A 64,266-nucleotide genomic window follows, 5' to 3' on the forward strand; every position below is an offset into this window, starting at 1 on the left:
AAAACCGTTTCTTTCGGAGGCGTCCGATTTGAGAACCGATGAACTGATGATACTGCGCATGCGTGTAAGTTTTCAAGTATTTTGTTAAACATCGGAAAGTGTGATAAAACTATATACATAAAAAAAAAAATAATAATAATAATAAAAAAAAAAAAAAAAATATATATATATATATATATATATATATATATATATATATATATTATATATATATATATATATATATATATATATATATATACGTTTTTTTTTTTTTTTAAGATAGGGGCTACATGTTTCTAATCTGTATATTGTAGATTATGTATGGGCCAAAGGGGTTTTCAGGGAAGTTAGACAATAATTAAGACTCTAAAGACATGTTTAATATGAATAAGGGATGGTTTATGAAATATCTGTACTGTATTTATAGTTAATGATGACAGATTCACAAACTGAGTTTGTAGTAAACAGAACATGGACACGAGTAGAGCAGCTGATGATACTGAACTGCAGCATGTGCCGGTGTCCTGACATTTTATCCTACCCTGTCAGATTTTCCTACCCGGGTTTTGATTGATTCTCGTTCTCGAGTCAAGAACCGGTTGTATCAGTTTTCAGATCATCAGTACACTGAACCGAAAACCGTTTCTTTCGGACGCGTCCGATTCGAGAACCGAGGAGCTGATGATACTGCGCATTCGTGATTCAGCATGAAGCCGACTGACTCACAGCGCGTCTGAACCGAACTGATTCTTTTGGTGATTGATTCTGAACTGATTTTGTGCTAATGTAATGAGTGCGGGTAAACCGAGGGCTTGAATGAAGGGCAATCTGACGAAACGTTAGTTCATTTAATAACAAATACATCGCAATGGATTATGTATCCGGTGAACTGTTTTTTTTTTTTCAACCGGTTTATTGAATCAAACCGTCCGAAAGAACCGGTTCGCGGAAAAGAATCGAGCTTCCCGTCACTAATCCACATTGATATCCAGTGAGTGGTGCGTGTGTTTCGTCTGCAAGCATGAGACTTCTGCCTGCCGGTGTGGTGCAGTAAAATGACAGAAGGGGAGACATTCATTAATTTATCACTTCAATTTTATGCTGGTTTTATTGTTACACGTGACGCGGACTCGACTGTACTCTGAATATTTTCCGAGTCCAAAATGTTCAAGTCCGTGTCAAGTCCGAGTACAAATTCACCCGAGTGCGTGACAAGTCCGAGTTCATTCAAAATTGGACTCGAGTCCGGACTCGAGTCCGAGTCCAAGTTCGAGTACCCCAACTCTATCTGATACACACTGTCTGTACAGATAAAATATATCTCGATCTATACGGACTGGCGTTTGTACAAGTGTTGCTAGGTTTGTTTTCGCAGACTTCACTCAGACGAACGTCTCTGTTGCGAACATCGCTCAACTAAAAAGATTCTGCCTGGGCGAGACCTTTTATACTGACTGGGTCTGTGACGTCATGAAACAGTGACGCGTCTTGTTCCAGTTGCCATGGAAACGGATTGTTTACCAACAGCAGCATTTTGGCTGATTGGCTCATTAGGTCAGAAAATAAAGAATTATTTTTAATAGCGTTTTTCATCGCGTTTATGTCCGCGTTTGCTGCGATTCATCTCCAGCAACACGGCATGAAAAAATTACTAAATTACTATGTTTGAGTGCAGTTTTACCATCAAAAAAAATTATTCGTTTAAGTTAAACAGTTCATTTTCATGCTTCATGATCGCATGGTTTGAATCTGAATCAGTCGGAGGAATCCTTCACTGAATGAACTTGTAAGGCTACTGTAAGTACAAGTATGTTTAGATATTAAGTCATTTTTTGTGTACTGAAGACTCGCGATACTCCACTTATGGTCATTTCTGACTAACTTTACCTTAATTGGGACTGATTTGTTCGATAACAAATACATTTTGAAACAGAGTAATTTTTAATGATTGTAATCATTTTTGTTTGAAGTAATTTAATTTATAACATTTTTAATAAACGTAAATGCATAATGAAGGGTCATTCCCACAGAACGCGTTTTTGATATCGATCTTGAACGCATTAGCGCGCTCACGCACAAACGCTCTCTCTTACACACACACACACACACACACACACACCAGAGTAGGCTATTTTCATTTCAAGTGATCCCTAAATCTTCTGTTCAAGACAGTATTGTGTGACTGTTTATAGTGGATCCTTTTCATATTTAACGTTATGTTATGAACTTGCAGCGGTCAAACGCATCTGTCAAGCGCAATGCAACAAAAACTCAGGCCAAACATGCATTGAAAAATCTTGCAAATGTTTTATTCAAACATGTTTTATTACTAAAATGTTCTTATTCTATTTGTATCTTTTTCTGGGGGAAAACTGGTATGTCAGACTAACTGAGACTTGTCTACTGTTGCCCTCCTATTGGTTTAAATTGATTTTATTTGCTCTTCTCATCTGTAAGTGGCTTTGGATAAAAAATGATTAAATGTTCATGTTAAATTAATATCTATTAAATGCAATACGCCAATCATCTAATGCCATGAATATGTAAATGTGTTATTATTTGTTTTCGAGCTTATTTTGTATTAAATAGCTTTGTCTAGAGAGTATTCTTCCTTTTTGTTACGTGTCATTAACAATGTCTACAAATTTTCCTAGTGGTGAACAACTGATATTTCGAAGGCTACATAAGCCTAAATTACGAAACTTCTACTGAAACCACTGACTCTGGCTGTTTGATTGGGTTTGATACACGATTCTAATCACTGATTCAAAACAAGTGATTCGTAAAGGTTCACGAAGCAGTGTGTTTCTAAAGCGCCAGTCACTGTACCGTTCAGACAGAAAAACTTGCTTAGAAAAACGCGAGCTTTGGAGCGAGAAAACACGCAAGGTTTAAGCTTTTTTAAAAGTTTACCTCCATTTAATTGGAGGAATGACCTCCCCAACTCAATCCGAGCAGCTGAGTCCTTAGCCATCCTCAAGAATCGGCTTAAAACACATCTCTTCCATCTTTATTTGACCCTCTAACTCTAACACTCAGTATTCTAATTCTATTCCTAAAAATAATAATAATCTAACTACCTTTCTAATCTTTTTGTATTCTATTTTCTTTTCTTTCTTTATGCAGTTGTGTGTGTGTGTAAATACCTCTAACACTAGCTTTGTTCTATTTTTTTTAATCTGTTTTCTTTTTATTAATTATATTATTTAAAAGCCCATGCTACGTGTACTGTGTTAACCTAACTGAGAGTTGTTATAGCACTTATATACATAGCATTGCTCTTTTGTTGTTTTTGATTGCTTCCACTGTCCTCATCTGTAAGTCCCTTTAGATAAAAGCGTCTGCTAAATGAATAAATGTAAATGTAAATATGTATTGTTATGTACTTAACAAATAGTACAAATAACAAATAAATAGACTTTGGATCGTCTTTAACCAAAAATGGTTATTGACAGCAGTCTTCAGCTTTAAATTATATTTACATTAATTGCAATATACAATACATTTGATTATTAACAAATGTATGATAACAAATGTAGCTATGTACTTTAAAGACCATTTTTGACATTACAGTGCACTCATACTTTTCTGTACTTAAGTGTGTTAACTTTTCTCTCTTAAGGTACATTTACTAGGACATTTTATTTCATCAAATGTATATTATCTTTTTATGTAGAGTTATTTTAAAATATACTTATAAGATACAAGTAAACCACAAGTGCAAGCTTGTCTAATTACAGATGAGGTTGGAGTACATTAATATGTCCAGTTATAAAGTTTCTAAATATTTCCATACACTCATATCGATGCGTTTCCTTTATCACCGTCTTCATCCCGTTGCTTTTGTATTGTTACAGTTTTTGCAAGTGTGAGCAGCTGAACTTAAATCGTGTTCATGCAATAACAGTCACAAAAAAATTACATGAAACAATCAAGGAAAACTTTAATGGTAGCACTTTAAATTCTCTAGGAGCTCTAGGATGACGTTTTTTCTTCTTGCTTTACATTTTAGTTAAAACAATAAGGGAGTAGTCTCCGTGGCCTTATGAATTATGAAACATATTCAAAACAAGAAAGAACTGGCAAGATCAGATATAAATACTCCTAAGGCTGTTGTGAGTTGATAAAACACTTCATCATAAAGTTGCATTGCTTGTTTGGTCAGGTCTGGTCTTGCAAATCCTGCAATGCTGAGCTTTGCAGCATCTGTTGGTTGCTGCTGATGTCTCTGGTAGTCGGTTGCATCGGTTTTCGGATCACCAGTACACTGAACCGAAAACCGTTTCTTTCGGAGGCGTCCGATTTGAGAACCGATGAACTGATGATACTGCGCATGCGTGTAAGTTTTCAAGTATTTTGTTAAACATCGGAAAGTGTGATAAAACTATATACATAAAAAAAAAATAATAATAATAATAAAAAAAAAAAAAAAAAAAAAATATATATATATATATATATATATATATATATATATATATATATATACGTTTTTTTTTTTTTTAAGATAGGGGCTACATGTTTCTAATCTGTATATTGTAGATTATGTATGGGCCAAAGGGGTTTTCAGGGAAGTTAGACAATAATTAAGACTCTAAAGACATGTTTAATATGAATAAGGGATGGTTTATGAAATATCTGTACTGTATTTATAGTTAATGATGACAGATTCACAAACTGAGTTTGTAGTAAACAGAACATGGACACGAGTAGAGCAGCTGATGATACTGAACTGCAGCATGTGCCGGTGTCCTGACATTTTATCCTACCCTGTCAGATTTTCCTACCCGGGTTTTGATTGATTCTCGTTCTCGAGTCAAGAACCGGTTGTATCAGTTTTCAGATCATCAGTACACTGAACCGAAAACCGTTTCTTTCGGACGCGTCCGATTCGAGAACCGAGGAGCTGATGATACTGCGCATTCGTGATTCAGCATGAAGCCGACTGACTCACAGCGCGTCTGAACCGAACTGATTCTTTTGGTGATTGATTCTGAACTGATTTTGTGCTAATGTAATGAGTGCGGGTAAACCGAGGGCTTGAATGAAGGGCAATCTGACGAAACGTTAGTTCATTTAATAACAAATACATCGCAATGGATTATGTATCCGGTGAACTGTTTTTTTTTTTTCAACCGGTTTATTGAATCAAACCGTCCGAAAGAACCGGTTCGCGGAAAAGAATCGAGCTTCCCGTCACTAATCCACATTGATATCCAGTGAGTGGTGCGTGTGTTTCGTCTGCAAGCATGAGACTTCTGCCTGCCGGTGTGGTGCAGTAAAATGACAGAAGGGGAGACATTCATTAATTTATCACTTCAATTTTATGCTGGTTTTATTGTTACACGTGACGCGGACTCGACTGTACTCTGAATATTTTCCGAGTCCAAAATGTTCAAGTCCGTGTCAAGTCCGAGTACAAATTCACCCGAGTGCGTGACAAGTCCGAGTTCATTCAAAATTGGACTCGAGTCCGAGTCCAAGTTCGAGTACCCCAACTCTATCTGATACACACTGTCTGTACAGATAAAATATATCTCGATCTATACGGACTGGCGTTTGTACAAGTGTTGCTAGGTTTGTTTTCGCAGACTTCACTCAGACGAACGTCTCTGTTGCGAACATCGCTCAACTAAAAAGATTCTGCCTGGGCGAGACCTTTTATACTGACTGGGTCTGTGACGTCATGAAACAGTGACGCGTCTTGTTCCAGTTGCCATGGAAACGGATTGTTTACCAACAGCAGCATTTTGGCTGATTGGCTCATTAGGTCAGAAAATAAAGAATTATTTTTAATAGCGTTTTTCATCGCGTTTATGTCCGCGTTTGCTGCGATTCATCTCCAGCAACACGGCATGAAAAAATTACTAAATTACTATGTTTGAGTGCAGTTTTACCATCAAAAAAAATTATTCGTTTAAGTTAAACAGTTCATTTTCATGCTTCATGATCGCATGGTTTGAATCTGAATCAGTCGGAGGAATCCTTCACTGAATGAACTTGTAAGGCTACTGTAAGTACAAGTATGTTTAGATATTAAGTCATTTTTTGTGTACTGAAGACTCGCGATACTCCACTTATGGTCATTTCTGACTAACTTTACCTTAATTGGGACTGATTTGTTCGATAACAAATACATTTTGAAACAGAGTAATTTTTAATGATTGTAATCATTTTTGTTTGAAGTAATTTAATTTATAACATTTTTAATAAACGTAAATGCATAATGAAGGGTCATTCCCACAGAACGCGTTTTTGATATCGATCTTGAACGCATTAGCGCGCTCACGCACAAACGCTCTCTCTTACACACACACACACACACACACACACACACACACCAGAGTAGGCTATTTTCATTTCAAGTGATCCCTAAATCTTCTGTTCAAGACAGTATTGTGTGACTGTTTATAGTGGATCCTTTTCATATTTAACGTTATGTTATGAACTTGCAGCGGTCAAACGCATCTGTCAAGCGCAATGCAACAAAAACTCAGGCCAAACATGCATTGAAAAATCTTGCAAATGTTTTATTCAAACATGTTTTATTACTAAAATGTTCTTATTCTATTTGTATCTTTTTCTGGGGGAAAACTGGTATGTCAGACTAACTGAGACTTGTCTACTGTTGCCCTCCTATTGGTTTAAATTGATTTTATTTGCTCTTCTCATCTGTAAGTGGCTTTGGATAAAAAATGATTAAATGTTCATGTTAAATTAATATCTATTAAATGCAATACGCCAATCATCTAATGCCATGAATATGTAAATGTGTTATTATTTGTTTTCGAGCTTATTTTGTATTAAATAGCTTTGTCTAGAGAGTATTCTTCCTTTTTATTACGTGTCATTAACAATGTCTACAAATTTTCCTAGTGGTGAACAACTGATATTTCGAAGGCTACATAAGCCTAAATTACGAAACTTCTACTGAAACCACTGACTCTGGCTGTTTGATTGGGTTTGATACACGATTCTAATCACTGATTCAAAACAAGTGATTCGTAAAGGTTCACGAAGCAGTGCGTTTCTAAAGCGCCAGTCACTGTACCGTTCAGACAGAAAAACTTGCTTAGAAAAACGCGAGCTTTGGAGCGAGAAAACACGCAAGGTTTAAGCTTTTTTAAAAGTTTACCTCCATTTAATTGGAGGAATGACCTCCCCAACTCAATCCGAGCAGCTGAGTCCTTAGCCATCCTCAAGAATCGGCTTAAAACACATCTCTTCCATCTTTATTTGACCCTCTAACTCTAACACTCAGTATTCTAATTCTATTCCTAAAAATAATAATAATCTAACTACCTTTCTAATCTTTTTGTATTCTATTTTCTTTTCTTTCTTTATGCAGTTGTGTGTGTGTGTAAATACCTCTAACACTAGCTTTGTTCTATTTTTTTAAATCTGTTTTCTTTTTATTAATTATATTATTTAAAAGCCCATGCTACGTGTACTGTGTTAACCTAACTGAGAGTTGTTATAGCACTTATATACATAGCATTGCTCTTTTGTTGTTTTTGATTGCTTCCACTGTCCTCATCTGTAAGTCCCTTTAGATAAAAGCGTCTGCTAAATGAATAAATGTAAATGTAAATATGTATTGTTATGTACTTAACAAATAGTACAAATAACAAATAAATAGACTTTGGATCGTCTTTAACCAAAAATGGTTATTGACAGCAGTCTTCAGCTTTAAATTATATTTACATTAATTGCAATATACAATACATTTGATTATTAACAAATGTATGATAACAAATGTAGCTATGTACTTTAAAGACCATTTTTGACATTACAGTGCACTCATACTTTTCTGTACTTAAGTGTGTTAACTTTTCTCTCTTAAGGTACATTTACTAGGACATTTTATTTCATCAAATGTATATTATCTTTTTATGTAGAGTTATTTTAAAATATACTTATAAGATACAAGTAAACCACAAGTGCAAGCTTGTCTAATTACAGATGAGGTTGGAGTACATTAATATGTCCAGTTATAAAGTTTCTAAATATTTCCATACACTCATATCGATGCGTTTCCTTTATCACCGTCTTCATCCCGTTGCTTTTGTATTGTTACAGTTTTTGCAAGTGTGAGCAGCTGAACTTAAATCGTGTTCATGCAATAACAGTCACAAAAAAATTACATGAAACAATCAAGGAAAACTTTAATGGTAGCACTTTAAATTCTCTAGGAGCTCTAGGATGACGTTTTTTCTTCTTGCTTTACATTTTAGTTAAAACAATAAGGGAGTAGTCTCCGTGGCCTTATGAATTATGAAACATATTCAAAACAAGAAAGAACTGGCAAGATCAGATATAAATACTCCTAAGGCTGTTGTGAGTTGATAAAACACTTCAGATGTCATCTCCCAGTTATCATGAGTCCGCATGCTTGTTTTTTGCTGCTCGTTACTGTGTTTTCTTCTGTTCCAGGCCTTTGACTTGTCCCTCCAGTCTTCTGATTCGGGTTTCCAGACTGCCTGCTGTCCCACCGCAGCTGCTCGTAGCGACTCCAAACACCGCACAGATGAGCACTAGTAGAGTCAGTCTCGCTGTAGTGTGTTCAGTGGAGGCGGCGGGGTCAGAGACGATCCGCACAAACAGCCACAGCACCACGACCGCCTTAATCAGCCAAAACACTTGCCGCACAAGCCCCACGGTGACTCGAAGCAACAAGGACAGGAGCCAGTATCCAATCAGAGCCAGCAAGGCCCACTTGGTCACAGCAGACACGCCCTCTGCGGTGAAATGAGGCACTGATATCTTCTCTTTGAATAGGACACAGACAGAAAGAAGAAAGAACAGATGTCAGTTCAGTGTAGCAGTTTCTAAGGTGTTTAAAGTGGTTGCTAAAGAGAGGGGTCGGTTGATGTTTTGGGTGGTGCTAGGGTGTAAGTCTATAGCATTTTTTTGCGCCATTTTCCTGTTAAAAAAATTAAAGATAGTTCACCCAAGATGAAAATTAGCCCATGGATTAATCACCCTCAAGGCCTCCTAGGTGTATATGACTTTCTTCTTTCAGACGAATCCAGTCAGAGTTATATTAAAAACTGTCATGACTTATGATGGCAGTGGGTGAGTGTTTCTGTTCAACAGTCCAAAAGAAGTGCAATAGAGCACATCCATCCATAATAAACAGTGCCTCAAAGGGCTCATAGGGGTGAATAAAAGCCCCCTGTAATGGATTCATGCATTTTTGTAAGAAAAATATCAAACATTATAAACACTTTTCTATTTTTTTTTTTTTTAAATAACTCTGATTGGATTTGTTTGAAAGAAGAAATTAATATGCACATAGGATGTCTTGAGAGTAAGCATGGGCTTATTTTTATTTTTGGGTGAACTAACCCTTTTAAATCTGAACAGAATGATAACTAAAACTATATCATCATCCTCTCCAACAAAAGGTAATTTTATGTTTAATATAAGCTTTAAAAGCTCAAGCTCTTTAAAGTCAAATGGGTTCTGATTTTCTGCGAATATCTGTCTCAAATCAGAGGTTGCATACTTCGAAGGGAGGATTCAAAGACCTGATATGTCACAGGGGTTGTCCCAATTCGAAGGCTCCTTCAAATACAGCCTTGAAATGCATCCTAGAACTGATGGATCCTCCACGATCCCAAAATTAACTGCACGCTGATGACGGCAGGAAGGTTTTTTTTTATTTTATTTTTTTTGGACAAAAAAAAAAACACTTAAAACCCCCAAAAAACACTTAAAAAATGTTGACATTTCTTACTTAGATGCCACTTTATAGATAGTTTATGCTATTTATTATGTGCATAAATGGACCAAGGTGACAATGTTAAGACAAGTTGTTAACAAAGACAGTTAAATATAACAAAAGTATAGTAATATTCCCTTAATGAAAATGAACCATGGTTTTACTACAGAAATACCAAGGTTGTTGTAGTGAAACCATGTTAACCACAAATTAAGCATGGTTTTGCTACACTAACAATAGTTTAACCATGGTATTATTAATAAAACTGTGGTTATATAAATAGTAATCAATCCACCAAAAAAAGAAAGAAAAAGACATGGTTAAAGCACTTTTACCGTGGGGGTCACTAGGCCATTTTTAGGGGGGCTATAGGTTGACTGTAATCCAATACGTACCTTTCTATCAAAGTTATCTGACATTTTCAAGATTAACTAGCTCTGACACATCTTAACTCTTGAGTTCTTGTCATTTTATTACCATTTTCTAAACATTGTGTAAATAGCACAAATATATATAAATAGAATCAACATAAAAAATTGAACAATTTCAAACAGGGCCAACTGATAAAACCTGCACTGGGGCCCGGCAAACCCCAGCTACGGCCCTGCTCATATGTTTCTGAGATGAATCAGTCATTTATGTCATTTTCTCTGTTAGTACTCTTCAGAATTACAGCTTGAGCTTGCCAAAAAATGGGAACCCGTCATGTGGTTAATCTTTGAGAATATGCATATTTAAGTTGAACATTTTTGAAAGGATTTAGATTTAGATCTAGGCACCTGGAGATGACCTTTACTCACCGTTGACTCCAGTTGCTCTGAGAATCTCAGATAAATACACAGCAATGACATTCAGTCCACTGGCAGCTCCTTCAGCAACAAACTGCAGCAACATTTCGACAAACTAAAGAAAAAAATCAAGGAAGAGAAAAGTGATTCGATTTCAGAACTTGTCTATGTAGTGCACATTCCTTTTCTTCCAGAGGGCGGTCTTTATCTGAACTCAACTCATAGATCACTGGCCATAGCTAATCATTAACCAATACTGACTGACAGAGTGACGCAATGCACATCTGATTTAATTAAAGCAATGATTCAGGGTTCAATGCAAATTCTATAGACAGCGTATGTGACATGCTGTTGGTTGATTAATGAAATCTTGTTTTCATTAATGCACCAACAATGTATATCTACAGGGCACAACACCGTATCATAACAGTAAGGTTTTTAGTAAGTGGACGGTTGCAGTTCTGTTCTGATGGAATCACAGACAGCAAGGAAAACACTGCAAATTATAAAATGCCAATAACTATATGATCATACATAGTTAATACATAAAATTATATAGGTACATTAGTTTTTAAAAGGGAGGAATTATTTTCCTAAGAAATCTCCTTTTGTATGGCAAACTGCTTACTATGGATTTCCTTTCAAAAATTATATCCTTTTCATTTTCATTTTAATCTCAGGACATTTGAAGTGCTACTCCTGTGACCTGTCCCTGAACCCTCAGGCGCGCTAGCGCACCCACTCGCTAAGCAGACAACCACGCCTCTACTACCGCGGACGTTTTTTTCCACATTTTTTTAAATTCGAATATTAATTTTCACCTTCGAAATTCTTTTTTTTTAAAACTATTCGAAAACATATTCGAATTTTGAATATTCGTTGACAGCTCTAATATATATATATATATATATATATATATATATATATATATATATATATATATATATATATATGTTTTATATCTTGATTTATACCCCTGAAAAGACGGCCTTTCCCCTGAGACTCAAACATTTAGAGACAGATTCCAAAAAAAAAAAAGCATTTGATTCATAAAATTTCAATGTAAACCTGAACAACAGCTTCTTAAACAGGTTAATCCTCTCCAACGTGTGTAAATATGTGAACTAGATCAACTTTTATCGGCGGGTGAGTTGATTTCCCACGACAGCCGGCCATGCAGTTTTAAATGCTAAACAAAGAATGTATGAACAAAGTCAATATATAAATATTCACACAAACCGTTTCAAGATGAAACCAAGAAATGAGACCTTACGCTTTCACTGCTGCTCCCCACAGTTTCTCAAATGTTTGTATTCCTCAGGATACGTCGCCCCTTTTAGGGTTAATATTAAATCTGGATCTTGTAGCAAAATAGTTTAGAACCACTTAAGACAACAACGTGGACAACTTTATAGTTCAAATAACATATACTTGTATGGTACAATAAATGTAAGAGTTTTAAGAGATCTGAGCTGTGCACTTCTGGTTTTAAACCGTCCAGGATATCATATTTCCTCAGTGTTTTGCATATGTTTTTCAGGTTTTTACATATGGAGGGATGAGCTGAAATTACATTCTGAAAAAAAAAAGCATGCTAGGTACACAGCGCTATATTTGTACTGAACCCGAAACATTATTTTTAAACAGCGAGAACTGTTCAGATCATTTGTGAACATTCAAACAAAGGATGCAAACTTGCAGGTTTGTTAAGGAAATATAATAGTATTTGTGCAGTAGCACATCACAACACAAATAGAGCAGCGCGTGCACATGTATCTGTGTGTATGTGCAAGCAAACCTGCCAGAATGACAGCTGGGCATCCACATAAACTTTGTAAATCACAGACATGCACAGCTATCAGACATACATTACTTTTGATCAAATAGACACATATGGAACCAGGTCACCTTATTTGGCAAAGGATAAACACAAACAATCAGAAACAGTGTGCATGACTTCATAAAGCAAGTCAATAAGAAAATAACCACTATACAAAGCAGCATTGTTTGCCATTCTGGGCGTGAGCCACCAAGCACTTGCGCACCTGTTATGGCATTTTTCTTCAGTAGCAGTTGCGGCTTTCATACAGACGGTCGGTTACACACACAAATGAGCTTGTGCATGTCAAAACAAGTACACATATCAGTCTGTGGGACACTTTTACTTGTTCTTACCATTGCAACAGAATAGATATTCTCGGGCCAAACACTGAGTCAAGGTACAACACAGCATTCTGGGTCAAAGAGAGACGAGGGGCGGATGGGTGAGAGGATGGAAGCAGAGGGAATTATGCCAAAGAATGAGTGGAGGAGTGGAAGGGGTTAAAAGAGGATAAACAAGTCAAGGGGCAACAGGAGAGAGGGATAAAAGTGGGTAGAGAAATGTGAATACCACATACCACAATGAGCATGCATTAGGGAATAAGAGAAGTAAAGGTCCAGTAATCTTAATATTGATAAGTGTGTGTGTGTGTTTATATATATATATATATATATATATTCAAAATCACATTTTTTTCTTCTGGATGTCTTTGGTTTGCATGATGTCACATGTTTCTCGGATGTTTCTCCTGAGGCTGTGTAAAGTCGTGTTTCTCCTCTAGAGTCTTAGTGTGTGCTCAGATTTGCCAAAGCACCAAATTCTACGAACCTGATTTCAGTATGAACTCCTACATTGCTCATCCAATTTTATTTATATCAGCAAATCTTACATTATTATTTTTTTTTTTTTTGTCTGTTCTCATTAAACATCTGAGGCAAAGTTGATACTTCAATGAAAACTAATCAAGACCTCTGTTAAATAAGTAGCCTATATGAGAGAGCAGCCTTTATGGGATATTTGTGAACAAATTTGAGCAATGCATTCCTGTGTGAAGTGATAAATGAGTCATTAAATAATTTCACCAATAATAAAAAAAAAAAAAAGTTACCTGAACGCAAATCTCAATCACATGGGTGCCAACAATGGACTCCACGTATGTTCTCAACCCGTCCAGAGGCTCCAGAATAACAGACCCCAAACCAGAAGTGAACTCTTCAGCAAACCCGTGACACAAGACCGACCGAACCAGAACCAAAAACCCGAAGAAAAGCAGCTTTTCAGAACCTCTCGAGACAACGCTGTGAACAGACATCCTTAAAACCCCGGATCTACGAAAACAAAGACACGGAATAATCGATGTGTAACTATAATAACAGATCGGGTTTGTCTAGCAGTCGTCTTTGCGTTTCAGTAACCTTGAAAAAAAAATTAATGAATGTACTACGGGTTCTTGATTGAGAAAACTAAATGGCTGAACAACACAACCAAAAAAAAAAAAAAATAAATAAAAAACTGTACAATTAGATGTCATATGTTCAGTTTGTCATATATATTACGATAATTAAGTTCTCAAGCATGCTCTTGCCAAGGGCACTTAAAAATAGCGCCTCGATTACTGTATGTGGTATCGTACAACAAAGCGTTAAGTCGATAAAATAAGATACCATTTAATTTAAAGAAACAATCTAATGCAAAAAATATTGCTTTTTAAAAAAACAAACAAAAAGTCTATTTATTGGCGTTTCTTGAGCGAGTATCCGAGCTTGATCCGGTTTGTGAGGATCTGTGGATGTTGAAGGTGTCTGAGGAGCTGAGTGCCCACGCCTTCTGCATTCCTGCGCAGGCAAGAGAAACCCGTTCACACGCTGCTTTAGTTTAAGACACGAGGTGTTTCAGTGGTTTAGACACGAGCTGATAGATTTACAGAAGAGCCGAGGGGCCTGTGGATCTGCACTCCTGGGCATGTGCCTTTAACTCACATTGAAGACCAGATATGACGAGAATGAATGAATGAGGATATAAACCAACTGTTTAATGAGCCTACGTCTCATCATACATCAAAATATACTGAATAACATTACACTCACAGTTATGAGATTAAACACTTAATTTGTCCGTGTCCTTGTTACATTTAGGCTAATTAGGTAATTTACTCTAAAAAGTAATTAATTACTAAATAATTATATTTGCGTCATTTGATTACTATACTCATACTGTCTCTTTAAAAAGTGTTGGATTGCTTCTTACCAGTTACTTTAGGTAACACTTTACTATTGGGCTATGATAACAATAAATTATGCATAATTACATGCAAGTAACCCTAAGCCGAACCACAAAGCAAGTACATGTAGTTATTAATATTACTCCTATTACTTCAATGTATATTTACACTCTAACAAGAACACCTTAAAATAAAGTGTAACCTTACTTTCTAAATTCCAGCTATATCAGCCTTGGCTATTTGAACAATACACTGCTCTTTTAATTCAAATAAATATATATATATTTTTAACTAAATAAAAAGTTGCATAATGTATAATTCTTGAATGACCAAAGGATTTAAAGGAAAAGCCCGACATATGATTAAAATAAGATTTTAAATTTAGATTTTGTTAAACACACCATTGCTTTATATAGAATTATTCTATGGTTTATAAAGAATTTAATGCAATTAAATCAGAACTTATTTAATTTCAGAAAAACAGTGTAATCTCTTACTTTTAATTGGTAATAATAACAATGAACTATGCATGCAACTAACTCGAATCCAAACCCTAAGTTTAATTATTACCCAGTACTTGTACTAAAGGACACCTTAAATTACAGTGCAACTACAAATCATATTAGTGTTTTTACTAGTCAAATTAGTTTTTTTTTTTTCATTTTGCTTTAAATCATAGAAATATAGATTTTGTTTTCTGCATTTAGCCTACTGTTTCTTACCTTATTGAACGTCGTAATGAACACTTCTGCAAATTATGATCATACCATTTAAAAACAATGTGAAAAGAAACATGGTTGCAGGTTTGAACTCCACACGGTTTGATTTATAAACTATCACCACTGCATAAAATGCTTAGTCAAACATAAATCCAGAAGAATATACTATAAAAACTGTTTTAAGCATCAGCTAAATCACATTAGTGACGACTTAAAGCTTGAAGAAACAATGTCAATACATTTCAATATTTTAATGGATTTCAATAAAGCAGTTGCACAACCATCACTACAGGCAGTCAAAAAAAGAAGACAGTACAAAAATCACAACACCAGCTGATCAGCAAACTGAACGCAAATGAACTATTGCCCAGTCGACTAGGCAGTTTGTCTTCAATGACAGGTCTCTCTTATGTGGATGGGTTCACACTGGCTCTAGGTTGTAAATGCAAAGTTGAGGTGGAATGGGAGATCTGGTCGAGGCAGTTTTAACTTAAAAGCGAACATTCAGGACACTCCTGGAAGCAAGAAGCAGCATTTGTTGTGAGAAATGTTGGCTAGGACAAACCTGTGGAATGCGATCAGGTTAGTTCTGCTAAACCGACGCTAGAACATTTTGAATGAAAAACAAGTGGAATGTTAAACTGTTGATGTTCGCCCAACGCTACAAGACAAACGCCAGCCTCTGAACAGTGTTGAGCAACTGGACCAAACAGATGCAGATGAATCGTGAACCTCATCCGATGTAGATGCGATGGAAATCGTTGGCACCAAATGCGGCATTGCACTTTGGGCACTTCCTCTGACGGGTGTCGTAGCGCGTCTTCACGCACTCGAAACAGAAAACGTGGAAGCACTTCGTCAACACGGCGTCCTTTACGCGTGAATTGCAGCATGGACACGTCAGCCGGGCCTGTGAAACAGAGAAATACAAAGATCCTTCAAAGACATGAACACAAAGCTCTTTCTGTCCCTCTATTCAACTGGACAACGCAAATGACCTTGTAGTCATTTATTTCTTCATTCAGGATCTCGTCTCCATTTCGGATGTTCTCCGCAGGCTTCTTGGCCTTCTCGATCTTCCTGCGAAGTTTGGATATGTCCTCCTATGAGGTCAAAGAAACATCAGTTTATATGAAATTTGCACAGAATAGCCATTTTTACTCAATAAAACACAAAATACATCACTTTCTATCGACAGATGACAAACATCATTAAACACTGCCTTCATATTTACTGAATCAAATCCGATATGTGACCCTGGACCGCAAAAAAAAAAGAAAGTCAAAAAGGTCAATTTTTAGAAATTGATATATATATACACATCATCTGAAAGCTTTCCATTGATGCATGGTTTGTTAGGATCGGACAATATTTGGCCAAGATATTTTGATATTACTAATCAAAAATTAAGTTTTAATACATTTACGATAGGAAATTTACTAAATATCTTCATGGAACATGATCTTTACTTAATATAATAATGATTTTTTTGCATAAAAGAAAAATGGATCGTTTTGTATTTTTTGGCTATTGCTACAAATATACCTCAGACTGGTTTTGTGCTCCATGGACACATATTTGCTGCTTATTAATTTTGGGGTGCGGTCACTTTTATTACAAAATACATGCAATACATTTTTAAGCATTTTTGTCATTTGTAAAGTGAAAATGTCTTGTATTATGCCTTAAATCACCAGGAAAACCGCTACAACGACATGATTCCTATCTTCCTTTGAGCCAGGATACAAGTATTTGTTCAGTTCTCAGATGATTTTAATATCTGAAGACATGATTTAGGACAAATCCTGATTTTGACTTTTTTTTGTCCCCATTCCTTTGCATATTGTAAGCACATGTAGTGATACAACTGGAATACTTATTTTTGTCATTAAATCTAAAACATTCAACATTACAGTCAATACAAACATCCATTCCTATAGACAGATATGAGATATCTTTGAACCTAGTATCATCAGATGATGTTATATTAGGTCAAGTATGCTGGCCTGTTACACATGTCATGTAAAGCTGTACCCACCTGTGCACGTCGGGCATTGAAAGACTCCTTTTCTCGAGAAATGCTGTTTTCAATCACCTCCTCTCTGACCGAACTCAACCTCTGCTGCACCCCTTCCAGCTGAGTGCGCACCTCCTCCGAGAGCAGCACCGACTCCTGCGCCTAAAACAGAGTTGAAACGGAGTTAAGAGCTTTTTAATTGACACTTTCCCCCCAGATTGTATTTATGATGACACAAACTGCATATATGCGAGTTCATCTGCAACTGGTATGTGGTTGTACCTTGCGTTTGTTCATCTCTAAAGCTTGTGTGCGGAGCCCCAGCTCCCTCTCCGCAGCATTGATGGTGCCCTGCAGGAGGCGCTCTTTCTCCTCCAGCTTCCGAACCACCTGCAGCTGTGCATCCACCTGAGAGCAAAATACATTTTTTAATTAGACATTTTAAATATCTTATAAATATATATATTTTTAAAAATTTGACAAAAGATGACACTTTTAATAAAGTTAGAAAAATGGCATTACAAAGGTAAAAACGAAATTCCCTGTGCATCACTTTCAGGAGTCAAATATCACTCCGTGATGAAAAGGCTAATTTTAAATCATTATTTGTAATTATTATTTAGAAGGTGCACCCTGATTTTTTTTTTACTGTGCTCCTAAAAAAAGCAAGCATAGAGCCCTGATGGGGGGTCATTTACATTCAATTAAATCTCTTTGAGAAATGTATATTCCCTAAACAAATGTCCATATAAAACTGATGCATGCATTTCATGTAAAAAAAATACAAATTAACACCTATTCAACTTCCCAAAACAATCGTTCAACCTGAAGATCATAAAAACAAATCACTGTCCTCCAAACAGTTGACTCGAAGATGAAGCCACCTCACAGCCCACCTGTGTTTTGAGTGTGAGCAACTGGTCAGCCAGCTCCTCTTTCTCTTCCTTGAGGAGCTTGTGGATCTGGTTGGATTTGATGCGTTCGCTCATGAGTTTGAAGTTGGCGTCATCTTTCTCTCGGAGCTGCTGCATCAGACGGATGTTCTGCTCCTGCATGTCCTCAAACGCCTGGCCAGTAACGTCCATCTCACTCAGCAAAGCGTCTTCCTCCTGAGAGAGAGAGAGAGAGCGATGATTGAGAATTTTCCAGAGTGTTTGTCGTTCATTACTCAGTAAATCACAGCTCTACCTGTTTAGCCAGAGAGAGTTTCTTATTGAGTATGTCGATCTGCTCCTCCACCGAGCGGATCTTTCTGAGCGCCTCTTCATCGGCCATCTTCTTTCCTTCCCTCCTCTCCCTCTCCTCCAGCTCTCGCAGTCGCTGACGGAGCTCCTCGGCCTGCACAAACACACAAAATATGAGAATAAACAGGTTACGGCTGAACTACTTCAATATATGATTCATCTGTTGATCATTTCTTCTGATATTCTTAAACAATGTGCTTCCGACAGAGTACCTCTGACTTGGCCTTCTTCTCCGCAGCCATCAGTTGTACTTTATCTCTCTGTTCTTTTGGTGCGGAGCGGTACATATCCAACAACAGCTTCATCTCCCGCTGGGACTCTTGGGCTTTCCTGTATCATAATCACATCATGTTAGCACTTCCCACAGCCATTTTCATAATAATCAATACAGTATTGTTCAAAATAATAGCAGTACAATGTGACTAACCAGAATAATCAAGGTTTTTAGTATATTTTTTTATTGCTATGTGGCAAACAAGTTACCAGTAGGTTCATTAGATTGTCAGAAAACAAACAAGACCCAGCATTCATGATATGCACGCTCTTAAGGCTGTGCAATTGGGCAATTAGTTGAAAGGGGTGTGTTCAAAAAAATAGCAGTGTCTACCTTTGACTGTACAAACTCAAAACTATTTTGTACAAACATTTTTTTTTTCTGGGATTTAGCAATCCTGTGAATCACTAAACTAATATTTAGTTGTATGACCACAGTTTTTTTAAAACTGCTTGACATCTGTGTGGCATGGAGTCAACCAACTTGTGGCACCTCTCAGCTGTTATTTCACTCCATGATTCTTTAACAACATTCCACAATTCATTCACATTTCTTGGTTTTGCTTCAGAAACAGCATTTTTGATATCACCCCACAAGTTCTCAATTGGATTAAGGTCTGGAGATTGGGCTGGCCACTCCATAACATTAATTTTGTTGGTTTGGAACCAAGACTTTGCCCGTTTACTAGTGTGTTTTGGGTCATTGTCTTGTTGAAACAACCATTTCAAGGGCATGTCCTCTTCAGCATAGGGCAACATGACCTCTTCAAATATTTTAACATATGCAAACTGATCCATGATCCCTGGTATGCGATAAATAGGCCCAACACCATAGTAGGAGAAACATGCCCATATCATGATGCTTGCACCTCCATGCTTCACTGTCTTCACTGTGTACTGTGGCTTGAATTCAGAGTTTGGGGGTCGTCTCACAAACTGCCTGTGGCCCTCGGACCCAAAAAGAACAATTTTACTCTCATCAGTCCACAAAATGTTCCTCCATTTCTCTTTAGGCCAGTTGATGTGTTCTTTGGCAAATTGTAACCTCTTCTGCACATGCCTTTTTTTTTAACAGAGGGACTTTGCGGGGGATTCTTGAAAATAGATTAGCTTCACACAGACGTCTTCTAACTGTCACAGTACTTACAGGTAACTCCAGACTGTCTTTGATCATCCTGGAGGTGATCATTGGCTGAGCCTTTGCCATTCTGGTTATTCTTCTATCCATTTTGATGGTTGTCTTCCGTTTTCTTCCACGTCTCTCTGGTTTTGCTCTCCATTTTAAGGCATTGGAGATCATTTTAGCTGAACAGCCTATCATTTTTTGCACCTCTTTATAGGTTTTCCCCTCTCTAATCAACTTTTTAATCAAAGTACGCTGTTCTTCTGAACAATGTCTTGAACGACCCATTTTCCTCAGCTTTCAAATGCATGTTCAACAAGTGTTGGCTTCATCCTTAAATAGGGGCCACCAGATTCACACCTGTTTCTTCACAAAATTGATGACCTCAGTGATTGAATGCCACACTGCTATTTTTTTGAACACACCCCTTTCAACTAATTCAACTAATTGCCCAATTGCACAGCCTTAAGAGCGTGCATATCATGAATGCTGGGTCTCATTTGTTTTCTGAGAATCTACTGAACCTACTGGTAACTTGTTTGCCACGTAGCAATAAAAAAATATACGAAAAACCTTGATTATTCTGGTTAGTCACATTGTACTGCTATTATTTTGAACAATACTGTATATCAAGCAGAATGACTTACTTTAGATCCACTCGCACTATTTTGAGCTGCTCCATCTCCTTGCGTTTGGGTCCTCCAATCACAGCGCAGCGTTCAGCTGCTAGGTCTTCTGATTGGCTGCTGCTGGTGCTGGCTTTCTCCCGCTCTTCTTTCACTGCTACGCCTCCAGTGCTCCCACGAGTCACCCGCTCTCTTTCTCTCTGCTCCTTCTCTTTCTCCTTTTCTTTCTCTTTCTCTCGTTCCTCCTCTTTCACTACGGTCTCAGTGTCTGTACCTGGTTCAGTCTTTACGGTTACACCTGAAGAGAAAACAATGATGTAAATAAGCCTGTCGATAAATCTATTAATCGCACAATTAAAAAAAATGAGCTCGATAATTTTTTCAGACGCGATAATTTATTTTTTCAATTTTTATTTATTTATTTACACTATGTTAAAACAGGAGGATTTTCTGCTATTTACACTACTTCATGCAAATAGTGGCACTCATCTGTATTGTAGCACATTCAAAAATAGTATGCAATAATAACGTACTGAGTGTAAATTACAATACATCCCCTCCTACACCTACTCTAATACTACCAACTTTTTGATCATCTCCATCAATTTCATTGAAAATAAATGCCTTTCCGATGTGATCTGAGATTTGAAAAGGGAGAAAAAACAAATGTTTTGCAAAAGGCGGATTTCAGCTCGGGTCAATCGTGTCAAAAATGCCTACAGCGCGTGTTTTATCATCTACACCACTGGAGCTGTCGTCACATGACTGTGGTTTGTTGTGTTGACCACCCTAATCACACGTTAACAAGGCGGCCTATTTGCACCTAATGTAAACCTTATGTAAAGAGTGTGTACCGGTGGTACTGGGTGTGGCGGAGCCGCTCTCTGGCTCAGTCTTTACAGTAACGTCAGCCGTCGGGGCAGGAGTGTGTGGGGAAGCGGTCTCCTCCTTCACATCCATCTCTGTGCTGGACTGGGATTGGACAGCAGCATTACCTTTGGCAGCACGCAGCTAAAAGAGAGGACAGAAACCTCAGCAACTACTTATATTTGAAACATAAACATATTAGAGTCAATAAGTTTGTGGTGTAACCTGGCTGAGCTCTTGCTGTGCCTCTCTCAGTCTGAGTTTATATTTCACCACCTCTCCCTTCAGCTGCTGGTTATGAGTCTGCAGTGTGCTGATCAGATGTCTCATCTCCCGGTTTATTGGGCCTGAGAAAGAAGCAAAGAGTACTACACACGGTCAATCAAAAAGCTGATCTGAGCAAAAAGAGACCAAAATCATTAGCAAGAGACCAGAGGAAGTTTACCTGCTTGTTCATTCGCAGCTAATGTCTGCTCGAATTCGATCCTGAGCATCTCGTACTCCTTGCGCACCTGTGCCAGCGTGTCTTCCAGCTGAATCACTTCGGTACGGACCTTGCGCTGCAAGGACACCTCGTCATTCTGAAACAGACACACATAAGTTATCATCTCATGACAATAACATCCTCAAATTGTGACAGCCAGCCAACCTCTGTATATGAGCCTGCCTCGTCTAGCATCACTGAATTCACTGTTTACACACATCATCACTCCATGTACCTCCATGTGGTCCAGCTGGCGCAGGCGGGCCGTCCTGGTGGTGTTGAGTCGAGCTTTGGTCTCGTCCAGCTGAGATTTCAGCACTAGTGACTCATTGTAGAGCACAGAGAACTGAGACTGCAGACAGCGATACTCTGCGCTCTCTTTGGCCACCTCCTCAGCCCTGGACAACAGCTCCACCTGACGGAGAGAGAACAACACACGGCTTCTCAGTGAACATGACCGACTCCGACAACATTAGAAAGTGCTCTACCCTTCAGACGTTTGGGGTCAGTGTGATTTCTCTCATCAAGAAATCTCTTCCAGCTACATGTATGTGAATAAAAACAGTAATGTTGTTAGTATTTTTAAATAATTGTTTTCTATCTGAATACATTTTTAAAATACTATTTATTCCTGTGATACAAAGCTTTACTTTCAGCATCATTACTCCAGACATGATCTTCAGAAATCATTCTAGCACGCTGATTTGAAGAAACATTTCTTATTATCAGTATTGAAAACAGCTGTGCTACATAATAGCTTTGTGGAAACCATTATTATTTTCTTTATTTCAGAATTCATTGATGAATAGAAAGTTCAAAAGAATAGGATTTATTTTAAAGCATCCTTTCAAATAAAAGCTTTCTAAATAAATAAATAAATAATCTTCCTGACCCCAAACATCAACTCTTGTGCAGTTTATTTGACTTGGTGGCATTTACATTATGGTCTAATCAACCTGAGATATATTTCATTATTATATTACCGCTACCACACAATTTGTACATTCTAATTTTTAATTTCATTAAACAATTTCATGTTTATTTTGAATAATCTTTTGTTCTTTCTATTCTACAATTATTTTTCATTACAGGAAGCTGCAGAAACTTCCACTGAAACTAAAGAAGTGTTTTGCTCTGTTCCAGAGTATCTGTGTCTTCAAGCGTTAGCCTCTGAAGAGCTGACTGCTTCTGAACATCATGTTTAATCTGGTTTTCCCTGAGCAGGATCCAACACTCACAATAAACACATAAGATGGATCTGACAAGGTAATGTGTATGAAGGCTTTACCTTCATGTTATTGTTCTCCTGGTACACCGTCTGCAGATCCTGCTGGAGCTTCTGCAGCTCACTGAGCCGATTCTCCGCCAGCTCCCTGTTCTGCTCCAGCTCACTGTTCATCTCCTCAAACTAACAAGAGACCAGAGAGGATTTCATGCTACATTACACATCAGTGTTAGACACTGCACAGATACCCTTATGTGACAAACAGAACAATAAATGACCAACTCACATTACAACTTTTGAATGATAGTGTACATTTACTAGAACCGAAAACATATATTAAAAATTATATGACGTGTCTGCTTGAAGATTAAACAAGCCTCAATACTCAACTGAAGGATACTACAGCGTGCAAACAGCTGCTTGCTTCAGGTTTACAGTGAGATTCATTCACACTAAACGTGCACATGACTGGTGGTTTACCTTTCTTTTGTTAATCGTGATGGTTCCACATACGCTGCTTGCCTCGCCATACACCTTATAACCTTTACTGTTCACCTGGTTATGATGGAAGAGCACAATATCAGCTATGACACATTGTAAAACAATAAAAATACTGTATCTTGGGTTTACTACTCCAAATAAGAGCATCTTGATATATGGCAGTGTCTTTTTCAAAAATCCACTGTCCTTTGCTATTATTTGCAGGAACCTAGATTACTGTAACTGACATTAAATTACTGCTTAAAGTCTGTATCATCCATGACAGTTGTCTAAATCAGCAAGACCCACTCACCCTTTCCAGCACCTCTACAAGGTGTGCGTTGAGCCGATTCTCTCTCCGTCTGATCTTCTCCATGTCCCACTGCAGCTCCTCGATCAGAACCTGCAGCTCACTGATCCTGTTATCAGCACGATTCGCCGCACGGCCCAGTGGACGAGACTACACACACACACACAGTGAGCCCTCAATGAGGTGACACGTTTCCCAGATAAACATGTCCACAGATCAAGCACCAACCTCGCTGGTCATGTGACTGTGCTTCTGCTGGAGGCTGTCGGTCAGCTGGCGCAGACGTTCATTCTCGCTGGTCAGGAGCGTGTTGAGGCGGACAGCGACATCCCAGAGACTGCCATCTGAAGGAATCAGTAAGAATATGCACATTAGACGTGACCCGTTATAGTTTTTTTGGTTTATTTGATGGACGGTTTGTCTCGCCTGTTCCAGACTCCACATCTTTCTTCAGTTGGTCGACTGTGTTCTTCAGGTTCTCGTAGATTTCGACCACACGCCTGGCCTGTTTGCAGCTGGACTCCAGTCGCTCCTGCAGCTCTGCGTCGATCTCCTCGCTGCTGCTGCTGGCCAACATGGCCAGAAAAGAGCTCGCTGCCTCCCCCTGTTGACCTGTATCAAACATCACTGTTATTAGTAAGTGTCTCAATTTGCACATAGTTAATGTTACTGCTGCTGCTGCTATTATCATCATATAGTTGCATTCAATCAACATGTTACTGTACTATTATTTTGCACATAAATTAATACTGAACACTTGCACGTACAGATGTACATAGTCTATACTTCTATATCTACATAGTTTTTATTTCTACTGCATAGATTTATTTTATTGTTTTTTATATTTGTCAAGCCAAGACTCAAGATCCAGATCAAGACATTAGGCAAATTTTCCCCCTCAAACAGTAAGCAGTTGATTTCCATCTACAACAGTTTCTGGTACCTCTGTCCTTTGCTCTCTCCTGGTTTGAGTCTCCGTCCGGCTCCGGTGTTCCAGGTGTTACGCTCCGTCCTTCAGGAGGTTGGCTTTCCACAGGCTCGCTCCCGGATTGGTCGTAGCGACGCACAATTAACCGCACATTTTCATCGAACTGGGAGAGAAAGGAGGAATAGAAATCAAGATTAAAAATGGCTGTATTTGAGAGCGATGTAACTCCAGATTATGCAGACTGTAAATATCACCTGGTTCCAGTATCTGTTGAGAATCAGCAAACTGGCATCATCTGTCGCCTGACGAGTCTCCAACCTCTCAACTCTCTCTCTCAGTTCATCCTCAATCACCTACAGCAACATATGCATACATGGATTTATGTGACTGAATCACTGTTTCTGCACCATTTTCAGTGGAAGACTCAATCTATAACAATAATGGTTTAATATAGTCCATTCAAAAGTTTGGGGTTGATCAGGTTTTTGAAAAAAAGGCTCTTAAACTCATTTATTTGATCAAAAATGCAGTAAAAACAGTAAACCAGTTAAATATTACTATACTTAAAAATAACAGTTTTTTAAACTATTTATTCCTGTGATCAAAGCTGAATTTTCAGCATCATTGCTCCAGTCTTCAGTTTCACATAATCCTTCAGAAATCATTCTGATATGCTGATCTGATGCTTAAGAAAGATTTCTTCTTATCATCAATGTAAAAAAACAACAGTAATTTCAGGATTCTGTGATTAATAGACATTTCAAAAGACTCAAATGTATTTAAAATAGAAATCTTTTGTAACACTATACATATAAAGGTCTGTATCTACCTGTCTTTGGTCAAGGGCCACTCCCAACTTCTTGTTTTTGATCTGCAGAGCTTTAATATCTTGCTCTTCCTGCAAGAACGAAATACAGTGTCAATGGGAACCAAATGACAAGAAACCAGTTTTAAGATCTACAATCCATAAATGAAAAGATTTAGAATGAACTACTCCATAAAATAGTCAAACTCTCATATAACAGAGATTCAGATGATTGACACAGACAGGCTCGGGACAAAAAACACTGGGGCACCACAAAAAAACAGACAGCTCAAATCAAGCACGAATATCCCAGGAAGCATCTGACCTGGTTGGACCCTCCTCCCAGTTTGATGACCGTTTCGACAGCGGTGCTTCCTCCAGACGCAGTGCTCATCCCCTCTCCATCCTCACCGCCCTTCTTCTTCTCTGGAGGAGCGCCGAGGGGAGCAGAGCTGCCGGCGTCACTGGGGCGCTTCTGACCTGACATCACGCTCCTCACTGTGGAGCAGGGCGAGAGACCTTCAGTTATGCTTTAAAACAGGTCTAAGTTTATATTTAGTCATTTAGCAGAAGTTTTTATCCCAAAGCGACTTACAAATGAGGACAACAGAAGCAATGAAAATCAACACTTGCTCAGTCTCAGTTAGCTTTACACGTAGCATTCTTTTTGTCAGTTAATTATAAAATAAAAAGTAAAAAAAAAATAGAATAGAAAAACACAGAAAAGGCCTTTTTAAAGAAAACGTAGTTAGAAAACAAACAGTTTTGTTTATTATATAGTAAATAAAAAGGAAACTAATAGATGGAATAAAAAAAATGAACAGATAGCTAGTGTTAGAGGCTTTTTGAAAGAAAACAAGCAGTTAAAAAATGCTAATCTTAAATGGTAAAGTACTTTTTTTAAAGAAAACAGATAGACAAAATAGAATTAGAATAGAGCATGCTAGAGTTAGATGGTTAAAGGGTTAGTTCACCCCAAAATGAACTCGCTGTCATTAATTACTCACTCCCATGTTGTTCTAAACCTGTAAGACCTTCGTTCATCTTCAGAACATGAATTGAGGTATTTTTGATGAAATCCATGAGCTCTCTGACACTCTAGAGACAGCAACACAACTGAAATGTTTCCGGGTCCACGGAGCAAACGTAGCAAGGACATCAATAAAACAGTCCATGTGACATCAGTGGCTCATCTTCAATATTACGAAACTATGAGAATACTTTTTGTGCGCAAAGGAAACAAATATAATAACTTAATTTAACAGTTCTTCTTCCCCGAGTTACTGTCTTGCACCAAATGCATACGCAATACTTTACCCCAAGATCACGTTAATATGTGCGCTTTCCCCCTCGAACATAAATAACGATGATTACGTTCTTGGATACACTCAAACGGTGGAAGACGTAACTCTGGGAAGAAGAACTGTTAAATAAATTATGCTATTTTTGTTTTCTTTTAGGGCTGAACTATTTTGGAAAATAATCTAATTGCGATTTATTTTTAACCAATATTGTGATTTAATATGCAATTATTATTTTTTTAAAGCTCTTTATGTTCTGTATTAGTCAACAAACACAAGCTATAAAAGATTGAATAGTTTATGACCAACACAATATTAGAAAGATTAAACAGATGTTATTTTCTGTAGGCCAGGCCTTTGTTATGATGAAATTAGGTGATGCATGAATTAATATAAATGACATTTTTATTTAACTACAATCACAGTAGTATATTGACTGATTTGTTGACCTTCCAACCTTGTATGTAATAATTATGACAATAGAAAACACTGACAAATAAGCCTGGTGTAAACATTAATATACAAATCACACAAACTGAAGTAGATTGCAGAAATATAAAAACAAATCTGTTGCGTTACCACACTACTTTAGGTCATGAAAATCACTGTAATATATATACGTGTTAAAATGTGGACTTCATTTTTTGAACAGTCTGTTAACTTTAGACAGACACAGACTTTAAATAAATTGCATGCCAGGGTTGCTACTTGTGCATTCTCTTGCCGTATTTTGATGTCTACAGTGATCAATCTTCAAGTCGAACATTTCTCTTTACTCTTGTGTCATGTGACCAGCCTCTGCGGTTAAAAAATATTGTGTTTTTCATATCGCGATATTATCACAAATGCAATTAATAATCCAGCACTATTTTCTTTGCGCACAAAAAGTATTCTCATTTCTGGACCTGGAAAGATTTCAGTTGTGCTGCTGTCTATGGGAGGGTCAGAGAGCTCTCGGATTTCATCAAAAATATCTTAATTCATGTTCTGAATTAATGAATGGTTTGGAACAACATGAGGGTGAGTAATTAATGACAAAATTTTCATTTTGGGGTGAACTAACCCTTTGATTAAAGATGGAAGTGATGTGTTTTAACCATTTCTTGAAGATATAATACGCTGACTAGTAAAATAATAATAATCGTTGTTGTAGTTATTACTGTTGCTGTTTTATTGTATTATTCATGTTGCATTACAAATGCAATGGATGTACTCATTATTACTCTAATCACATAGCAAAACTATAACTTAAGGGTTTAAAATATTGTTATTAATATTTAAATATTAGGTCACACTTTATTTTAGGGTCCAATTCTCACTATTAACTAGCCATTAACTATGACTTTTGCCTCAATTAATTGCTGCTTATTAATAGTTTATAAGGTAGTTGTTAAGTTTAGGGTATTGGGTAGGATTATGGATGTCATGCATTATGTGTACTTATAAGCCTTAATAAACAGCAAACATGTTAATAATAGACATGCTAATAAGCAACTAGTTATTAGTGTGAATTGGACCCTATACTAAAGTGTTACTAAATATTATTTTAATTATTATCAATTATAGTAGTAATTTAACACTTTTCTTATTAGTAGTAGAGGTGCTAGTATTAAAATATGACTAAACCTTACACTAAACCTAAACTGATTTAATTGATTATATCTGATGGTAACATCATGGAAGCCTGCCTTAATAAATAACATGGTACTGAATGGTTTACATACTACTTCAGAAAACAGAATGGTATTTTATTGTTAAAGGGTCACATTTACACATGTAGCCGTCATTAATAACACGTCAGTTACGCAAATGTAAGAAAATATATGATTTGTAGTTAAACCGCGTCGAGCCGCGACAGCGATCTACGAAAACACTGCGATCTGACGCCTCTCCGCGCTAAAACTCGATGTGGATCGTTTAATAACGCTCTAACTAAGCAGGTTTTGTACTCGTGTTAATTTCTTACCTATTTTTGTTTTCTACTGAGTGAGAAATGTGTTTGAGGATGTAGCTGTTGCACTTCATCCATCGGCCGAGCCTTCGCCGGAAACACTGCCCTGCTTCTCTTCTGCTGCTGACGCTGTCTCCAGAACTGCAGCGCCGCCACGCGGCGGAGGGACGAATCACAGCGCCACAACTCCGACAAACTTCTTCTTCTTAAGGTTTTATTGGCGGTTGACAAGCAACAAAATGGTGTATTACCGCCACCAACTGGTATGGAGTGTGGATCAAAATGACATTTTATATCCTCTCATTCAAACTATTTATTCTAAGATACTGAAAAATAAAACTATAACATTCATTTCCAGATTTATTTTGTAAAATATCCCCTAAAATAAATCACATTTTTATTTTTCTTAATTTTTCTATTAAAATCCTTCTTTCAAGCTCGTATTTCTGACAGTATATCATAACATGTTCCACAGTTTCTTCTTGCCCACAAAATGTACACCTTCCCGTATCATGTTTACCCATTTTATAAAGTGTACCGTTTAATCCTGTATGTCCAAATCTCATCCTTGATATTACTATCTCCTCTCTCCTGTTTTTTCCTGCACTTCTCATCTCTCCCACTTTCCTTTGAATTCTGTAAAACCATCGACCTTTTTCCTCCATATCCCATTGTTTTTGCCAACTTACCTTCAACTTTTCCTTAATAATACTCTTGAATACATTCTTACTTATACTAACACTTAAGTTAATTTCATTATTTTTAAAGGCTTCCTTTGCTGCCTTATCTGCCATTTCATTTCCTTGGATACCAATATGTGCAGGTACCCGTAAAAAATTCACTGTAAGCCCCATCATTTGTGTTCTGTGTAATGTTTGCTGTATTTCTATTAAAATATCTGGTCTACTTTCTGAATGACTGTACTGTATGCTAGCCAATGACGAACTTGAGTCCGAACAAACAACTGATTTTAAAGGTCTTATCTCCTCTATCCACTGTATTGCTAATAATATTGCAATCATTTCCCCTGTATAAACTGATAACTCATCACCAATCCTTTTCCTTATTGCTAACTGAAACTCTGGAACAATAAAAGCGACTCCTATCCTATTGTCTATATTCTTTGATGCATCTGTAGCTGTGGTAATCATTAATATATTTCTGCACATTACATGAACTCCATTCTTTGTCCCTGTTTTTCTTTTCTAACAATGTAAAATCTACTGTAGCATCTGAGAGTAACCATGGTTTTATTACTGGTAGCGGAACAGTTGGACTCACTATTAATTGATTAACTTTGAATTCTATTGCTTTCTGTATTACTGTCCATCCAAAACTTTTAGTTTTTCTACTCTCTTTTTCCCAACAGGGCTTTAAAGTGTCTTGTGTAGGATGCTCTTGACTATGGCCTTGTAAATTAGCCCAATAACTTAATGATAACTGTATCCTTCTCATTTCTAAAGACATCCCCCATTTCTACCTGTAGTGCTACGATTGGTGTAGTTTTTATAGCTCCTGTACATAATCTCAATACCTGATGCTGAATACTGTCTAACCTTCTAAGTGATGTATCTGCTGCTGATCCATACACCACACAACCATAATCAAATACAGATCTAATCAGCCCACTATATATGGCTTTTAATGCTTTTATCAGCCCCCCATTTACTTCCTACTAAACACCTCATTATATTTAACACTTTCGTACATCTGTCCAATATTTTCTGGATATGCATCGCCCATGTAACTCTTTCGTCAAACCACAACCCTAAAAACTTAAAACTTTTCACTCTTTCCAGTACTTCATTATATAACTTTAGACTTACCTCACCTCCAACTTTTTTCCTTGTAAAAAACATTATCTTTGTCTTATCTACTGAAAATTTAAAACCCCACCTATATGACGATTCTTCAACTACTTTAATAGCCTCCTGTACTTTTTTAACAATAAAATCAATGTTCCTTCCCCTTTTCCAGATTGCCCCATCATCAGCGAAAAGCGAGAACCCCAATCCATTTTCCAGATCCTCAAACACATGATTTATCATTATCGAAAATAATAAAGGACTAACTATACTTCCTTGAGGAGTTCCATTTTCTATCATAAATTTCTCTGAATAACTGTTTCCTATTCTAACTTTTATTGCTCTCCCTAATAAAAAATCAACACTTGCTCAGAAAAATCCCCTCAGGGCTACAATGACCACAGGTCCGATGACGTGCCAGTGGTGGTAAATCACAACTTAAAACATGTTTTTATAAAAATATTAATTGCTAATGACCTTTAGTAGTTGTATAAGGTGGCGTGAACACAGATTTTGGATAAAATATTTGTCATTGTTTGCAGACAGAACCATCCAAACAGTGAAACCACATAATATATAACCGGTCTACAAACATTTAAAAAAAAAAAATGTTTTATTATTTATTATTATTGGTAAGTTAATCTATTTTATATAGTCTATTGTTAATTCTACAGCAGCCTATTGAAGAATGCAATCATTTAAATTAGTTAAGTTGTTTATTTGCTTCACTTAGGCACTATATTTTTATTATTAAATACATCTATCATATCTCTTCTTAAAATAATGCTTATGTGTTTGACTGTACACCTTAATCGTAATAAACAAATCAGTAACACTTTACAATAAGGTTCATTAGTTAACTACATTAATTAGCATTAACTTATAATGATCTGCACTTATACAGCAATTGTTCATCTTTGTTCATGTTAATTTCCACATTTAATAATTCTTTATTAAAATCTTGTTAGTTAATGCACTGAACTAACATGAACAAACAATGAACAGATTTATTTCTATTAACTAACATTAACAAAGATTAATAACTGTAACAAATGTATTACTTACTCATTGTCATGTGCTTATTTTCCTTATTATTAAACTTTATTGTTAATCATATTGATGAGAAATATGATGTATATGTAAAGTGCATAGGCTAATTTAAATCAGTTTTGTTCTATAATATTGTAATCGTTTTTTTCTTCGCACACACACATGCACTTCACATGAACGCCCTTTTCAAACAGAAACTTATAACGCACATGATTTCTGCCACATTATATAATGACTACAAAAAATTACTAATTATATATAATTTTATTTCAAATAAAGGGAAAATTAAAAGTGAGTTTAATCCAAGCAGCTCTAAAAGATCTTAGAATAGATCTTCATCCTTCTGAAGGCGCTCAGCCAGTGTTTGAGGTGTTGCCATTTAAACATGCTAATCACTAAAACAAAACATTTAGAGTACTGTCTCTGGAAAAATCAACAGTGATTGATCAGCCTTTATTTATGTACAGTATTGTAGACGTTATTACCTAGGCGAAGCAAAATTTGCCGAAATATAGGCTACAGTAAGAGCACCTGCATGGTCCATCAGATGCCTGTCAAAGTTGAGTTTGTTACTATAGCAACAGTAAAACTGCATGTTGTGATAACGAGAAAACGACATTTGTTATGTCAAGAAAACGAGACAATTAAGTCGTTATAACGAGAAAACGACTTTCGTTATGTCGAGATAATGAGAAAATTAAGCCATTATAATGAGAAAACAACATTCGTTATGTCGAGATAACGAGAAAATTAAGTCGTTATAACGAGAAAACGACTTTCGTTATGTTGAGATAATGAGAAAATTAAGTCGTTATAATGAGAAAACAACTTCAGTTATGTCGAGCTAACGAGAAAATTAAGTAATTATAACGAGAAAACGACTTTCGTTATGTCAAGATAATGAGAAAATTAAGTCGTTATAATGAGAAAACAACTTTCGTTAAGTCGAGATAACAAGAAAATTAAGTCGTTATAATGAGAAAACAAGAAGGAAAAAAATTATAATGCATGGCCGCTTAGAACTTCCGTATCTATGAGAGCACTCGGGTTGCTCAAATTCTCTGTTTGACAGAAATCTACCAAAAAGGGGCGGTACTACACAAAACGCGACTCGACGCTGATTGGACTATTTAGAGGTAGCAAAAACAGTCTAGAATAGTGGAAGCTAACAGTAACACTGTGGTTGAATGTAAAAAAAAAAATCCCTCCCTTTCCTTTGGTGGAGCAGCGCCCAATCTCCCTAGGAGAAACTGCCACTGCCACCCCTTCCCTCAGAAGAAATCGCGGACCAAGGGCAGACCGGACTGAAAGGGCACATTAGTGTCGGACCTCAAAGGGGCAGGGGCTCAAAATCCCTATTATATTAATAATACAGATTCTAATAAACTCAATATTCCAGGTATTCAAGTTAAAGTTCAGTAAAGCAATAAGTGACTAACATTTTAGATGTAATATTGCTTGTTTTTGCTCAATTTTGCCAATGAAAGTAGTTCCAAACAGATCACAGGACTGTTTTGCTTGGTGTTTACTTATTGGATGAATCAGCTTTTTGAACAAATTGGTTGAATAAATGATTCAGTGATTCACGCATTAACACGGTCAAATGCTTTGTTTCTGAATGAATCTGCCATTTGAATGAAACGGTTGAATCTCAATGACTCACTCATTAATGCAGGGTACACACCAAAAGATAATCAGGCTGATTTTGGGCCAATTTCCCCCTTTCCGACAATCCTAGCTATGTCCCGATTATCTTGATGGTTCTACAGATTATCTTATCAGATTTTCCCTTGGTGTGGGATGTGTTAAGTGTGTCCAAACCTGATCCGAAGAACGTCGGAGCTGCCCCGATCACGTATCGTAAATATTCAACATGTTTAATATTTATGATCAGAAATCCTGATGTGTGGGGGGAACCCCGAGGAAAAATGCACACATGCTCTGGAGACTACCACTTAAAATTATACAATATTAGAAAGCGAGATGATGGAAGACGGAAGCAGTCATGGCACAGCACAAAGTGAAATTGATGTGGACAGCAGAGATGGAGGATCAGCTTGTTGATTTGTGGCAACAGCACGAATGTTTATACGACGTGTCATGTATAAAATTATTCCGAACACTATCATTGTGATTTCTTCCATAGACAGTAAAAGAAATTGACACAGCGACCCCATTGGATTCAATGGAGACAAGAAAAGTCAATTAGAAGCACCCACTTATGGGGGTCGAGCATACTGTGCAGACTCAAACTGAGCTTGGTGAAGTAAATGTTACGTGAACAGCCTGTCTGACAATTGTAAGTCTTCTAATCGCTGTGCCAAGAGAAATTTGAATCACCCACCGAATTCCTCAAAACGTTGAGGACTGGCGTTTGTAATTTCACATTTCTACCATTTTTTTCTCCATGTATTATATTATTTCAAATATCAGTATTCAATGTTTTATGTTAAAAACAAATCATTAAGCCTATTTAAGCATCTATACCTGCAGGTTAAATAAATCCAAGTACTTAATGCTATTTCAGATGCAGATTCCAGAAATGATTTCTCATACTTTTACTTTCAATACTCAAGTACGTTTAACATTTTAAAAAATACTTTTCGTACTTAAGTACAAAAAATATAAAATACTTTAAGACTTTTACTCAAGTAATTTTCCAAATGGTGACTTCAACTTCTACCAAAGTCATTTTCTGGTGAGATATCTGTACTTTTATTTGAATATGACTTTTAGGTACTTTATACACCACTGCCAAAAAAGCAGGTTATGTGACATACCTAGATACTGTATGTTCAAGGATAAGTGAGCAGATAAACTCAGCTTTCGGTTCCGAAATCAGACGTCACTTTCAGGCCACATAAATAACCATGGCAACTTGCTCTCTGAAGATAACAGGTTAGTTCACTTCAGCACTATCAGCACATGCATAATCAGTGCATGATCTACTGACGAGCCTTAAGTGGGCGTGACTATATAACTAATATGGTTATTATATTTTATTGGCACATCATCTGAATAAATTATAAAACACTATTATGACAAGTGTGACACGTGTCCCGAGCTCCCGTCAGCGTCGCCCTGTGTCATGATTCTGCCCTCGTGTCCTTGATTTTCCCTAGTCTTGAGGCAGAATCATGGCAGACCCGTGTTTTGTGTACAAGCACATGGCCTTGTCTTTGGGCCATGTGCTTGTGTTGTCTCGTTCCCTTGCCCCGCCCCCCTTGTTATCCTAGTCTTGTTGTGATTGTCCTATCTGTGCCACCTGTCGTGTCTTAATTTTTCCCCTATTTAGATCTCCTAGTGTGCTCTGTCTTTCGTCGGTTCATTTGTGATTGTACCTCACTTGTGATTTGAGATTGTTCATCATTTGTCATTGTTCCACGTCTGAGATTGTTCCACATATGTGTTTCTTCCCGTCAGTCTCCCGAGATATCGTGTCCTTGTAACCCCTCCTAGAAGTCTTTGTACTACCGTGAGTGTTTGTTAGTAGTTAGTGTTAAGAGTCTTTGTTTACCTTTTTATTGTGTTTTGTAGAGTATTTAGTGTCTTCCCTAGTCATTGTTTTCCCCCTCGTGGGTTTTGTTTTCCCCTTTTTGTATTAATAAACCCTGTGTTTGTTACATCCTGTCTGCATCCGAGTTCTTCCCAACCCCTCCACATAACAGAATGAACCGACCAAATAGGAACTCAGCAGACAGGATGTCCCCCACTCCTCAATCCCAATTGGAGTTCCGCCAACAGTGTTGGATGTCGTCCCCCGCCGAGAAGAAAAGGGTTTCCCTGCCATACTCGCCTGAGAACGAGTGGGTTCTCTACAATTATGCCCGGCTGTGGGAGAAGTTCTCCCAGGAGGCACCACAGGGTACCCCCCAGAGGTCCCAACCATCTACCCAGCTGCCAGTGATCCCCGAGGGTCATCTCCTGGCAGTTACTACACTGGGGGAACAGGCAGCTCCCTCCCAGAGTCCTGAGGCGCCTTCCACAGCCATCAGTCTCCCCAGGAAGCGTGGGAGACGATTGTCGTGGGAGTCGGCTTCAGAGTCTTCGGCGTCCGAGTCTGCCCTGCCCCAGACCCAACTCCCCCAACCCACCTATGACCCAGCTGTGGCCCCTGCACCGCGGCCAAGGAGGAAGAGGAAGAAGAAGGGGCCTGCCGTTCCTGTAACCCTGTCTCCTCCTGAGTCGGCGAGGTCTCCGGAGCCAGCGGCGGTGAGCGCTGGCGTGCCCGAGCCAGCAGCGGTGAGTGCTGGCGTGCCCGAGCCAGCAGCGGTGAGCGTGCCCGAGCCAGCAGCGGTGAGCGCTGGCGTGCCCGGGCCGGCAAAGATGAGAACTGTTACTAAGTCAGCAGTCACGAGGGCGGAGGAGAGAGCCGCGGCTGACTCTGCAGCCAAGGCTTTACTACAATCGGTCTCATCTCGCAAGGAGATGCCCATTATAATTGCTGTAAAGTCTTTTTCTGATTATTTGTCCCGTCTTGTTCAGATTTTAGAAGTCCCCGTCAGTCCTGTCTCGTCCCCAGACCCTGTCCCCAGAAATCCCGAGTGTCCTGCCGTCGTCTCCCCGTGTCCCGTGAGTGTTGCCCCGTGTCCTGCTGATGTAGTCATGTGTCCTGTTGATGTGGCCCCGTGTCCCGTTAATGTTGCCCCGTGTCCCGTAGGTGTCCCGTGTCCTGTTGTTCCCCCGTGTCCAGTAGATGCTGTCCCCCCGTGTCCAGTAGATGTTGTCCCCCCAGGTCCAGTAGATGTTGCCCCGTGTCCCGTAGATGTCCCGTGTCCAGTAGATGTTGTCCCCCCAGGTCCAGTAGATGTTGTCCCCCCGTGTCCAGTAGATGTTGTCCCCCAAGGTCCAGCTGTCGTCTCCCCGCGTCCCGTAAGTCTTGCCCCGCGTCCCGTAAGTGTTGCCCCGCGTCCCGTGTCTGCTCCTGTCATGTCCCCTGTCAGTTGTCCCGAGACCCCTCCCCGTCCCTCACCACCCAGACCTGCCCGTACCCCCCGTCGTCAGCCTTCGTCCTGTCCTCCTAAGATTCCTACCCCACCCACCCACCCTGGTCTGTCCCCCATGAACTTTGTGGTCCCGCCCCCTCCCCTTCCCTGTTTGTTTTTTTTGATTTGTCACCCTAACCCTGCCGTTGTGTACTCATGTTTGCCTTTGTTGTTATTTGTCATGTCTTGTTGGTTTGTGTCTGTGTCCCAGTCTGTCATGTCCCGTGTTTGATGTTCCCTTGAGGAGCGTCTGGAAGCCGCTCCTTAAGGGAGGGGTACTGTCATGATTCTGCCCTCGTGTCCTTGATTTTCCCTAGTCTTGAGGCAGGATCATGGCAGACCCGTGTTTTGTGTACAAGCACATGGCCTTGTCTTTGGGCCATGTGCTTGTGTTGTCTCGTTCCCTTGCCCCGCCCCCCTTGTTATCCTAGTCTTGTCGTGATTGTCCTATCTGTGCCACCTGTCGTGTCTTAATTGTTCCCCTATTTAGATCTCCTAGTGTGCTCTGTCTTTCGTCGGTTCATTTGTGATTGTACCTCACTTGTGATTTGAGATTGTTCATCATTTGTCATTGTTCCACGTCTGAGATTGTTCCACATATGTGTTTCTTCCCGTCAGCCTCCCGAGATATCGTGTCCTTGTAACCCCTCCTAGAAGTCTTTGTACTACCGTGAGTGTTTGTTAGTAGTTAGTGTTAAGAGTCTTTGTTTACCTTTTTATTGTGTTTTGTAGAGTATTTAGTGTCTTCCCTAGTCATTGTTTTCCCCCTCGTGGGTTTTGTTTTCCCCTTTTTGTATTAATAAACCCTGTGTTTGTTACATCCTGTCTGCATCCGAGTTCTTCCCAACCCCTCCACATAACAGAATGAACCGACCAAATAGGAACTCAGCAGACAGGATGTCCCCCACTCCTCAATCCCAATTGGAGTTCCGCCAACAGTGTTGGATGTCGTCCCCCGCCGAGAAGAAAAGGGTTTCCCTGCCATACTCGCCTGAGAACGAGTGGGTTCTCTACAATTATGCCCGGCTGTGGGAGAAGTTCTCCCAGGAGGCGCCGCAGGGTACCCCCCAGAGGTCCCAACCATCTACCCAGCTGCCAGTGATCCCCGAGGGTCATCTCCTGGCAGTTACTACACTGGGGGAACAGGCAGCTCCCTCCCAGAGTCCTGAGGCGCCTTCCACAGCCATCAGTCTCCCCAGGAAGCGTGGGAGACGATTGTCGTGGGAGTCGGCTTCAGAGTCTTCGGCGTCCGAGTCTGCCCTGCCCCAGACCCAACTCCCCCAACCCACCTATGACCCAGCTGTGGCCCCTGCACCGCGGCCAAGGAGGAAGAGGAAGAAGAAGGGGCCTGCCGTTCCTGTAACCCTGTCTCCTCCTGAGTCGGCGAGGTCTCCGGAGCCAGCGGCGGTGAGCGCTGGCGTGCCCGAGCCAGCAGCGGTGAGTGCTGGCGTGCCCAAGCCAGCAGCGGTAAGCGCTGGCGTGCCCGTGCCAGCAGCGGAGAGCGCTGGCGTGCCTGTGCCAGCAGCGGAGAGCGCTGGCGTGCCCGTGCCAGCAGCGGTGAGCGCTGGCGTGCCCGTGCCAGCAGCGGTGAGCGCTGGCGTGCCCGAGCCAGCAGCGGTGAGCGTGCCCGAGCCAGCAGCGGTGAGCGTGCCCGAGCCAGCAGCGGAGAGCGTGCCCGAGCCAGCAGCGGAGAGCGCTGGCGTGCCCGAGCCAGCAGCGGAGAGCGCTGGCGTGCCCGAGCCAGCAGCGGAGAGCGCTGGCGTGCCCGAGCCAGCAGCGGTGAGCATGCCCGAGCCAGCAGCGGAGAGCGCTGGCATGCCCGAGCCAGCAGCGGTGAGCGTGCCCGAGCCAGCAGCGGTGAGCGCTGGCGTGCCCGGGCCGGCAAAGATGAGAACTGTTACTAAGTCAGCAGTCACGAGGGCGGAGGAGAGAGCCGCGGCTGACTCTGCAGCCAAGGCTTTACTACAATCGGTCTCATCTCGCAAGGAGATGCCCATTATAAGTGCTGTAAAGTCTTTTTCTGATTATTTGTCCCGTCTGGTTCAGATTTTAGAAGTCCCCGTCAGTCCTGTCTCGTCCCCAGACCCTGTCCCCAGAAATCCCGAGTGTCCTGCCGTCGTCTCCCCGTGTCCCGTGAGTGTTGCCCCGTGTCCTGCTGATGTAGTCATGTGTCCTGTTGATGTGGCCCCGTGTCCCGTTAATGTTTCCCCCGTGATTTGAGATTGTTCATCATTTGTCATTGTTCCACGTCTGAGATTGTTCCACATATGTGTTTCTTCCCGTCAGCCTCCCGAGATATCGTGTCCTTGTAACCCCTCCTAGAAGTCTTTGTACTACCGTGAGTGTTTGTTAGTAGTTAGTGTTAAGAGTCTTTGTTTACCTTTTTATTGTGTTTTGTAGAGTATTTAGTGTCTTCCCTAGTCATTGTTTTCCCCCTCGTGGGTTTTGTTTTCCCCTTTTTGTATTAATAAACCCTGTGTTTGTTACATCCTGTCTGCATCCGAGTTCTTCCCAACCCCTCCACATAACAGAATGAACCGACCAAATAGGAACTCAGCAGACAGGATGTCCCCCACTCCTCAATCCCAATTGGAGTTCCGCCAACAGTGTTGGATGTCGTCCCCCGCCGAGAAGAAAAGGGTTTCCCTGCCATACTCGCCTGAGAACGAGTGGGTTCTCTACAATTATGCCCGGCTGTGGGAGAAGTTCTCCCAGGAGGCGCCGCAGAGATGAGAACTGTTACTAAGTCAGCAGTCACGAGGGCGGAGGAGAGAGCCGCGGCTGACTCTGCAGCCAAGGCTTTACTACAATCGGTCTCATCTCGCAAGGAGATGCCCATTATAAGTGCTGTAAAGTCTTTTTCTGATTATTTGTCCCGTCTTGTTCAGATTTTAGAAGTCCCCGTCAGTCCTGTCTCGTCCCCAGACCCTGTCCCCAGAAATCCCGAGTGTCCTGCCGTCGTCTCCCCGTGTCCCGTGAGTGTTGCCCCGTGTCCTGCTGATGTAGTCATGTGTCCTGTTGATGTGGCCCCGTGTCCCGTTAATGTTGCCCCGTGTCCCGTAGGTGTCCCGTGTCCTGTTGTTCCCCCGTGTCCAGTAGATGCTGTCCCCCCGTGTCCAGTAGATGTTGTCCCCCCGTGTCCAGTAGATGTTGCCCCGTGTCCTGTAGATGTCCCGTGTCCAGTAGATGTTGTCCCCCCGTGTCCAGTAGATGTTGTCCCCCCGTGTCCAGTAGATGTTGTCCCCCAAGGTCCAGCTGTCGTCTCCCCGCGTCCCGTAAGTCTTGCCCCGCGTCCCGTAAGTGTTGCCCCGCGTCCCGTGTCTGCTCCTGTCATGTCCCCTGTCAGTTGTCCCGAGACCCCTCCCCGTCCCTCACCACCCAGACCTGCCCGTACCCCCCGTCGTCAGCCTTCGTCCTGTCCTCCTAAGATTCCTACCCCACCCACCCACCCTGGTCTGTCCCCCATGAACTTTGTGGTCCCGCCCCCTCCCCTTCCCTGTTTGTTTTTTTTGATTTGTCACCCTAACCCTGCCGTTGTGTACTCATGTTTGCCTTTGTTGTTATTTGTCATGTCTTGTTGGTTTGTGTCTGTGTCCCAGTCTGTCATGTCCCGTGTTTGATGTTCCCTTGAGGAGCGTCTGGAAGCCGCTCCTTAAGGGAGGGGTACTGTCATGATTCTGCCCTCGTGTCCTTGATTTTCCCTAGTCTTGAGGCAGGATCATGGCAGACCCGTGTTTTGTGTACAAGCACATGGCCTTGTCTTTGGGCCATGTGCTTGTGTTGTCTCGTTCCCTTGCCCCGCCCCCCTTGTTATCCTAGTCTTGTCGTGATTGTCCTATCTGTGCCACCTGTCGTGTCTTAATTGTTCCCCTATTTAGATCTCCTATTGTGCTCTGTCTTTCGTCGGTTCATTTGTGATTGTACCTCACTTGTGATTTGAGATTGTTCATCATTTGTCATTGTTCCACGTCTGAGATTGTTCCACATATGTGTTTCTTCCCGTCAGCCTCCCGAGATATCGTGTCCTTGTAACCCCTCCTAGAAGTCTTTGTACTACCGTGAGTGTTTGTTAGTAGTTAGTGTTAAGAGTCTTTGTTTACCTTTTTATTGTGTTTTGTAGAGTATTTAGTGTCTTCCCTAGTCATTGTTTTCCCCCTCGTGGGTTTTGTTTTCCCCTTTTTGTATTAATAAACCCTGTGTTTGTTACATCCTGTCTGCATCCGAGTTCTTCCCAACCCCTCCACATAACACCCTGGAAACGGAGCAGGCACACCGGCACCTGCTCGTCATGAGCTGAGCCGCCACACCTGTGCCCCATCACGCTCTGGCTTCATAAACCTCACAGAAGAATACAGAGGTGAGATATGTCTCCAAAGACTCTGCTAACCACTACCTGTGTTATTTCCCCACAGACAGCAGTGTGTGACCGCCAGCCCCCACTACGCATGGACTTCACGGACCCACACAGCACTGCGCACGGAGAGAGAGAGAGAGAGAGAGATAGATAGAAAGAGAGAGAGAGAGAGAGATAGAGAGAGAGAGAGAGAGAGAGAGAGAGAGAGAGAGACCGAGCACCTAAAAAACCCTCACGTTGGCTGTTTCCCCCACCTACTGGTTAATAAAAATCCACCCTTGGGGTTACTTACCTGCATCCTCGTGTCGTGTACTTCTTCACCCTGTCTGGTGGAGAGTGCAGGTATTGCAGTGAAGAACTCACTGACCAGGACCCCTCCACATTCAATATCATCCCACTTGGATTGCCACAGACACTTTTTTTTTGGGTTGTCTGGCTCACGTTCACTCTCTGTTTCAATGGCTTCCCGACAAGGGGAAACTGAACGCGAGCTCACCGCACTCCACATTGCCGCTGCTCCGCGAACTCCGCTACCTGACCCCCGTGCCCAGGCTGCACAGCTCATCCCCAAGATGACGGTGCATGATGACATCAAAACATTCCTCCAAATGTTCGAGATGATCGCCCCCGAGCGGAGCGGTTCGTATGAGGAGCTGAAAAAGAAGATCCTAGGATGGGTTGGATTATCACCAATTAGCGCCACCCAAATCTTCCACGACTGGACCTACAACCCACGGCGTCTGGCCCGTGCTCAAGTCACTGACCTCTCGCACTTTGCCCAACACTGGCTACTTGCCGGGGGTCCCACCGCACACCAGGTAGCGGAGCATGTAGTAGTCGACAGCCTCCTTCGGGCCCTTCCCCGCTCTCTCCATCAGGCAGCTGGCATAAGGAACCTCACCAACGTCGACAGGCTGATGGAGGCCATCGACCTGGCGGAGGCCACCCAACACCGGGAGGTTGGGGAGCGAACGCCACCTTTTCCCACGAAGAGTGGTCCAGGAGCGATGCACGCCAGAGGGCACCCAGCGACCAGGAAGCAGGCTGACGGTTCCCGGCCCACAAGACGAAACCATGCCCACCGAAGCACCCCACTCCCCTGGACGGTCTTGGCAGGCAGGCTGAGCCGTACACGTGGAAACCCCAGAACAGGCCCCGCGGGCAGAAGTGAGGATAAATGGCCGGCCGTTCCTCGCCCTCCTTGACTCGTCAGGCCAACTGTCCTTCCTCCATGGGCCGAACCCAAAGCACGGCTGCCTATCACTTGCATACATGGTGATACCAGGAAAGTGCCGGCACGGCACGTCACCATCACAGCGCCACCCGGCGCCTTGCCAGTGGAAGTCGGGATCGTCAGGTTTGACGACCGCCTACTTGCCACCGCCAACCAGCCAGTCAGCCCTGCCAGGAACCGCCAGAAGCAGAAGGAAGCAAAGAAGCCCCGATGGTGCCCCGTGCTGCTGGCCTCGGACAGGCCAAGGGATGGTGAGTCACCCCATCATAACCTGAACCTCTACTTTGACATCTTCCAGCAGGTGACTGGGGCCTTCACCAGACAGCAGCACGAGGATGACCGCCTGAAACACTGCTGGGCCCAAGTGAGGATTGGCGATGGGAAGGAGCTCCAGCCGGCACCCCACCCAACTCCTCAATTCATTGTGAAAAATGGCCTGCTTTACTGTGTCGCGCAGCAACAGGCGGAGGAAAAAACCCTGCTGATCGTCCCTCGGTCCAAGACAGAAGCGGTGATGGAACTGGCACATGCACATCCCATGGCCGGCCACCTAGGGGCCCAGAACACAGTCCAACGTATACGCTCTTCCACTGGCCGGGCCTGGAGGCTGAAGTGAAGCATTTCCGTTAAGCCTGTACCACCTGCCAAAGGACGTCTCCACGCACATCCTGGTCATCCTGGACTACGCCACCTGCTACCTTGAGGCCATCCCCCTCCATAAGGCCACCGCAAAAGCCATCGCCCAGGAGCTGTTCCTGCTGAGTAGTCGGGTCAGCATATTCTCCCAGATACTGACTGACCAAGGTACCCCGTTTATGTCCCGGATGATGGCTGACCTCTGCAAGCTCCTAAAGGTCAAACAGCTCTGCACCACCGTGTACCACCCCCAAACGGATGGCTTGGTAGAGTGGTTCAATCAAACACTCAAGCAGATGTTACATTCAAAAGTCAGAGCTACAACACCTGGTCAGTCAGTTTACAGATGTGTTCTTTCCCCAGCCTGGGTGGACCCACATACTCGAGCATGATGTCCGCACGGCACCCGGAGTCATAGTCCGGCAGCGACCCTATCGTGTCCCGGAGGCTCTGCAACATGCCATCGAGGAAGAGATGTTTAGGTTAGGGGTCATCGTGCCATCACACAGCCCATGGTCCAGCCCCATCGTCATGGTTCCAAAGCCCGATGGCACCTTCCGCTTCTGCAACGACTTCCACTGCTTGAATGGTCTCTGAGTTCGACAGCCACCCTATGCCGTGGATTTACGAGCTGTTAGATCGCCTGGGAAGGGCCCAGTTCATCTTGACCCTTGACCTCATCAAGGGCTACTGGCAGGTCCCCTTAACAGAGCAGGCCAAACCAAATACGGTGTTCTCAACCCCAAGTGGCCACTGAGAGTACCGGGTCCTTCCCTTCGGACTGCACGGGGCCCCCGCCACCTTCTAATAACTAATGGACGTCCTCCTGCAGCCCCACCAAGCCTATGCGGCTGCCTACCTCAACGATGTCATCATTCACTCAGAGACTTGGGAGGACCACCTGGAGCAGCTGCGGAAGGTTCTGTTGGAACTCCGCTGGGCTGGGCTGACTGCCAAACCCCAGAAGTGTCACCTGGCCCTTGCCGAGGCCAAGTACCTAGGCTACCAAGTGGGCCGTGGCCTCATCAGGCCCCAGGAGAAGAAAGTGGCAGCTATCGTCTCCGCGCCGCGGCCCGCCACCAAGATGCAGGTACCTTTTTGGGGTTGGCGATCCAGCCTCCTTAGGCTGGATACACACTGGATGCATGGCGCTAGTGCCTCAGCTGCGTGGCGTGTCTGTTTTTTAATTCGGCTCCCATGTTAACAGGATAGAGGTTGCAGACTGCCTGCATGAGGCGCACGTCTCAGGCACGACTCGAGCCGCGCAGAAAACGCGTGCATGCTGGAAATAGAACCAACGCCAATTTTTCACGCGACACGCACGCGTGTTGGAAGCGTTTCCAGGCAAAATATAATAGGAAAATATGTTTATATGTAATTTCGTACACAAATACATATTAATTAATGACATTTTGATATTTGAAAGTCTATAGGTTGACATAAATTCAGATATAAATGTAATTAAAAAAATAAATAAATAATAATCGATTTTCAAATATTGCACCTGTCAAACATAGTCTATTTTGCCATCAATACTGTTGATGGTGTCCTTTATCAGTAGGCATAGGTGTAGGTGTGTAAAAAAAAAAAGTTGACATTGTTGTCATGAAGACAAGAGTCTGGTCTGTCGACGGCCTCCCTCTATGTCACCTACAGCAGCAGCAGCGCGCCAGCGCCTCGTAAGACACGATTCTGGTGTGTAAAGACACAGAAAACGCGAGGCAGCCGCCACGCTCCTGACACGCAGCAGAGACGCCATGCAGCCAGTGTGCCACTGGCCTTAGCCTCTCCCCTGACAGACCTGACCAGGAAGGGGCAACCGGAGAAGGTCCCCTGGAACCCTGAGATGGAGAGAGTGTTCCAGCGGATAAAAGCAGCCCTCACATCGGCGCCTGTGCTCAGAACCCCCGACTTCAACCACCCCTTCCTGTTGCAAACGGATGCATCTGATACCGGGTTGGGCACCATCCTTTCCCAGGTCCTTGACGGTGAGGAACACTCGGTAATATTTATCAGCTGAAAGCTGACCCCAGCGGAGCGACAATACGCGACTGTCGAGAGAGAGGTATTGGCCGTCAAGTGGGCAGTCCTGGAGCTCCGCTATTACTTCCTCGGCCGTCAGTTCACCCTGATCACTGACAACTCCACTCTACAGTGGATGGCCTGAGCCAAGGACACAAATGCCAAGGTGATTCAGTAGTTCCTCGCGCTCCAGGACTTCCACTTCACCGTACAACACTGGGCAGGGACGGCCAACGCGAACGCGAATGCCAACAGTCTTTCAAGGATATGGGCAGCTTTCGCAGGTCTGTCAGGGTCCACTCCCCGCCCTCCCCCAATCTCCCCGCTTCTCCACAGGAGCAGGACGACGCTTGGGGGGTGGAGAGTTTGGGGGGGAGTGTGACAGGTGTCCCGAGCTCTCGTCAGTGTCACCCTGGAAAAGGAGGAGGCACACCTGCACCTGTTCATCATGGACTGAGCGGCCACACCTACACCCCATCAAGCTCTGGCTTCATAAGCATCACAGACGAACACAGAGGTGAGATATGTCTCCAAAGACTCAGCTAACCAATACCTCTGTTATTTCCTTGTGTTGTGTGCTTCTTCACCCCGTCACACAAGGTTGTGTTTAAATTACTATATTATAAATATGTATTACATTTTATATTATCATCTCACATGGATCGACACTTTCTATAATGTATTTCTATAATAAAAATACATATCTGATATGACTTAAAATATAATTCACATCAAACAAACAATATAATTCTTATTCTCAAGGATTAAAGAGTAAAACTTTTTCTTAGTGTCTCTTTCCATAGCGACTCGTCGCTCTGTTGAGAATGTCTTGACTCTTAACCACTGATCTATAAAACAGAACATTAAGGCTCGAAAAGACTATTTAAATATATTTAATTTATATAGTCATATTAGAATCTTGCATGAGGCTCGATTCACATCAGAAATACATAGTTTTTGCAAGAAATATAATTACTATTGTTCAGTATAATGTACGTACAACTACTAAAATTATTTAAAAAAATATTTATAAGGAATAATCACTATTTATTCCATGTTTTAATTTTTATTGTAAATCCCCTTTGATTGCTAAACATTTACATTTGTTTAATGTTCATTATTTAAAAGATATATTAATGTTTTATCCCTTCATTCAGTAACCAGAAAAATGACAATGCAGAATTTAAAAAAAAATTTTTTTTTAACTAATTGCAGTGATCCAAAGTGATTATCTGATTATCTTGTGGTACCCGGGAGCCCATGAAAAAAACACAAATGGATCAGTTCAATCTAGGTTCAGTTTTACTGGTTATGTGATGCATATAGAGTCAAGCAGAAGTGAAATATTGAACAATAAGAAAATGTAGCAAGAGCTAAAATATCCTAATATGGCAGTGGTAGGCTATGTCTTATGACCATTGAGTAATGTCTATGGGCAAAAATATAGCAAGGGCAGCAAAGCACAGCAGACACAGGGTGTTCTGCTTTTTAATCTCACAAATAAAAGTAGTTTATATGTATTCAAATGATTTGATATGCTAAACTCAGTAACAATAAACAAGGCGAGAAAAAAATAGAACATTTCATAACACTCTAAACATGTAATTTTTGTTAATTTTTTAAATAGATTGATGTTGAATTATATACGATCATGATTTATATTAATTAGACATGCTTTTGATTAATACAATTTAATGGGAGTTCGGAATACAGTAAAATAAAACTGAATTTGGGAAAGAATAAAACGGATTTCATAGGGCCTTCATTAGCGTACTTATTTGTTGTGGTAATTTGAAGGTCCTGTCAAAATGTTGATGGTCTAGTAGATAAATAACTTTAGTCTGTATGTTGATACATTCATTTTCTTTCAAATACGATCATTGTGAGCTTATAGTACAATACTTGGACATTTCTAATCTGGCAACAGTTGAACTTACTCCCGGATGCATTTTTGGAACCATATACCTTGGGTAAGCAAGGTTTGGGGTTAATCAACCAAGAGTTCAGGGTTTAACAGATGGTAAGTTAACCTTGCTTTCTGGAATACACCCCTACTCCCGACCAGGTTAGGTTCATAGCGTACTGACTCTGAGTATAAGTTACCTCTCTTTCAGAAACAGGCTTGACCTACCCTTCTTTCTTCGTTATTGACAAACCTCCCATGCTGAAACAGAAAACTCTTTCGCTTTCCTCCTTTCAGGGTTAACATAGGCCTACTATGGTGTGTACTTTGACTCAAACACTTACTTTATTACAGTTATTAATGTGTCACGCTCTGTGCACAAACTACTATTTGGACTCTGTCCTTGAGCATGTATTTGAATCTCTTGATTTTGAATGCAGAGTTCATGTTGTAAAAATCTCCTGATTTTTGTTCTCTTGGTTCAAAGTATCAGTGCATATCTTTGTCTTCATCATGCAGCAAGTTTATCAATGCCCTGACTGCTCAAACCCTTTCATCATATCACGTCTTGCCTGTCTGCCAAAATGATTTCATCAACCGCTGTTGATGTAATTCGCCCAACCAGCACTCAGTTTCTGTGTTTGTGACTGATGTAAATGACAATCAGACAATTTTGTTAAAGATCGAAAGAGATAGAGAGTGTTCTACAGTTTGGTCAGACATGAGCTGAGCGACTTAAAAATTAACGAAAATTTAGATAAAAAGCTAAAAATATCTTCACAAATTACAAAAAAGTAGAAGATTCAATACAAAACAACATCTAGGCAAATCTTTTATTGAATTTTGGACAGGTTTTTATTTTTTATTTTTTTACCACACTTGAATATGAAGGGAGTTCAGGAGAAGCAAATCAGAGATAATCACAGGATAACTGTCTTCAGAAGAAGAGTTTCATGCTGGAAAAGATAACATCAAAAAACATAAACAACAACTAAGACAAAAACCTTACAGAAGAAGAAAAGTAAGACATTTTAAATAAGAGTGCTATTTCATAGCTCTCTGTGAGCTTTTACTTAGAGGAAAAACACAAAGAGACATTTTGGACAAAATGTTATTTTTTTTAGTAATTTTTTTCCTATGTTTTGACTTATTTTTCATTTCAAGAGAAAATAAACAAAACGCATTTATTTCAGTTGATTGTTTACATTCTAAATCAACAATGGTCAGTGCAGCATCTTGGCCCGGGCCCTTCACCTACCCTCTCAGCCCCCGTTTACACTAGTGTGCTTCATTTTAAAATGGCACTTTAGAATTAAAACGAGATTCGTTTACACTGGCATTTTAGCTATGTTTCAGAAATGATCTCTGTCTACACGACATAACCGAAAACGCATGTTACGTGCCCATTCATGCACTCTGGACATGCACGTAAAAGTGTAAACAAGAAGTTGGTTTCTTCACTGGCGGGTTAAAAAATGAGCATGATAACTGTTCATGATACGTTTACACGGTCGTCATGGATACACAGAGACTATGTGGGCAGCCATGCCCTTGTTTTCGAAAGTCTCCGTTTTAGTCCTTTTACATTGAAACATAGCCCCGGAGTTTTCAGTTTTCAAACATGGAAAATGCCGTGGTGTAAACGTTAGGCTTAACCCTAGCAAAAGTTATGCATTTTAAAATGAAAATGCACTAGTGTAAATGGGGCCTCAGAAGAGTTCAGAGAAATCCAAGCACCTCACTGATCTGTAGGAGCCAGTGCAGTCGATTACTCAGTTACAGACATTGACCAAAATTGTATTAATGCCTTTACAGTTAGACCTCAACTTCCCATTTCTGAACACTGCCAAACAGTAGCTACTTTACCCGAAACAGTCCTCAAACATCAAACTAATTTCTGCTTAAAACATAAACTCAGTTGGAACTAAGAAAGCTCTGCAATACTAAAATGCTGGATGACTTTATCTCCACAGATTTCATTCCAGATACTCAAATGGAATTAACTCCGCAACCTCCAATTTATTATATATTTTAAACCTTGGCCTCTATATCTAACATTAAACAACCAAACAAACAGAATAAAATAAAAAAATAAAAAATAAAAAAAAAGAATATGTGGTTTGATAATGAAAGGAATTGTCTCAGAAAAGATCTTCGATGACTTGCTAATTAAAAGCATAAATAACCAGCCAATCAGACACTACGGCTCGCCTAATCCAGCTGTTTGAAAAATAATCAGCTCATTTGCAACAAAAGAAATCAATATTATGAAGCTAAAATTGATTAAATTGATGAATCAATAACCCAAAACAATTTCTGGAATCTCTTTAAAAAATGTGAACGCCCCAAATCAAACACATTATTCCAGAGCGGCAGTCTGGAGGTCTTACTTTAAACCTCTTTACCAAAAACTAGAACCAGACCTCAACCGGCCTCAAACTAAAACAAAGAGAAAACTAGAACATTTAAAGAAAACTATAAAAAAAAAAAAAAAAACATCGGACATGATAACAACATCAGAAATAACAGAGAACATTGGATTTTAACCAAAACAACGTACATTCTCCAAGCACTTTAATTAACAAAAATCTAAAGGGCAAACAAAAAAAAAATATTTACATGTTTTGTTGTTTTATAAAAAGCTGTCGATTCTATTTGGCATGATGGTTTACTATGCAAATTATTACAAATTGGCGGAAAAATATTTGATGTTATACACTCAATGTATAAAAACAGTAAATGTGTGGTCAAAATTGGGAATCTCAGAAGTATGTTCTTGCAGCAGGGTCATGGAGTGAAGCAGGGATGCAGTCTGAGACAACACTGTTTAACATCTACATCAGCGAGCTGTGGTACTCTGAAGTCAAATGCCCTGCTTTATGTGGACGACCTGGTTCTCCCACAGCCAAGGGTCTCCAGCACAGCCTGGCCCTGCTGGAACAGTACTGTGAGTCATGGGCACTGACGGTCAGCCTGGACAAAACCAAAGTAATGGTGTTCCAAAAGAAGGCCAGGTCTCAGGGAAGCAGTTCAGTTACAGAGCAGAAGTCCAAGAACACAGCATAAGCTACACTTGTTGTGGCCAAAGGTTGTGAGTTCAAGTCTTGGGCTGGCAGGAATTGTAGGTAGTTGGAGTGAATGTTCAGTGCTCTCTCCATCTTCAATACCACGACTGAATCGACCTTAATTAAGCAAGGCACCAAACCCCCAACTGCTCCCCGGGTGCCACAGCATCAATGGCTGCTTACTGCTCTGGGTATGTGTTCATGGTGTGTGTGTGTGTGTGTGTGTGTGTGTGTGTGTGGGTTAAATGGAGAGCACAAATTTCAAGTAAGGCTCACGCTTGCTCTTCAGCTTCAACCCCAAGACATTATTAAAGAAATGGACAAAAATCTAAAAGACACTCATGATGTATCTCTAAAAATACACATTGACTTTCAAAATAAACTCAATGCTATTCATCCCTAAACAGAACCACTAAATTTGCTAATTATTTATTGATTAAACCATTTAAAGAAAGACAAATCATCTTCAAATACAGATTAAGTAACTATGATTTACTCTACAAACAAATCTGATCCAGCTAATCAAGGTCCCCAGGATAACTAAAAACTTCCAGGCTGATGCGATTTGGAGTTGAATGGAGCTAAACTCTGCAGAGCTGTGGTCCTCCAGGAATTCAGAGACCACTGGTATAGAGAGACAGTAAATGAGAGATAGTGTTCCTGTAGCTCAAGTGGTAGAGCACATATAGATAAAAATTGATAGCCTGAATGCACTGTAATTCGCTTTGGATAAAAGTGTGCTAAATGCATTAATTTAATTTAATTATTTGGGAATGATGTTTTATCTTTAGTGCATTATTTACATAAAGTGCCACATCTGAGGGTATTCTACTGGTATTCTACTGAAAATGTTTTTGAGGGTATGTGTCTCATAAAAAAGAAAACATATAATGCTGCTAAAAAGAATATTATTCAGTGTAATGAAATGTGTTTATCTTATTTTTAAGGTTCAAAAAACATTATTTTCCTCATACTGTACATTATTGTTTCTCCTGTATGCCCCGCCTCTCTGAAACGCGTCTCTGAAAAGTGAGGTGTGCTGACAAGAAATGTTATGTGCCATTAACATATTGTAATCCCCTGTGTGGCTGGAGTGACGAGACATAAACATTAAACCGCACGAGGCGATGGCTTGGGGAGACATGTGCGACATAGAATATGATGACAGCGCTGCGCTGGAATTTCTCCACATCGCTCGCTCTCCCCTACCCTAGTGCAGGAAATGAGCTTTGTCGAACCAGTCGTTTTCTCTAACGAGGATTTACAGCCCCCCCCGGAGGCATATGATGCTATCTCCTTCGGTTGTGGACGATATGACGACTATCTTATCCACAGCAGACTTTGGGTCGCAGGTAAACTGGGTAAACTGGGACTGGATTGGGAGGTTGAGAAGGCCGAGGCCCAACCTTCATTTAAGCTAGACGACCGTTTTGTAACTAGTCGTACACCTGCGCAGCCCCGCAACCCTCTCACTGCAGTCCCCACGCTCAAACATTGACTATCACAACAAATTACCATCGTTCACTCATTCTGGCGCCCCTATGGATGAGTGGCGCCCTTAGCATTTGCCTATACCGCCTATGCCGCGGGCCGGCCCTGAATACCGCGTTCTTCCCTTTGGCTTAGCTCTGGCTCTCCGAACTTTTTCAAAATGCATGGACACAGCTCTGCCCCCGTTGTGGCTCCAGGGCATTCGCGTGTTGAACTACTTAGACGATTGGCTGGTGTTAACACAATCCATACTCAAGCAAACTCTCACCAGGATCTTGTGCTGAATCATCTAAATAGCTTGGGCTTATGCACGAATTAGAAGAGTGTTTTAATTCTCTCTCAGTGGATAACCTTTCTGGGAATAGACTTGGACGCTTCTAAGCGGCTCGCACGGAAACGTTGAGCTTGTGCCTCAGAATTTTGGGTCTAATGGCAGCGGCATCCCCTGTAATCCGCCTGGGCTTAAAAGTCGACGAAAAGACGGAACATTTCACCCTGTTTTCTTCAGCATCGGACAATTTCAGTGACACGGAGGTGTGTTATTTCGATAAGACACTGGATGTCAACCAAATTCCTTCTAGCCGGAGTTTGGCTGGGGATTTGTGCTTCCCGAGAGACTGTCACGACGGAAGTCTTTGACCGGTTGGGGAGCTGTTTGTTAAGGACGACCAGCTCATGAAGTGTGGACGGCGACACAACGCAGTTGGCATATAAACAGGTTGGAATTACTGGAGGTTTTTCTAGCTCTCCAGTACTTCTCGAATCTGCTGATCGGCCGTCATGTACTGCTCAGGTCAGACAACGTCTGAATCACCAAGGAGGATTATGCTCTTGCCCCCCTGTGCAGGCTGGTGAGAAATATTTTTCTTAGGTCTCAGAACAGATTTCTGTCGATCCGAGCGGTTCATGTCCCCGGATGTTTGAACTTCGGAGCAGATTTGCTATCCAGACAGACTCTGGAGCAGGGGGAAAGGAGGTTGCACCCCCAAACGGTGAGCCTCTTACGGCAGATTTTTGGAGAAGCAAGTGTGGACTTATTCGCGTCGAGCATGACTACGCATTTCCCGCTGTGGTTTTCCCTATGCCCTCCATCGCCCCTAGGCTTGGATGCGTTAGCTCACAATTGGCCCAGAACCAGCTTGTATGCTTTTCCCCCGATTCGTCTAATTCCAGCAATGTTATCCAGGATACAGCTGGACAGAGTGGAGCAGCTGCTGCTGGTGGCTCCGTGGTGGCCCACACAACCGTGGTTTGCGGACCTGGTCAGTCTGTTAGTGGGCTGTCCATGGGAGATTCCCCTCAGACAGGATTTACTATCGCAAGCACAGGGAATGATTTGGCACTCAAGGCCAGATCTATGGAAGCTGTGGGCGTGACCTCTGAGCGTAGTGAGTTAGTATGTCCCAGTCTTTCTGTTGAAACTACTGAGATTATAATGAATTCTAGAGCAGCTTCTACGAGACACTTATATGCTTTCCACGTTCTGCGCTTGCGTTTCCAAAAGTTGCAGTTAGAGTTTTATGTAAATCATCACCATTGGCCCACAAGTTCTATATCAACAGCTGCTCCCTATCCAGAAACAGAAACATTCCCTTTGTGTATTATGATATTTTCTGCAAGCTCTATGTAGTCTGAGTAGGCTGATATCTAGCCTGTTAACACGTGTCTTGTTAGTTTGGTTTAGTGAGCAATAATTAATATTTTAGGCAGTATGGCTGCACGATAAATCACACGCGATATTTAATATATCTTGTCAGTAAAGCCGGTTCTGTAATCAGCGGTAAATCTTCATCACCTGCGCGCTTTCACATGGAGCAGCATTAGCGTTTGACTTAAAGTCGCTACACAGAATGATTCGAATCGCTCTCGCGGTACTTTGATGCCATACAGTGTTCATTCTCTGCAGCTACTTCAAGTCGAATGCGCCTAATGCTGCTCCTTGTGAAAGCGCACAGGTGATGGAGATTTACAGCTGATTACAGAACCGGCTTTACTGACAAGATGCGCATTAAATCACCTAGATATCACACTATAGAGACTGTGTCTATTCCCCGGAGCTAGAAAATACAAAAAACTTCCAAACCAAGTTAAGGTTAACAATTTAATTGAGGTTCAACAAATAAAAAACAAATGTAATATGGATAAACAAATGATAAAGCTTGGCTTATTGAATATCAGATCCATTTCTACGAAAACACTTTTTGTAAATAATATGATAACTGATCATAATATAGATGTGCTCTGTTTGACAAAAACCTGGCTAAAACCTGATGATAACATTATTTTAAATGAGTCCACCCCCCAAGATTACTGTTATAAACACGAGCCACGTCTAAAAGGCAAAGGTGGAGGTGTTGCTTCAATTTATAACAACGTTTTCAGGATTTCTCAGAGGGCAGGCTTCAAGTATAACTCGTTCGAAGTAATGGTGCTACATGTAACATTATCCAGAGAAACAAATGTTAATGATAAATCCCCTGTTATGTTTGTACTGGCAACTGTATACAGGCCACCAGGCCACCATACAGACTTTATTAAAGAGTTTGGTGATTTTACATCCGAGTTAGTTCTGGCTGCAGATAAAGTTTTAATAGTTGGTGATTTTAATATCCATGTCGATAATGAAAAAGATGCATTGGGATCAGCATTTATAGACATTGTGAACTCTATTGGTGTTAGACAACATGTTTCAGGACCTACTCATTGTCGAAATCATACTCTAGATTTAATACTGTCACATGGAATTGATGTTGATAGTGTTGAAATTATTCAGCCAAGTGATGATATCTCAGATCATTATTTAGTTCTGTGCAAACTTCATATAGCCAAAATTGTAAATTCTACTTCTTGTTACAAGTATCGAAGAACCATCACTTCTACCACAAAAGACTGCTTTTTAAGTTATCTTCCTGATTTATCCAAATTCCTTAGCATATCCAAAACCTCAGAACAACTTGATGATGTAACAGAAACTATGGACTCTCTCTTTTCTAGCACTTTAAATACAGTTGCTCCTTTACGCTTAAGGAAGGTTAAGGAAAACAGTTTGATACCATGGTATAATGAGCATACTCGCACCCTAAAGAGAGCAGCCCGAAAAATGGAGCGCAGCTGGAGGAAAACAAAACTAGAGGTATTTCGTATTGCTTGGCGGGAAAGTAACATATCCTACAGAAAAACATTAAATACTGCTAGATCTGATTACTTTTCTTCTCTTTTAGAAGAAAACAAACATAACCCCAGGTATTTATTCAATACAGTGGCTAAATTAACGAAAAATAAAGCCTCAACAAGTGTTGACATTTCCCAACACCACAGCAGTAATGACTTTATGAACTACTTTACTTCTAAAATTGATACTATTAGAGATAAAATTGCAACCATTCGGCCGTCAGCTACAGTATCACATCAGACAGTGCACTATAGACCCCCTGATGAACAGTTCCACTCATTCTCTACTATAGGAGAGGAAGAATTGTATAAACTTGTTAAATCATCTAAACCAACAACATGTATGTTAGACCCTATACCATCTAAGCTCCTAAAAGAGGTGCTTCCAGAAGTCATAGATCCTCTTCTGACTATTATTAATTCCTCATTGTCATTAGGATATGTCCCCAAAACCTTCAAACTGGCTGTTATTAAGCCTCTCATAAAAAAACACAACTTGACCCCAAAGAACTAGTTAATTATAGACCAATCTCGAATCTCCCTTTTCTGTCCAAGATACTAGAAAATGTGGTATCCTCACAATTATATTCCTTCTTAGAGAGAAATGGTATATGTGAGGATTTCCAGTCAGGATTTAGACTGGATTTATTATAGTACTGAGACTGCTCTCCTTAGAGTTACAAATGATCTGCTCTTATCATCTGATCGTGGGTGTATCTCTCTATTAGTTTTATTGGATCTTAGTGCTGCGTTTGACACAATTGACCACAGCATTCTTTTGCATAGACTTGAACACTTTGTTGGCATCAGTGGATGGCATTAGCATGGTTTAAATCGTACTTATATAACCGCCATCAGTTCGTAGCAGTGAATGAAGATGTATCATATCGATCACAAGTGCAGTATGGAGTACCTCAAGGCTCAGTACTAGGGACGCTATTCTTCACGCTTTATGTGTTACCTTTGGAAGATATCATCAGGAAACATGGTGTTAGCTTTCAATGTTATGCTGATGATACTCAGCTCTATATTTCTTCACGGCCCGGTGAAACACACCAATTTGAAAAACTAATGGAATGCATAGTCGATATAAAAAATTGGACGACGAGTAATTTCTTACTGCTAAATTCAGAAAAAACAGAGGTGTTAATTATAGGACCTAAAAACTCTGCTTGTAATAACCTAGAACACTGTCTAAGACTTGATGGTTGCTCTGTCAATTCTTCGTCATCAGTTAGGAACCTAGGTGTGCTATTTGATCGCAATCTTTCCTTAGAAATCCATGTTTCTAGCATTTGTAAAACTGCATTTTTCCATCTCAAAAATATATATAAATTACGGCCTATGCTCTCAATGTCAAATGCAGAAATGTTAGTCCATGCATTTATGACTTCAAGGTTAGATTATTGTTATGCTTTATTTGGTGGTTGTTCTGCATGCTTAGTAAACAAACTACAGCTAGTCCAAAATGCAGCAGCAAGAGTTCTTACTAGAACCAGGAAGTATGACCATATTAGCCCGGTCCTGTCATCGCTGCACTGACTCCCTATCAAACATTGTAGAGATTTTAAAATATTGTTTATTACTTATAAAGCCCTGAATGGTTTATCACCTCAGTTTTTGATTGAGCTCCTTTTACATTATACTGCTCTACGTCCGCTACGTTTTCAAAACTCAGGTAATTTGATAATACCTAGAATATCAAAATCAACTGCGGGCGGCAGATCCTTTTCCTATTTGGCGCCTAAACTCTGGAATAACCTACCTAACATTGTTTGGGAGGCAGACACACTCTTGCAGTTTAAATCTAGATTAAAGACCCATCTCTTTAACCTGGCTTACACATAACATACTTATAATGCCTTTAATATCCAAATCCGTTACAGGATTTTAAGGCTGCATTAATTAGGTAAACCGGAACCGTAAACACTTCACATAACACCCTATGTACTTTCTACATCATTAGAAGAATGGCATCTACGCTAATATTTGTCTGTTTCTCTCTTGTTCCGAGGTCACCGTGGCCACCAGATCCAGTCTGTGTCCAGATCAGTGGGTCACTGCAGTCACCCAGATCCAGTACATATCCAGACATGATGGTGGATCAGCACCTAGAAAGGACCTCTACTGCCCTGAAAGACAGCGGAGACCAGAACAACTAGAGCCCCAGATACAGATCCCTGTAAAGACCTTGTCTCAGAGGACCACCAGGACAAGACCACAGTAAACAGATGATTCTTCTGCACAATCTCACTTTGCTGCAGCCTGTAATTTAACTACTGGTTTCGTCTGGTCAGAGGAGAACTGGCCCCCCAACTGAGCCTGGTTTCTCCCAAGGTTTTTTTCTCCATTCTGTCACCGATGAAGTTTTGGTTCCTTGCCGCTGTCGCCTCTGGTTTGCTTAGTTGGGGTCACTTCATCTACAGCGATATCATTGACTTGATTGCAAATAAATGCACAGACACTATTTAAACTGAACAGAGATGACATAACTGGCCTTTAACTATCATTTTGCATTATTGATAAACTGTTTTCCAAATGAATGTTGTTCAGTGCTTTTACGCAATGTATTTTGTTTAAAGCGCTATATAAATAAAGGTGATTGATTGAATAAATATCACACAAAGGGAATGTTTCTGTCACCCACTAAAAAAAATATTTAAGACTAATTACCTGAGATCGTCCGGGATTTGCCTACTGATGCTGCTTATCCATCTTTAACAAGAGAGGCTGACATTGATTGTAAACAAAATCATTATTAATCACAGGATTGGGACGAGACAGAAAAAATGTTGGCGGGACCTGGAATTGTAATAACAAGTTTATCCTCAACTTTATACACAAATATAGCCTACCTTTTAAATAAATAAAGTATAAACTGTAGGCGTATATTTTAATTTTGAACTCAATTGTACTTGCCCTGTCTCTTTATGCTCTCCTCCTGTTTGCTTTGGTCTGGCTGGTAAAGGACAGATCATTAACGGCTGGTCTATGTGGTAATACAGTAGCCTACATCGGGCAGTACATCCAAAAGCCCACTTATCATTCATAGACCTCAAATATAGCTTTTCATCTAAAAGATGTATATAGTAATACATGGTCGCCCAATCTAATGTTAACCTACAGCAGTGGTTTTCAACCTGTGGTCCGCGTCCGGTGGTATTGCAGGTGGGCCGCCAATTATTTTCTGTTCATTTCCAGTCCATTCTAGGGCTGTGCGATTAAAAGAAAACGTCCTAAAATCACGATTTGAGCGTGCTCGATTTCTACATCGCTTTATACCACAATTTTCCGCGGCCCTGACCTCCCGTATCCGATCCCATCAGAATGCATTGTGCCTAGCGCGAGAACAGAGACTGGGCATATGCCTAACTCCAGGTTCACACACTGTCTGTGATGCGCCTTTTTTCTGAGCCAATGTTGACGGATCAGAGCGCTCTCACTGCGGTAAAAGGATAGAAATAAAAACGTGCGATAATTCATGTCTAACACATGAGCATAGAGTGAATTTGTTAGTGAACAGGATGCAGTTTAAGTGAGAGGAGACACGTTTTAAGTGTGCACACTCTCTCCTCGCAAAGCAGTGTGTATCTGAGCAAGCACGACTGGTTTTGTGACAGAGCAAAGGAAATCTGCTGCGAACAGAGAGATTCGCACTCGTGCATTATTTTAATGTGCTTTCGCGATATATTTATGCGCTCTCACTGCTGACCGCATACACTGCAAACACCTGAGGCACCGCTACAATTAATGAGCTCTATGAAGAATGCATGGCAAAAAAGAAAAAAAAGGATTTTTTTTTTTTTTTTTGCCACAAGTCTATACATTTTTTTTACATCTTCACTATAATGATAATTTTGACTTATATCTGTTTTAGAGATGACTTTTTGATAAAGCTCTGATTGGTTTTCTTTTGGAAATATGTTTCAAATTAATCCTGAATGCATTTATGACTGTAAAAGCATATCGATGTGTGTCACAATTGCAAAATTGATAAAAAAAATCGCGATAGTTTTTTTTTTTGTTGTTGTTTGTTTGTCCATATCGCACAGCCCTAGTTTATTCAGTAAATACAGTTTAAAATCTAGCTTCTGAGTACTAAGTTATTAACCCAACAATAGCGGGGTCAGTTAATTTTTTTGAAGTGGGCCGCGCAAACATATGTGTTTGGTTGTGTGGGCCGCGAGTTGAAAAAGGTTGGGAACCACTGACCTACAGAAATGTGCGCTATTGAACTGTGTGTGGACACTGAACAGCAAGACAGATGGAGGCAAGGTGCTCTCACTTGCTCTTAAAATACTCCATCGTTCTTGGTCATAGAGATAAAAGTAATAAATCTTTCTAATCCGCATACGTTTATTTGTGTGCAGACAGAATAACAACGAAACGTTGTGCTTGTGTAAGAAAACAAGATGCGGTTTCTGTCATCTTGGTCATGTGAACTTGAGCAAGAAACTCCGTGTATGAAAAATAAATCTAGAGTGCCACTCCCAGAGTGCAATGTCTATGCTCAAATGAAAAAATAAATAAAATATAAAACGTGTATTAGCATGGATGATTTACATTAGGCTACGTGTGTGCAATGCACAATGTGCATTGTTTAAGATGGCTTTCAGTTCAATAAAAAAAAAAACTACGTTTAAATTTTTTAATCAATTAAAGTGGGCATGCTGTGATCTGTGCTGTATTTTTTCACTGTAACGGACAGATTCCGGCCAAAAAAAATACAACATGGGAATGAGAGAGTCATTCCGTGAAACGAGACGGGATTTTCCCCCAGTTTTTTCATCGGATTGGGATGGGAGAGATTTGAAAATCCACTCCCGTGTCACAGTCACCCTCTACTGCCACGTTTCCACCGAAATTACCCAGAACATTTATACCAGGAACTTTTTCCCCCTCAGACCTGTTGCTTTCTGCGCTTCCAACGCGGTGTAAAGTACATGGAAGATTAGGCAAATAGTCTGGTGATGTAGGTCTGCGTCTTTTTTGTTATTAAAAAAATGCATTTGTTTTTTGATTTCGTGCGTTATAATTTTACACGTGTTTTTAAATATTTGATCTTCGCTTATTATTTTTCGATCTGTGGCTGCAATACATTTGGCGGGATTCTAATCCCATAGGAGAGTGGTAATTATGTCCAAACAGTGAGAAACTCGATATTATCTTTATGTCATTTCAAGTTTTCACTTTCACTATTTGAGCATTGTGCCCATGTCAAAAAACAAAACAAAACCAACAACAAAAAACTAATATATTCCGATTTGAAGCTTATATAAACGCGAGCATCAACCGATCACTTTATTTAGCGTTCATGTAAACACTACATTCAGCTTCGTCAATCGTAATGAATTCAGTCCGACTGAACCTAAAAGTGTTCATGTAAACGTAGTAGTTTCTTTTATATTCACTAATTGGCCTATGTTTTGTAATGTCATATTGAAGTGGGACGCTACACTTTCTCTGCCAGAAGTGTGGCTTTCACAGAAAGTTTGGAAACTGAACATCAGGGGCGTAGCCATCTTTTCAGAAGTGAGGGGGACAGAAATTATATATATTTATATATATATTTATATATATATATATATATATATATATATACAATTTATGTAATCTATATAGCCTACCAATCAACAGTTTTTGAACTGTAAGATATTTTGTTTTTAAAGAAGTCTCTTCTACTCACCAAGCCTGCATTTATTTGATCCAAAATACAGCAAGAACAGTAATATTGTGAAATATTTTTATATTTAAAATAACTTCTTTCCCTATTTGAATATATTTTAAATTGTAATTTATTCGTGTGATCAAAGTTGTATTTTAAGCATTTTTACTCCAGTCTTCAGTCTCACATCCTTCAGAAATTTTTTTCAGTATTCTTTGATAAAAATAAGGATCCAAAGATCAATATTTATGTGAAATAAAAAGCTTTTGCAACATAATACACTATATCATTCAAAAGCTTAGAGTCAATATATAATTTTTGTTTTTTGGAAAAAAATTATAGAAATTAACACTTATATTTAGCAAGGACTCTTTTGTGGGGTTCGAGTCTCAGGTTAGCAACACCACTGCTCCCTGGGCACCGCAGCATAAATGATGACCACTGCTCCGGGTGTGTGTTCACTGTGTGTGCACTTTTGATGGGTTAAATGCTGAGCACGAATTCTGAGTATGGGTCATCATACTTGGCTGTATGTCACTTCACTTCACTTTGAATTGATCAAAAGTGATGATAAAGTAAAAATTTGTCAAAAGATTTCTATTTCAAATTAAATGCTGTTCTTCTGAACTTTCTATTGATCAAAGAAACCTGAAAAAAAAAATCTACTCAGCTGGTTTCAACATTACCATAATGTTTTTTTTTTCTTTTTTTGAGAAGCAAATCAGAATATCAGAATTATTTCTGAAGGATCATGTGACTGGAGTAATGATACTAAAAATTCAGCTTTGAAATCTCAATAAATTACATTTTGAAATATATCCAAATAGAAAACAGTTAATATAAATAGGTTAGTAAAAATATTTCAAAATGTTTCTCTTTTGCTTTACTTTGGATCAAATAAATGCAGGCTTGGTGAACAGACGAGTCTTATTTAAAAAATATTAACAAGTAAACTTTTGACTGGTAGTGGATACTATAGGCAACTTTAATGTTTCTCAAATTTCTAGCTTTCTATCACATAATAAGGCAGAATAGTTTATATTCTGTAATAAATGCTATGTCAATTGGTACTGCATTGTTCATCCTTTATTTATCACCTGCTGGAGATTACTTGAAAAACCATATATTGTTGTGTAGCAGGCATAGCTGCCTAGTTAATGTTGGTAACAACTTGATTACTTGCTGCATGGTAATCACCTAATTAGATCGAGGTGCGCTAGTGAGTGAATAAGGAGGGTTTTCTGAGTTGCTGGGAAGCGTGTTGACTGCTGCAGACTTGGACGCCGACTTTCCGAGTTGTTCCCGCATGGGGATCTTTTGAGCCACACACAATTTGGTATGCATCCTGGGCTGTGTTTATCCATTTGTGGTATGACGTTGGAAGGGCTGATTTACTAGTATTCAGGTGGGTAAACTATTGATTTAATGGAGGAATATTCGCGATAAGACTTGTTGGCTACATGGTGTTCCCCTCTGTTTTAGTTGAAGGAGTCAAGAGCTGGTAATATGTCCGCATGATTACAGCGAACTGAGTGGGACCGCGACTGGGCTTCCCCTTCCTGTTTGGTTTTTTATCTTCGGGTTTCGAGTACCTTCGCACTGTTGCGCGTTGCCGTGACGTTCCGCCTTGCCTCATCCGCGCCTGTTTGATCAGCATCCAATGAACTTGACGTCTGGAGATTGTGAGACCCGAGTTTAAGTCCGCGTGGCCGTTTGGTCACCTTCACACTGTTTCAACTGGGGAGATTGTGTTTTGTATGGAGTGAATTGTGTGAATGAATACATAAACTGATGTAAGTTGTGTGTGCGTTCGTTTATTGTTGGAAGTGTGTGTGAGAAATAAGTATGAATGGTTGTGAGTTTGTGTGATCCTATGGAGTGGTGTGTGTGTGTGTAATGTTTATGGGTAGGTGATTGAATTGGTGGTTTTGTTTATTTGTATTTCTTTGATTAACTTTGTTTTTTTTGTGTGTGTGTGTGTGTGTATTGATATTGGATCTTTCCTTTTTTTGTTTTATTGACTTTATTTGTGACAATTTGATGTTAATTTGTAGGGAAGGAACCTGCGTCCTTACTGGACCATTATTCCCTGGGTGAAATTCCCAGGGTGGCATAGTCTGTGTTGTAATTGAGTCTTGAACAACGAAACCCACCACTTGGGTGCCACATTTGCAATCCCCGCGTAATCTACGCCCCTGCTGAACATTGTGTATGATAATGCGGAACCTGAAAATCTACTTTTATCTCAAATTCCAGCCCTGTTCTTCACACTTGATTCAATGCTATCCAAAGCTTCTGATAACTTATTTTCAATATGTGTAAGACTAAAGCCAGGAAAGGCTGTATTATGGGACTTTTGGACCATTGTTCCAAAGCCAACATGGGCAGATATTCTCCCACACCCGTCCTATATCGCAGCTAATGGTGTTCCTGGAGGCAGAGCGTGCGCGTTCGCATCACTTTAGTCCAGCCTCTGCGCGCGGATAAATACGCTCGGTCCCGATTCACTACAACCCACCGGCGTCCGAGGAGAGCCACTACAGCTGTTAGTTTACAGTGCCTTCACATCGTTCAAGCAAGTATGGGTTTTAAATCTTTTTTCTTTCTTTTTGATCATTATCTTTGCATCTACCACATTAGTAGCCTGTTAATATTTATTTAGAAGGGTAGAGTAAAACAAAAACTTGCCCGTTTTAAAACGTAAACAGGTAGAACTGAATTCACAAGCTGCAAATGTGTCAATGCAATGATTTCGCTAAATATTCAGGTTTTGCTCTTTAATGCAAGTTATAAATCACTGTAAGAATATTACAAATATTTATAACGGTCTTGGTTGTTTGTTGGTTTGATAGTGCATTTTGCAAATTATCTAATGGTATGAATACAGGCACTGCATTTTGCTGTAGCTGCCCACTGCTCCGGGTGTGTGTTCACTTCTCACTGCTGTGTGTGCGCACTTGGATGGGTTAAATGCAGAGCACCAATTCCGAGTATAGGTTACCATACTTGGCAAATGTCACGACTCACGACTTTCACTTTCACTCTGTGAAACTTTTTGCACATTCGCAATAAAAAACGGAAAAGGTTTTCTCCTGCGCTTCATCAAGGCATTCCCATAATATTTGTCACCACTCAAATTAATGCATGACTCTACATTATCTGTATAGCATGTGTGTAAGATTCTAATACAATAATGAAATACTTATTTTATGACGAATAAATCTTTCAGTGAGTAAAACTTGCTTTGTCTAGTAGGCTATTATGGACTAACATTATTATATTATATTATCTTTAAAAAAATTTTTTTAAATGATTATAGTTTTAAATTATAGTCCCTGGATCAGTAGAATACACTTGACATAAAAAAAATAAATAAAGTAGCGGTGATAGTGGACTGATTAGTTACGTTTACGGACCTGTTGCTATGACAGAAACTAAGGGGGCTGTTAAATAAAACAAGTTTTCCAAATAAGCCAGGTTTCTTTCTTTCAAGCTCAGTCATTGTGGCAACTTATGCTGGCAAACCTGGTCCGGAGCAGGCTAACTGTCAGGCTAAGCTGAGCTCCTCTAACACTGGCCAATAGGAATGCACTGATATTACCAATGACTCTCTCACATTGGCTACAATTAGTTAACTTTATATTATTAGTCCAAAAATAAAAGTATACAGAATATGCAACTTTGTTTATATATGAAAACATTTTAACAGTTGCTACTTGCCCATTCAGTTGATCAGCAGTTTCTAGCATTCAGCCTTTCTCTCTGGTTTAATGACAGCTGTACCTTTTATGGTTATTAGAAGAACATTAAAACATCACCATCTAAAATAGCTCTTTAAAGCATTTAAAACACTAAAATTAAAAGTTAAAACCACTGAATTAAAATAAATGATAGAAATCAGACTACATTTTAACTGTTAAGAGGAACACACATTTATTTGAGATAGTAGGGCTGTATTAGCAACTTACATTTGTTTGTAAATGTTTAACACTGCTATT

At 40.3% G+C, this 64,266-nt stretch overlaps 3 protein-coding genes across 4 annotated transcripts in view; 1 reads left to right on the forward strand and 2 right to left on the reverse strand.

Moving 5' to 3' along the window:
• Nucleotides 1–8,119: 8,119 nt before the first annotated feature.
• On the reverse strand, nucleotides 8,120–14,120 carry LOC113113584 (transmembrane protein 109). Its single transcript, XM_026279860.1, has 3 exons — nucleotides 13,422–14,120; nucleotides 10,504–10,606; nucleotides 8,120–8,747 (listed from the first exon to the last, which is right to left on the reverse strand). Exons 1-3 carry the CDS (start codon nucleotides 13,623–13,625, stop codon nucleotides 8,389–8,391), a joined length of 666 nt encoding a protein of 221 aa, XP_026135645.1. The 5' UTR covers nucleotides 13,626–14,120; the 3' UTR covers nucleotides 8,120–8,388.
• A 1,369-nt stretch (nucleotides 14,121–15,489) lies between these two features.
• rnf20 (ring finger protein 20, E3 ubiquitin protein ligase) lies at nucleotides 15,490–29,050 on the reverse strand. 2 transcript variants are annotated; one of them, XM_026279862.1, is made up of 22 exons: nucleotides 28,903–29,050; nucleotides 25,961–26,133; nucleotides 25,660–25,728; nucleotides 25,085–25,183; nucleotides 24,846–24,993; nucleotides 24,329–24,514; nucleotides 24,131–24,246; nucleotides 23,906–24,052; nucleotides 23,593–23,667; nucleotides 23,176–23,295; nucleotides 22,123–22,302; nucleotides 21,849–21,984; nucleotides 21,629–21,771; nucleotides 21,391–21,547; nucleotides 20,558–20,834; nucleotides 18,727–18,844; nucleotides 18,459–18,608; nucleotides 18,167–18,379; nucleotides 17,553–17,678; nucleotides 17,292–17,432; nucleotides 16,252–16,356; nucleotides 15,490–16,163 (listed from the first exon to the last, which is right to left on the reverse strand). In XM_026279862.1, exons 2-22 carry the CDS (start codon nucleotides 26,120–26,122, stop codon nucleotides 15,987–15,989), a joined length of 3,045 nt encoding a protein of 1,014 aa, XP_026135647.1. In that variant the 5' UTR covers nucleotides 26,123–26,133; nucleotides 28,903–29,050; the 3' UTR covers nucleotides 15,490–15,986. The 2 variants fall into 2 exon arrangements, with proteins under 2 accessions (XP_026135647.1, XP_026135648.1); XM_026279863.1 differs by having other exon boundaries at nucleotides 15,987–16,163; nucleotides 21,629–21,750.
• A 33,661-nt stretch (nucleotides 29,051–62,711) lies between these two features.
• Nucleotides 62,712–64,266, forward strand: part of LOC113113586 (fructose-bisphosphate aldolase B-like) — an 11,694-nt gene continuing 10,139 nt past the window's right edge. Inside the window, exon 1 of the mRNA XM_026279865.1 lies at nucleotides 62,712–62,847. The gene's annotated coding sequence lies outside the window, so the exon portion shown is untranslated. The remainder of the gene's footprint in view (nucleotides 62,848–64,266) is intronic.

This window comes from Carassius auratus, chromosome 14 (assembly GCF_003368295.1).
Source record: "Carassius auratus strain Wakin chromosome 14, ASM336829v1, whole genome shotgun sequence".
In the NCBI taxonomy this organism is placed as follows: domain Eukaryota; kingdom Metazoa; phylum Chordata; class Actinopteri; order Cypriniformes; family Cyprinidae; genus Carassius; species Carassius auratus.

What these genes read in the sequence shown, in the direction of transcription:
- rnf20 (XM_026279862.1), bottom strand. Translation starts at nt 26,122, where the DNA reads ATGTCAGGTCAGAAGCGCCCCAGTGACGCCGGCAGCTCTGCTCCCCTC. An exon ending in TTGTAGAGGTGCTGGAAAGG is followed by an intron (nt 23,668 to 23,905) that starts GTGAGTGGGTCT and finishes CATCATAACCAG; the next exon opens with GTGAACAGTAAAGGTTATAA. An exon ending in GCCAGCTGGACCACATGGAG is followed by an intron (nt 21,985 to 22,122) that starts GTACATGGAGTG and finishes TGTCTGTTTCAG; the next exon opens with AATGACGAGGTGTCCTTGCA.
- LOC113113584 (XM_026279860.1), bottom strand. Translation starts at nt 13,625, where the DNA reads ATGTCTGTTCACAGCGTTGTCTCGAGAGGTTCTGAAAAGCTGCTTTTC. An exon ending in TGATTGAGATTTGCGTTCAG is followed by an intron (nt 10,607 to 13,421) that starts GTAACTTTTTTT and finishes TTTTTTCTTTAG; the next exon opens with TTTGTCGAAATGTTGCTGCA. An exon ending in CAGAGCAACTGGAGTCAACG is followed by an intron (nt 8,748 to 10,503) that starts GTGAGTAAAGGT and finishes TCCTATTCAAAG; the next exon opens with AGAAGATATCAGTGCCTCAT.